General features: G+C 39.1%; 7 protein-coding genes across 7 annotated transcripts in view; 4 read left to right on the top strand and 3 right to left on the bottom strand.

The window, feature by feature from the left end:
* Positions 1-1,616, bottom strand: part of LOC134745516 (ganglioside-induced differentiation-associated protein 1) — a 1,809-nt gene extending 193 nt beyond the window's left edge. The window contains exons 1-5 of the mRNA XM_063679563.1: positions 1,382-1,616; positions 1,014-1,206; positions 607-786; positions 298-498; positions 1-222 (exon numbers count right to left, since the gene is read on the bottom strand). The exon at positions 1-222 is cut by the window's left edge and continues 193 nt beyond it. Coding sequence (XP_063535633.1) covers positions 1-222; positions 298-498; positions 607-786; positions 1,014-1,206; positions 1,382-1,501 — 916 coding nt within the window. The 5' untranslated portion in view covers positions 1,502-1,616. The remainder of the gene's footprint in view (positions 223-297; positions 499-606; positions 787-1,013; positions 1,207-1,381) is intronic.
* An 842-nt stretch (positions 1,617-2,458) lies between these two features.
* Positions 2,459-4,092, top strand: LOC134745514 (YTH domain-containing protein 1). The gene has a single exon (XM_063679561.1). It carries the CDS (start codon positions 2,684-2,686, stop codon positions 4,025-4,027), a length of 1,344 nt encoding a protein of 447 aa, XP_063535631.1. The 5' UTR covers positions 2,459-2,683; the 3' UTR covers positions 4,028-4,092.
* Positions 4,093-38,431: 34,339 nt separating this feature from the next.
* Positions 38,432-48,926, top strand: LOC134745513 (glutamate receptor ionotropic, NMDA 2B). The gene is made up of 15 exons (XM_063679560.1): positions 38,432-38,814; positions 38,906-39,045; positions 39,169-39,384; positions 39,670-39,907; positions 40,153-40,466; positions 40,662-40,906; positions 41,190-41,391; positions 41,525-41,848; positions 42,141-42,418; positions 42,499-42,601; positions 43,458-43,606; positions 45,567-45,787; positions 45,939-46,039; positions 46,450-46,673; positions 48,623-48,926. The coding sequence occupies exons 1-15, from the start codon at positions 38,442-38,444 to the stop codon at positions 48,657-48,659; spliced, it is 3,165 nt and encodes a 1,054-aa protein (XP_063535630.1). The 5' UTR covers positions 38,432-38,441; the 3' UTR covers positions 48,660-48,926.
* A 1,027-nt stretch (positions 48,927-49,953) lies between these two features.
* LOC134745131 (tether containing UBX domain for GLUT4) lies at positions 49,954-56,660 on the top strand. The gene is made up of 8 exons (XM_063679099.1): positions 49,954-50,135; positions 50,216-50,408; positions 50,572-50,791; positions 51,099-51,468; positions 51,983-52,174; positions 52,795-52,957; positions 55,421-55,604; positions 56,419-56,660. The coding sequence occupies exons 1-8, from the start codon at positions 50,055-50,057 to the stop codon at positions 56,519-56,521; spliced, it is 1,506 nt and encodes a 501-aa protein (XP_063535169.1). The 5' UTR covers positions 49,954-50,054; the 3' UTR covers positions 56,522-56,660.
* Positions 56,661-59,539: 2,879 nt separating this feature from the next.
* LOC134745134 (zinc finger CCCH domain-containing protein 3) lies at positions 59,540-61,063 on the bottom strand. Its single transcript, XM_063679103.1, has one exon. The coding sequence runs from the start codon at positions 61,061-61,063 to the stop codon at positions 59,567-59,569; it is 1,497 nt and encodes a 498-aa protein (XP_063535173.1). The 3' UTR covers positions 59,540-59,566.
* On the bottom strand, positions 61,026-62,433 carry LOC134745176 (U6 snRNA phosphodiesterase 1). The gene is made up of 5 exons (XM_063679164.1): positions 62,195-62,433; positions 61,929-62,071; positions 61,579-61,756; positions 61,335-61,497; positions 61,026-61,253 (listed from the first exon to the last, which is right to left on the bottom strand). Exons 1-5 carry the CDS (start codon positions 62,281-62,283, stop codon positions 61,071-61,073), a joined length of 756 nt encoding a protein of 251 aa, XP_063535234.1. The 5' UTR covers positions 62,284-62,433; the 3' UTR covers positions 61,026-61,070.
* A 3,245-nt stretch (positions 62,434-65,678) lies between these two features.
* Positions 65,679-68,633, top strand: LOC134745127 (protein ecdysoneless homolog). Its single transcript, XM_063679093.1, has 3 exons — positions 65,679-65,974; positions 66,092-66,294; positions 67,383-68,633. The coding sequence occupies exons 1-3, from the start codon at positions 65,767-65,769 to the stop codon at positions 68,613-68,615; spliced, it is 1,644 nt and encodes a 547-aa protein (XP_063535163.1). The 5' UTR covers positions 65,679-65,766; the 3' UTR covers positions 68,616-68,633.
* The last annotated feature ends 2,441 nt before the right edge of the window (positions 68,634-71,074 follow it).

The following is a 71,074-nucleotide window of genomic DNA, read 5'->3' as shown; positions in this document are numbered from 1 at the left end:
CTGGGGGTTGGGAAGTAACGATCATCTTTATATGGTATGGTAAAGTTGGCACACTCTTCTTAAATGATTCTCTTTGTTGGACACGATGGTAATAATTTTCTATTAGGGGACGTTTGCCTTGAGCCCAGAATCTGCCTTCAAGGCCTAGTTCCCACAAACGATGTAAAAGTATTCCCAAATCAACATCAGCTATGCTGAATTGTTCACAGCACAACCAAGTGTCTAAAAATAGAAAAAAAAAGACATACAATAGGTTTTCCAATTTGTCTTAATTCTAAATAATTGTATGCAAATTACCTTCATTTTGTTCCTTCAACTGTTCCTCAACCTGAGCTATGACTTGGTCAACAATATTTAATACTTTCAAATATTCTTCTTCACTAGTAAGTATTTCATGTTTTCTGTCCTGAATTTCTGCTTTGTACAGCAGAATGCCTCTTGCTTTTGGATTTTCTTCAGCTAATTTTCTTAGGTTTTTGGAACTGCCCAAGTCCCCACCTGAAAAAATATGAATATTATGAATGTAAATTTTATCATTACACATTTTAAACAAAAGAAAAATGGATTTAAAAAAAAATATTTTTTTTCTCCCTAATTGTTACTTACTTTTTAGGACTTCTCTTACAGGCAAAATAAAAGGCAACTTAGGCCTGCCACACAACTGAGGGTGAAAGAAAGAACCCACAGTAATAACACCTGCTGGTAGTGCGTCAATCAGGTCACGGAATTTGTTTATGTTATTTAAAACCTTTCTATCCGTTGACACCTTAATTAGTGGAGGAAGTTCTAAAATAAAACCAAACATTTAATTAGCTAGAAGCTTAGAAGGGAAGGGGAATTTTACTCAGAAGCATTGCGAATTAGTACTTAGTGTGCCAGCCGGCAGATACAGCCGTAAATTCTAAAGATACACATACATATCTTCACTTACAACATAGTTGCATAAAGGGAGTTATTTTATAAAATAAATTGTTAAGCACTTTAAAAAATGTTAATAACCCCAGACCACGTACTAGGATCTAAATAGTCCTCCAAGTAATCAAGGATTCTTGTTGAATCTGGAATGATGTCATTATTCACTTTAAGTACAGGAATTTCTCCTCGTGGGTTAATATCAAGAAACCAGGAAGAATATTGTTCTCCTTTGGTGATATCAAGCAGTATTGGTTCAAACTCTACATTTTTTTCGTATAATGCCATTAACACCTGTAAAAAAACAAATGGGTAAATTAATAATGTATTTTATAAAAAAAGGTCAGGTAATTTTATTGTGTAATTCTAGACAGATAATCACGATTTATTTATAATTACACAGTTATGTCGAGGTCATTTAATGATAAGATATAATCTCAAGAGGAGGAGATGATTCACGAATTCTTACCTTTTGAGAATAATAGCTGTAGTAGTTACAGTATAAGAAGACATTGGTTCCATTATTAACGGATTTTGTACTTCCTTTCGGTAATGGTAATTTTTCAAGATATTTTTGAACATGATACATGATTAGATATATTTATTGTTTAGGGGCACTAGGCAGTTTCTACTTATTTACCTACAAAAATTAATAAAAAGTTAAGAAACCCATGACATGAGTATTAAGATTAAGTTTTGTTAGGCGGCTTTTTCAGATCAAATAAGAGTTAAGAAACACCAAGTACACCAACCTACAGAAACTGAAGTCAGGTGACATTCAACCATAAACAATTTAATTTTTTTATTTATATTCGTTTAGCCCAGTACACACACATATAGCTGGTCAAGCAAATCTTGTCAGTAAAAAAAAGGCACGAAATTCAAATTTTCTATGGGATTATATCCCTTCGCGCCAATTTTTTTTGAATTCGCCGCCTTTTTTGCTTGACCAACTATACGAGGGCTGCGGGGCTACCGCGAAAACCGAAATTCGCAAATTGCGGCTTCGCGCCGCGTAGTCTGAAGCTGGCTCAAGAGTTGATCAAATGCCCAATCCTTATTATATATATTTTTTTCTATAGTTGGTCAACCAAATCTTGTCATTAGAAAAAGGCGGCAAATTTTAAAATTTAGGCGCTTAGGGTTTTTTTTTATGGCATTGCGCTCCTTGCGTTTTTAGCCAAACGAGATCGCCCCATAGAAAATTTGAATTCTGCGCTTTTTTATACTAACAAGATTTGCTCACTGAGGTCAGACGGTCTGAAGGCTTGTCAGCGACCGTCTAGCACTCGCTAAAATGACAGGTCTGTGGATTTGCTGGACGGTCGCCGACAAGCCCCTCGGACCGCATGGCCTTGGTCTGGACGGACCGTGTAGACAGTTGTTCCAACAAAATTTCATACAAACATTACCAAGGTCAGACAGTCTGAAGGCTTGTCAGCGACCGTCTAGCACGTCTAGCACACGCTATATTATTGACGTGATGCTGGCAAATGCCTCTGTGGCGATAGCCTGCGATAGTCATAAAAAAAACTGTATTCTTGCTTGCGTGTTTATGGATGGATTAGCAGAATGAGGTGGTGGGTGGTGTTTTTATGGATTTATTTCTTTGATAAACATAGTTGTTGTGCTTAATTATCAAAATATAATACCACTCCAACATTCTATTCTGTTTGTCTAGACAAATTCAAGCTTATTCTTTTCGTAATATGTCAACGTAAGCTCTCAATTTAAAGTTACATGATCTTAGCTTGTGATACAGTAACTGAAAATGGAGGCATCTAATAACACCGACGCCGTGAATCTTGGCGTTGGTGAAGTCGAGGCCGAAATAGGAGAGGAACTGAAACAGCTCGAGGAAGGAAAAGATTATGATACACGCAGCGAAGTATCCAGCTCATCTTCAAGTGATTCAAGCTCTCCAAGCATAAGTACCGCCAGTTCTAAGTCAAAAGAAAGACGCGCAAATCGTAAACGTACCAAGTCTGAAAGCCATTCTCCATTACAAACTAAAAGGAGTCGCATTACAGCCACCAACAATAAAACAAAGACCTATGATTACATGACAAAACTGAATTATTTATTCAGAGATACAAGATTCTTTTTAATTAAGTCAAATAATGCTGAAAATATTACACTATCTAAAGCTAAAGGTGTGTGGTCAACTTTGCCACAAAATGAAGCAAATTTAAACCAGGCTTATAGAGAGTCAAGAAATGTGCTTTTAATATTTTCAGTGAAGGAAAGTGGTAAGTTTGCAGGATTCGCGCGTCTGAGCAGCGAGTCCAGAAGAGATGTGCCTCCCATATCCTGGGTACTGCCGCCAGGATTATCTGCTAAAGTACTGGATGGTGTATTTAAAGTTGACTGGATCTGCCGTAAGGAGCTGCCATTCAGTAACACTCTGCATTTGTACAACCCCTGGAATGAAGGCAAACCTGTAAAAATTGGACGAGATGGTCAAGAAATTGAACCAAAAGTTGCTGAAGAATTATGCAGGTTATTTCCAGAAGATGAAGGTATTGAAATGACACCAATACTCCGTAAGTCTAAAGAGGCATCTAAAAAAGCTTACTTAAAGAGTGGTGGTAATTATAGAACATATAGAGCCCCACTGTTGACTAGAGGTTCTAATTTTAGAGCAAGGCTGAACACATCATCTAGGAGCAGGCGTAAAATTTTTATGCCACCTAGGAACAGACTATCATCTGGGTCATACAAGAGAAGGTCTCCATCACCATACATGCGTGATAGGCTGCCCCTGTGGTTTACACGCAGTCGGGACAGCTACAGCAGCAGTAGCTCAGCAGCAGCGGAGGCATATGTGGCTGAGTATATGCGATCCATGCATCATCAGCTCCCACCGTTACCATATGTGCCTCCTCCAGGATTCAGTGGCGCACTTGCCTCGTATGACGGCCTGCCTCCGCCACCCCCGCCGCCTCCGCCACGTTACTATGACGCGCCATTAGCGGATTATCCCCGATCAGTGCTAGTGTATGATAAGAGGTCCTATGAACGTTCAGTGGATGAGTTTCTGTGGCGCACGTCCGACCGTTCGCGCGGTCGTAGCCGCGATCGTGACTCCCACAGATCTTATCGTGACCGACGGTAAAGCCTGTATCACCACCGATGTATTAAATAATTAATTATCACTAATAAATAAAAATTGTGTTTGAACTTTGAACTTTATTGGCTTGAAAATATAAAATTGGTGTGTGTGATGAACCTTTTGACGGACAATGGTTACAGTTTGGACTATTTTGAATTTATTTAGCCCGTGTTTTAATGGGACATTCAAGCTGCAAGAGCAAGCAGATGGAGAAGAGCTTTTTATAAATCCTTATTGTATTCAATAAGGCTAATTGAACAAAAATCATTGTTTTGATCTAGTTGATAAGAATTTAAACTCCAACCTTGATATGAGTGTGATTTGCGATTTACTAGGGTGAAATGTTGATAGGTACTTGAGGTTTACACTTATTTATTATCTGCATGGTTTTTGCTTAAAGCCCCTTATTTCTCACACGTGTTTTGCAAGAATGTTACAGTCATATGGCACCACGGTATTCTGCTGCAATATGAACAAAACATCAGTTCAGTGCAATAGGTATGAATTTTCTATAAATGTTCGATTCCATACTACTTGGTACAAGCAAATTTTTTAACATGTAGATACGTCTGCAAGCGCTACTCCAAGTTTTATGTTTTATTTATTTATTTATCGTATGGCAATTATATTTTACACTGTTTTATATTAAAGGAGAAAATGGAAAGTTACGCTTCCGGCAGGACTTGAACCCGCAACCTCCGCAATCCGCGCGTTGCTCTTAACCAATTGAGCTACGAAAGCCTACCAGAACCTTGCAAATCTTTCCATTCCTTCCCTTATGTATACACGCCTTTGGGGTGGCGTAAAGTGACATCTACCGAAAGACGATTACATCTTTTAACGATTGCGGAGGTTGAGGTTCTGGTAGGCTTCCGTAGCTCAATTGGTTAAGATCAACGCAAAGATTGTGGAGGTTGCGGGTCCTGCCGGAGGCGTAACTCCATTTTGTCCTTTTATATAACTTGGTACAAGCAAGTTTTTATTATATTTTTGTGTCAAAAAGTTCTTTAATCAAGGCTTCGCCATCACGAAGCCTGTGTGGCCAAGCCTTTATCACTTCTGAGTAAAATGTTCTTTGCATTATTAGGCCGGGAAATAAATGCCCAAAAAAAGGTGTAGAGGGAAATGCAAGGAACACAATTTTTACCTTCGTAGCTTTGTTTGGACTAGTTAGGAGATAAACATATCAAAAGTCCCCGGCCGTAACCCTGGTGCTGGAGGGGAGAGGGGGCGTTGAAGGTTCCATTTTTCGGTTTTTCGATTATATCTCGGAAACTATGCGTCTGAGCGACTTGGCCACTTATACAAAATGAAAAGAGATTTAATTTGTTATAAGTTTTATTCAGTCAAGTTTTTCGATATCTTGTAGTTTTTGAGATATCTGCTCTTCAAGGTTTATGTAGGGCTCTCATTTTTATCTTGATTATCTACATCAGTGAAGCTGCTAGGCCGGGTTTGGGATCGTTTTAATTTATGGTATCAACATTGACACCATTCCTAAGTTAAAACAAAATTTAAAAAAATGTTTTTTTATAAAACTCCTCTTTACGTTTAAACCGCTGAACCGATTTCGTTGAAATTTGGTATAGAGATTGTTTGAGTCTTGGGACAGTACATAGGATAGGTTTTATAACCAAAATCATCTTTTAAGGGTGTGAAAAGTGGGGTGAAAATTTGTATGGGGAAGCAATAACGACTGAACCTATTTAAATAATATTTGGGATAGTCTACATGTTTGATTTAGTTGATAATGATACCAAACATGACTACAAACCTAAATTTAAACAGTATTAACCTCAGGAATTCAACTTCGGCGAAGAAGCTGAATTCCCCTCACACCAAATTTCACACCTTCAAAGTATGATTTTTGAGATAAAAACTATATATCCTGTCTCGGGACTTCAAACACCTATTTACCAAATTTCAACTAAATCGGTTCAGCGGTTTAAGCGTGAAGAGTTAATCTACCATTATTTATAATCTTATCTGTAACTTAATAATTAAACATTTGCTGTGACAAATGGTTTGGGCGTCAGCATAATGCTGCCGCGTTGACTCAGCGTGAGTGACACTGCAGCGCTGTTTTTCAGCCCAGACCAATACCAATTAAAATAAATTAAATTAGCTCCGTATTTAACTACACAACACAATAGTTATTTGTTATACAAGGGTGCAAAGTTGTATTTTACCCGCGAGTGTGGAATTGAAACACGAGCAAGTGAAAGGATTCTATAGTTGAACCACGAGCGAAGCGAGTGGTTCTAAAATAGAATCCTGAGCGTAGCGAGTGTTTCAACACACGAGAAGTAAAATACATTTGCACCCGTGTGTAACACAAAACTTTTCACCTCACTATAGCGAGGAAAGTGCAAAATCCACAGGCGTTAGATTATCTTCATCACTGGAATCACAAATTTTTTTACGATATTATAACAATAAACTCTGGAAATTCTGTATTTTTACGTGAGAAGTTTTAAAGTAAAAATTTTGTTGACAATGTTGACATTTCTGACTTTCTGACGTATGAAATGTCAATGATGCGTTTTGAAATTGCGTCGACTCAACTTGTGAGTTCAGAATTTGCGCGTTATTTAACATCATTAATAGAAAACAAACGTTTCTTATGGAATTTTAAGGTTTATGACTTAAAATCAGTAAATAAAGCTAAATTTGGTATTTTTATTAAATTCTCAAACCATTTATTTAATGATAATTAATATCGAACGAACCATTATTATGAGCGTTTTACGTTTTGATATCTGCCAAGCTACTTAAACACGCTCCATCCAAGGTCAAATTACTTTCCCCACTAGTGGATAAAATGCGTTTTTCCCCGCTGATTTTAAAGGATATAAGACGGCTTTCCGAGCTAGTGAGGGGAAAATACAATTCTCACTTAGCCAAATCTCAAACTTCAATTTATATAAATAACAAAGTGCTGAAAATCTTTAAGACTACTCATCTATTTTTATTTATTTATATATTTTATTTTTGCCTAGGTACGCAAATTTGCCGTTTTCAGTTGTTTATTAAATATTAAGCGTTTGCAGTGTTTTTTAAATGTAATCAAACAACGTTTATATCTAATCGGTGGTGGTATATTGTTCCATATTTTTGAGGCAGCGTACCTAAAGCTACCCTTAAACCCTGCATAATTATGCTTAAACACCATTAAATTTAGCTTTATTGTCTCTCGTGTGGGTCATTTTCTTTGTGGAGGGATAGTTTTTCAAACAGGTAAATCGGTTTTTTAGTGTACACTACTCTACGTGTCAGGCATGCTTATGTGAAGTTCCCTTCGTGACTCCATGTTAAGTATCCCTTTCTCAGCCAGGATTGAAGATATGTGAGCCCTTTTTAGGACATTTATACAGAATCGGATGCAGGCATTTTGAACCCTCTGGATGGCGCGCTTAGTATATTTGTGCAGCCTTGGTCCGTACACTGTGTCACAATAGTTAAAGGGAGATAATACGAGTAAATCAGTAAGGATGACTCTTATCTTATATTCGAGATGTTTGCGTATACTGTATATATTATACAGCATCTTTAGTTTAAAAAAGGCAGGTCGTCGTTCTAGGTCGTTATTTAGTTCAATGATAGCAAGTTCTGAGTCCTTGGCGTAAAACGACCTATAAATTTGCGTGTCGTCTGCATAAAGATGGACTTTGCTGTGTTTTAGAACCTTCACTATGTCCGCCGTAAACGTTACAAACAGAAGAGGGCTGAGTATTGAACCCTGTGGTACACCTCGGTTCAGCTCCCTTATTTGTGACACTATAGGGTTTCCGTTTTTAAAAGTTATTTGTTTAAAGGTTATATGTTTTTACTTCGGAAAGGTGTCAATGTTGATACCATAAATTAATTCAGTGCCCCCGATTTATACGAAATCGTTACCAAACCCGGCCTAGCAGCTTTACTGATGTAGATAATCAAGATAAAAATGAGAGCCTTAAATAAACCTTCAAGAGCGGATATCTCAAAAACTATACGAGATATCGAAAAACTTGACAGAATAAAACTTGTAACAAATTAAATCTCTTTTCATTTTGCCAAGTCGCTCAGACGCATAGTTTCCGAGATATAATCGAAAAACCGAAAAATGGAACCTTAAAACCCCCCTCCCCCCAGCACCAGGGTTACGGCCGGGAACTTGATATGTTCATCTCCTAACTAGTCCAAACAAAGCTACGAAGTAAAAAATTGTGTTCCTTGCATTTCCCTCTATACCTTCTTATTGCTTGGCCTATATTAGTCATGGGCAGCAAATAGAAAAATTACATTTCTAAAATGTAATTTTTCTATTTAAATTCCTTGTAAAATCCTTTAGGAGTGAATTTTACTATTTTATGTAACTCAGTAGAGCAGATTCCTTCAGAGTAGAGATGGGCCGATTTATTATTATGTTCGACTTGCAACACTGTAAAATGTAAGCTGCTCCAGAAATTTTTAAGTACTCTCTTCCATCAGGTTACGTTTTCCCATTGTCGAGCCCGCTCCATGGGATTTTTGAATTTCGAGTCTCCGGAATTCCAAGATCTTACTGCTGAGGTGAGAAGTTGTACGTGGAACAATGAGCTCAAAGTTTTTTACGTCTCGAGCTTTTGAGTCCTTCACTGCGTTCAAGATTTCAAATAAGAATCTTTCTCTTGCGCGGGACTCAAAATTGGCACTCGATGCACAAACGAACTTTGCCCTCTTGTTGCACAAATAACTATTCAACTTTTTAGAAAGAGACTTCTGCTTGCATTTCAAGCTTGTAATTTTCATGAAACTGGCCCACTGTCATCACCACCACCACCATAATCGAAAAGAAATGAATATAAGGTCAAGGTAATCTAGGCATTAATCATCATAATTTTTAAAATGTAAATTATTACACAAAGGTTATTCGCTGTCATCCAAAGCGACGACCTTTCGTCGTTTGGTTTAGTAGACGGCAAGTATACAATACTTAGTACGAAAAAGGCCAAAACCATAGTAAACTCAGGGGTTGGAAGTTTAAATTCTTATCTTCATTAAAAAAAGATGGTTCCAACGAGGACCTATGTAAGACTGGCATTTATGCAACTTCATGTTGTGTTGATCTGTGATATATTTTCACCTATTAAGGACTTATAAAATTATACACTCATTTTATTAGTAACTCTTTAGAAATATTAAACCCATCATAGCAAAAATAAACATCGTAGTAAATATTAAACCTAAATATGTAGGTGTATGAAGTGTATACTTATACCTATTTCCTTGAACCATAGTATTTACGGGGTTTGACCGAAAACGAAAATATAGTGCTTTTTCCTGGATAGAGCGTTAGGCATGCGATCGGTTTACGGTCATATTGTTCTTGTAGGGTTGGATCTTAACCCTTAAATGCATAATGATGTATATATGCATCGTAAAAAATATATGTTTTTTTAAATACTATGATTTTTTTCTTTATTTTTCCCTCAATCTATACAACATGACACATCTATTTCAATTTATTAAAAAGTTATACAAAAAATCATGCATTTAAGGGTTAAAATAAGTCGCCTTGTTTGAGGATAACTGTCGCTGTGGGAGACTTTTTTGGGTTGTTTGTAAATGATTTAAAGCAATTTTAGCCGCCGGAAATGTTTTTATTTATTGAATATTACGTGAAACAAAACGCACGGCGGCCTTATTTTTTGATTTCATTAAATATTTTGTGGCTACTTTTGTACACCATACATACCAAAAATCGAATCAGAGCACTCCGATATCCTGAGCCAAGCATATTTTCTGTTTTAAAGTTCAAATTTGTCACGGAACCGAATTTGTCAACCCCGACCCTACGTGGTCTTTGTGGTCCCTACCCCTAGAGTGTATATAAAAGCCCGGAGGCGCGGAGCTGCGCTTCCCGCAGCGCCGGAGCCACCACGGAGTCCACCTCATTCTCCCCCCTCTGCATTACAATCTTTGGCACTGTTATAACCTTAAATTATAACCATGAATAATTCAGAAACCAAGCATCTCCGCGGGGGGAAAGTTGGAGGGGGGGTTACCCCCATCCCCCCACACCACTCCCGCCCTTCTATTAAGGCAAAAAGGAGGAGGTAATTCAATTCGACCCATGGTATAATAAAACAAGGTACTCTCTTCCGAGACTCGCGAACCACGTGACTGACACAAGCCTACGTCATCGTGCTGTTAAAAGGTTCACGATGACGTAGGCTTGTGTCAGTCACGTGGTTCGCGAGGCTCGGAGGAGAAGGCGGAGTATATTATTATACCATGATTCGACCGTATATTTATGACCGTTAATGCATTTACAAATCTCACCCCCGGGCTGGGGAAACCCATTGGGGGGTGGTATGTGGGACTCCCTCCTCCCGTACATCCTCTGTTAGCCAGAGAAAGGGGAGGAGAATACCCACTAACATCCCCTGCGGCGTCACCCTCTTTACCGTTAGGGAAGCGTCAGGGGATCGCTTGCGGCTTGCGGCATTCTATCCGCGACGCCCCCCCAACAAACCAAACCTATAGAAGTGTCCTACGTGGGCGATCTCGTTGCGAACGCGAAGGCCGTGGGCCCTCCGCGCTTCAGTAAGCTGCCTTGAAAGTGATAAAATATAACTAATTAATAAATTGTATAACGTCACAATTATACGAACGAACAAACAAATCAGTCAAAAACCGACTGTTTTTGATAACTTTTATAATTAAAGGAACCTTAGTGTTAGTGCCGATGGCGCTTACGCCATTATCAACGATGTTCCTATATAAATATGTACCTACAACGTTGCGCTACACAGTGCGGCGTAAGCGCCCTCGGCAAAAGATCCAACTTCATAGATAACTTCACAATTAATTCAATTTACAATTAATAAGATGAATTTCACCCAAACGTTAATTTCTCCTTAACTATTTTAGTTTTTGCACTTGCACCGGTAAAACAGTTTTAATATTTTTTATCACTTTTAAAACAGTTTACTTAAACACTAATTGACTTACAATTATTTATTAAGTCACTATACATTTATACTGCTACTATTTCTACTGTTTTTATTAGTATTGAACTCTAACAACGTTTTGGTGGTAAGTACCTACTGGAAAAAAATCCTACCTTTTCCCAGTTCACTGGTAACTAGTAAAAAGATGGGAAAAAATCCCAGTAGTTACAACTGGTAACAACTTGTTAGTAACTAGTGGGAACAACCCAATAAATTCGCGATAGACCCGATTATAAATGTGATTTAATATGTGTTCTAAGAGCGAAGGTTTTAAGTGTTATATTGGAAACCTAAAAGTCCGTATTCGGGTCACATTATTCAATCAGTAAAAGTAGGGTCATAAAGGTGAAAAAAAGCATACATATATATGAACTCGATTGTAGGTATTGTAACGATTGCTTGTCTAATGTCTTTTTTGAGTACCCGTAGGAATTACTTCTAAGTTGAATATTAAGAATAAGCCTGGTAGAATTTACCGATAAAATCATTGTCATCATCAATCAAATTACATAAAGGACTTGGCGCCTAGTCCTGTAGATAATTAGATAGTAGATTACTTAGGATAAATTGAAGCTGAAGACTTCACTTTGATCTATCATAATGTCTTTTTATACTCCCCTATATTGTAAATCTTATCAAAATCAGGATCAGGAGGGCAATCTTTATTTAACAAATTGTATTGATCTTGTTTTGATTTTGATACAACCTTGACGATCGTCTTGGTGATTGGTGTGCATCACACGCATGAATCTTATTTCATTTCGCATGCACCAATTAGCGTAGGTGATCTTCTCAGTTGTATCAAAACCAATACAAATTGTGAAATCAGAATCGGCCGCCCCTGTTTAAGGAGCCCACTGACTATCAGTCCGCCGGACGATATCGGCCTGTCAGTTAGAACAAAAATTTGACAGTTCCGAACAACTGACAGGCCGATATCGTCCGGCTGACTGATAGTCAGTGGGCCCCTTTAGGAATAATTTAAAAGGCAAGAAGATAATATGAAAAAATATGCTCGTTTACTGCATTAAACGGAGTACGGAGGTACCCTACATAAATAGGTAGGTAGTTATTGTTTTACAAGGGGGCAAAGTTCTTGTTTAACCCCTCGTGCTAATATTGATACCCGAACCGTCACTTTGGCTAACCCCTCCCTACAAGTGTGATGTTTGTTAATTTTGTTTTCCACGAAATCGAATTAGGTAGGTACCTATTATTAGATATTTTAATAAAAAAATATTTAAATATTTTAAAGAAGTAATAGGGTCCAAGGTAAATCTTAGATTCATGCCTGGCTTAGATTCAGAAACCAAAATGAACTTCAATGGTTTACAAACAATAAGATGACCTGCGTGAAATACGCCATAGGTGCTGATTATTGTAGATATTTTTTATACCACGTCGTCGGTGGCAGTCAAGCCAGATGCATGATGGTAAGCGATCACCGTAGCATATGGACGCCTGCAACTCCAGGAGTGTTACATGCGCGTCGCCGATCCTTTACAATAATATCTTAAAATTTATATTTTTATTTCATCGTCGTTTATAGGTATTTGATGAACAGTCCTTTTCATCAAATACCTATAAACGTCATCTTATTGTTTGTAAACCATTGAAGTTCATTTTGGTTTCTGAATCTAAGCGAGGCATGAATCTAAGATTTACCTTGAACCCTATTTATACTTAGTTCCTCTATTCCACTTTAAAAGAGTCCGGTGACAAAACCCAAGATGAGGATATAGCACCAGTTCCTTACACAATCAATCCAGCAGAGAATATATCTATATACCTAATATTACTTCTTTGAAAGCTTTTATCAAGGTAGGCAACTTGAATGTTTAGAATTTCTCAAGACACCCGAAGGCCTTCGAAAGAATAGAGGGCCGTTGAATAGAGTAGGTACAAACCCTAAGGAGGGCCCTTACTCTACTCGTGCGCGAATCACGGTGCGAAGCCGCGAATGCCAGTGTGGCGTCGATTGCGCAGATTGTTCACGTCTTGTTCCGAGTTGTTCCCCGTTTTTTGTCAGTTTTTCGACCCGCGTCAAAGGAGGGGCGAAGCGCGAACTTGCAAGACTCCACATTACACACTATTTTGGCTCATCAGTGGAAAGTATAAATATTAATCATATTATGATTATAAGTATTGTATTAAGCGGCTAGATTTTACGGCTTTACAACAAAACAAAATGGAAAAACAGCTAAATCACGTATGATGCCGTAGATAACTAACAGTTAAACTAGATCAGCTGATGTTTTTCCGCCATTTTGCCGCAAACCAAACTGCGAATTCGCCGTGAAGTTGTGCGAGTGTGGAGTCCTACGTCAACGTCGCGAATATTCTCTACGCGAAGTCGCGCCGCGATTCACGCACATAGTCTGGAGGGGACTTCATTATTATACATTATGAAGTCTGTTTTGAAGGTGCGTACACATACATGCTTTGATGCTGAAAGATCATTTCGCCTTTATTTGCGCAAATAGCCTCTGCATTTCTTGTTGTTTTTTAACCGACTTCAAGATTTCAAAGGAGGAGGTTCTCAATTCGGTTGTATGTTTTTTTTTTGTTTTTTTTTTTTTTTTTTAATGTTTGTTACTCCATAACTCCGTCATTTCTGGACCGATTTTGAAAATTCTTTTTTTGATTGTAAGTATATACATACAGATTGGTCCCGTTTTTGTCAAAAAGCAGTTCTGATGATGGGATCCATGAGGAATCGAGGGAACTCCTCAAATGTTAAAGGCATACATATAGTGATTTTAGTATTTTCATCAACAAATCAAGCACTTACATTTAAAAAAGTGACATTTGATGAAGTGGAACTGCTGATGATGATCAGAACGGAACTCTTCAATGACGCATAGTTCACGTTTGGCGATTTGTCCTCTTCGTTATGTTTGTTAAGCAAGTTAGGTTTTCAAGAAACATTTTTGTCAAGCTCGAGTTCTGATGATGGGATCCATGAGGAATCGAGGGAACTCCTCAAATGTGAAAGGCATACATATAGTGATTTTTGTATTTTTATCAACAAATCCAGCATTTCCATTTTAAAAAGTGACATTTGATGAAGTGGAACTGCTGATGATGATCAGAATGGAACTCTTTAATGACGCATAGTTTACGTTTGGCGATTTGTCCTCTTCTTTATGTTTGTTAAGCAACTTAAGTTTTTAAGGTATATTTTTGTCAAGCTCGAGTTCTGATGATGAGACCCATGAGGAACCGAGGGAACTCCTCAAATGTTAAATGCATACATATTGTGATTTTTATATTTTCATCAACAAATCCAGCATTTACATTTAAAATAGTGACATTTGATTAAGTGGAACTGCTGATGATGATCAGAATGGAACTCTTCAATGACACATAGTTCACGTTTGGCGATTTGTTCTCTTCCTTATGGACCCAGACCCAAACTTGGACCCGGACTCGGACCCGGGTCTGGACATGGACCCCAACTCGAATCCGGACCCGGACCGAACTCTGACCCAAACTTGGACCCGGACAGCCGGACACGGACCCGGACTCGGATCCGGACCCAGACCCGGACCCGGAAATGCTACTAGAAAAGTGGGTTAGGTAAGGTTAGAACTGTGACCCTTACAGAAACGAAATGCTATCAGAAAAGTAGGTTAGGTTAGGTTAGAACTGCGACCCTTACAAAAACGAAATGCTACTAGAAAAGTGGGTGCTTTTACCTCCTTTTCTACATTATTAGGCAATATTATAATAATTAGGCAATTAGGCAAAATTAGTCAAAAGATGGATTAGGATAATTACGCAAAATATGCTGTCTATTTATTCATTTCATAGTCTGGAATCTAAGAGTGCACCATCAACAAAAAGTAAACTTTCAGCGGCATCCCCCATTGAAGTCGGTTTTTTTTTCTTAAAAATTAGTTTATTTCATTAAATAAAAACACAGGCAACACAAGTTAATATTTTCGTAAATAATCGCTCCGAAAGTATTATAAATTCGAATTACGCGATATAATCCGTTTTCAGTTTTATTTCATAAACTTTGACTTAAAATAATAACGCCAGTAAAAATTACGTTCTATGATTCTTCGTCCCCGCGCCCCCGCTAGCGCAAAGCAGTCGTGATATTTCGTCTTCGTTGTTTTTAATTCAGAAAGTGTAATAAAACTGATATTTTATATCCATATGGTATACTGTTTTAAAGCCAGTGATTTGAAGAACAAAATACAAAAATCAGTTTATAAAAATGTGTCTTAGTTTAGAAATTACGAGCAAAAACATTTTGAATTTTTTAATCTAACGTCTATTTATCTCGCACCCGCAAGCCGGCAAGCGGTGAGTCATCAACCCGCTCTCGCGCTGCGCTCGCGCGGGCGCTGACACGCGATCAAAGCGGACTTCAACACAGGAGTACAGGACATATCAAGCTAGCGATGGCAACACACTGCAGTGGATGCGGCGAAAAAATTCGTTCGCTTGAATATATGGAATGCGCTACGTGTTCGTCGTTGTACGACCTTCCGTGCCTGCAGATACCTAAGGAAACTTTTACGCAGTTCCCCCAAAAAACGAAAGAAGACTGGGTTTGTCCGACATGTAAGAGCTCAATTCCGAGGGGTGATAATACAAACACTCCGATCCGTGGTGCCGGAAATGGGTTAAATAACACCTACAATAAGAGCGATCAAGATAGCAAAAATGTCACGCTTTTTCGAGGATCCCGCCAAGCAAACGCCAAGGCGAACGGCAGTACCAATCCACCTGCACCAACAAATTTTACAGTCGACTCAAACTTTTCTGTGATGTTGTCGGAAGTTCGAGAACTACGGAGAGAGGTAGGGGAAATGTGTATACTTCGGCAAGAATTACGGGAACTAAAAAATAATTTTTCATCGCTGTCCTCGTCCCTACACCATAAACTGGACGAAAGTAAGAGAGTAATTGATGTACAGGTCGGGGAAATCAAAGCGTTGAAGAACGTCATTGCTTCGATGAAGCCCATGGTTGCGCTACCCGTTCCGAAAACCGTCGATGAGGTAAACAAACCGGAAGAGCATAAGAGTAGTGCAAAGACTTCGACCGAGAAGTCGTTCACCTGCGCGGGTGCGCGTTTGAATGCTGTAGGGGTTATTGAACAGGAGAAGCCAGCCCCTAGTACATTGGAACCACCTTCTTCAGAACCCTCATGCACCCCGCTGGCTGAACAAAGCAAAAATCTAATTGAAGTGGCAAACCGACCATATGCAGATGTCGTCAACGAAACCTCCAGGACTACCCTCGAGTCACCCATGCCTGCTGCACCAGCCCCAAAAGCGATGCAGCGTCCCGAGCGTCAAGCGCGTATTAACGCGGCCGCTGCACTGCGAGGTAAATCCAGCGCTGGAGCTGCTGAGCGAAAGCGAGACACAAATATAGTGAGTAAACCTGCCATCATACCTGCATGTACTACAACACCCGAATCGCGTCGATCCGTCACGGACGGACATCCCGTAACGGACGATGCAGACAAAAGTGAATGGCATCTAGTTAGCCGTAAACGAACTCCCAAGCGGCGGGAAATTGTTACCGGAACGGGAAACAAAAATGATGACCTCCAGTCAGTGGAGCGACATATATATTTACAGGCTTGGCTGTTCAGACCTGATACGACGACTGAGAACTTACGCAAATATCTAACTGAACGGTTACCTAACGTACAACTAACAATTGAAAAGCGCGTCATAAAAACTGAAATGCATGCTGCATTTGTAATCGGGTACCCGGAGAGTGTACATAATGAAATATACTCGCCAACGCTGTGGCCCAACGGCGTTAAGATATCGGAGTGGTTTCGGAGGGGAGCTGGCAAGGCGCGGGGAGCGCGGGCTGCCGATACTCCCGCCGCTACCGTCCCCGGCCTGCGCCCGCGCTCGCCAAAACCGGTCGGCAGTTGCACCGAGACGCCGCAATGATGACACACTACGGAACGCGACAATTTCAGTCATACATCAAAATATACGTAGCCTTCCCAATAAAACGTATGAACTCGAAGCGGAGCTCCAGCTACAGGGTCGAGTCGATGTAATTTGTCTGACCGAGACATGGCTAAGATCCAGTGAAATAACTTCTGTCAATTTGATGAACTACATTTTGCGTGCCCACTATTGCAGAGCGTTGCGGCGAGGAGGAGGTGCTTGCATTTATGTTAGGTCGGATTTAGTATCTATTGAGCGGAATGAAGTAAATTCCTTGTGCGTAGAAATGCAGTTTGAAGTGTGTGCCGTTGAATGTGTAAACTTAAACCTAGTGATTGCATGCATATATAGACCACCTAATAGTGACATTCAGATTTATTATAGTAAACTTAACGAACTCCTAAGCTTACCAGCCTTTCAAAATTATAAAGTATTAATAATGGGCGATATGAATATTGACTACTTAAAGACCTGTAAAACTACAAAGGAGTTAAAAGTCGTACTGAATCAGTTCGGATATAGGCAGATCGTTAAAACTGCTACCAGAATAACAAACCACTCGGAGACTTGTATAGATCATGCCTACACTAATTTGACTAAGACGGACATTAAAAATATCACTTCTTCCCAATTGCGTATATCCGATCATCAGTGCATAAATGTAGAAGTAAATATTCAAAAAAACTTGCAGGCGAATTGTGTTGTATTGAAACGAACTTTTTCGCCACAAAATGTAAACAACTTCATGCTGTATCTCGACTTATATAACTGGGACAGAATCATGTTAACAAAAGCCTGTCCCAGTAGCAAACTTGAGAAAATGATGAATGTGCTAAAGCATTGTTTTGACAGTAGTTTTCCTATAAAAAAACAGCCCGTAAAATCCAATATTAGTAAATGGGTAAATGACCAAGTGCGTTGTATTAGAAAAAAGGTATATCAATGTAAAATCGACATATCGTTAAGCAATGCTGGCGATAGTTTGGCCAATAGTTTGTTGACGGAATTGCAATCGCTGGAACTGACCTATACGGATACACTAAAACGAGCTCGTAGCGAGTACATTAATAACATAATTGCAAATGGCAGGGAAAATATGAGTCGTAGTGTGTGGCGCATCATTGCATCTGAAACGTGTGGGCATAAAAGAAAAACTGGTCCGTTAGATGTATTGGTGAGTCGCACACCCGGCGCCTGTGAGGCTGAGCGCGCCCGATAATAATAATGCTCGTGCGCACTCCGCGCTTGCGTATCTAGATGGTTATCTATCCCACAATACGCCTGTGTTTTGTTTTGATCAGTTTACGCTTGCAGATGTAATTCAATTCAATTCAATTCAATTCAATACATTTATTTCATGTAACAAAGACACATTTTATTAGTAACACTTACAAGACTAAGGGGTTAGTAGGTAGGTACAGCTAGACTTAAATTTAAAACAAAATAACACTTACGGGAGAATGCAATCCCTCGCAGTGTGACAAGTAGGGACAGTCAACCCTGTCCGCTATCAATCGCAGAATGCTGTTGGGACTGCCGCGCACCCGGCGCACCAGGGATGCCGCGCGTGCACGCATGGTAGTGTAGAAACAGTCCACGCGCGCCGCCCATCAACACCCGAAACGCATCAACACCCGAAACGCATTGTTGTACTGGACCCTAAGAGCCCCATATGCCCGTTGCGAATACTGAGCCCACAGATTGCAGGTGTAGAGGGAAGTGCAAAACGCCCTGAACAATGTAACTTTCACCTCTTTGGAGCACCTTGCAAATCTGCGAGCGATCATATTCGCCCGGACCGACAGGGCCCTTCGTTCCCTTTCTATGTCCCTGTCATCTTTGAGGTCGGTCGCGATCACATGGCCTAAGTACTTAAAATGGTCCACTCTATCTATAGGGGTACCATTGAGGCAAACCCCAGGGACTTCCGTTGTGTTCTTGCGACCGCACTCAAACACCATGAGCTGGCTTTTGGCCACATTATATTTAAGGCCATGCTCAGTAACATACGCTTCGCAAATTTTCAAGTGTTTGCGTATTCCACACACTGACGCGCTCAACAGAACCATGTCGTCTGCATAACTTATGTTATTAACACAGACTCCATCCACATGACAGCCGACATGGGTTCTACTGAGCGCCTCGATTAGTCCGTTGATGTACAGGTTAAAGAGCGTAGGTGAGGTCAACCCCCCCTGTCTCACCCCGCACTCCAACCTGTACTCATCGGACAACGCGTCTGCCCATCTAACACTGTTGACCTGGTTTCCATACCAATACTTAAAAATGCGAATGGTTTCCTGCGGTAAACTTGTATTTTCCAGCTTTTTCCACAGTAGGTCATAGGAAACCAGGTCAAAAGCCTTAGATAGATCGAGGAAACAGGCCACCACCGGGGTTTTACTTTTGGCATAATACCTGACAGTGTGCTTAAGACACAGGATCGCCGACTCTGTAGATAACTGTGGTCGAAAACCTAGTTGGTTATCATGCAGTTTAACATGGCTATTTAACTGGGAGTTAAGCACACTATCAAGTATTTTTGCCATGACTGTTGCCAACGAAATGGGTCTGTAATTACTCCTATCCGCCAGGTCTCCGGTCCTGTTTTTGGCAATAGGTACGACGATCGTCCGCATTAGATTATCTGGCAGATAAGAATGCCTAATACACAAGGTATAAAACATTGCCAACACTCTCGATATGTGGGGACCTGCATGTTGGAGGTGCTCAATAGAGAGACCGTCGTATCCCGGGGATTTACCTCCAGACATTGATTTTATAATTTTGGCAATGTCCTTAGCCGTAAGGCTAGGACCCACACTCTCTATCTCGGTCTCACTATCGAGCCCCCCCAGCTTCGTTGGGCCTAAAGCCGATTTTATAACGAAATGATCCTTAAAGAGGTTGGCAATGCTTTTAGGATCACTAACGCCCCCCACGCTAGCCGGGTGACCATTCAAAGGCTTTAATTTATTTGTGGCCTTCCAAAAGGAGCGGAAATTCTTCTTTGAATGATGAGAGGTAATTATGTCCATCTTTATTTGATCTTCATGATCTTGGCACCATTTCAAGCGCGATTTAAAGACCTTGCGACTGTCACGCATTTCATTAAAAAGAATGTAATGATGGCTCTAAAATGCATTAAAAAAAAGCAATCTAGGGATGTCAACGATATGTCTACATACATTTTAGACTATTTACCTCCAATTGTGGTCTCGCTGCTACTTTGCCTATTCAATGAGTGTGTTAAAAGTGGCATTTATCCCAAACCACTAAAAGTAGTCAAAGTGCAGCCCATTTATAAGGGCAAAGGTGACATGGATGCTCTCAAATCCTATAGACCCATATCCTTAATACCTATCGTGTCTAAGGTATTCGAGCGCCTGTTGAGTGGTAAACTAATGCATTACTTTACTAGCAATAGTCTACTGAACCCGCAGCAGTACGCCTACCAGCCTGGCCGATCAACTGCGGACGCGGCGCGAGATGTAGTGCGGCGAGTGACTGCGCATCTCGAGGCTGGGCGACATGTGGCAGCTATATTCTGCGACCTGTCGCGCGCCTTCGAAACAATTGACCACGCACTACTTATCGCAAAGCTATCGCGGTATGGTGTCAATGGATCTTTCCTTGAATTATTAAGGTCCTTCCTGGGGGGGGCGAAAGCAAACCACCTACATAAAATCATTCAACTCTAACTTTGAAGAATTGGGGGACAGTGCTGTCCCGCAGGGATCAACGATGGGAAATAACCTGTTTTTGGTCCTTGTTAACGACATCACTGCCGCCACCGAGGACGTGGAGTACGTTATGTTTGCCGATGACACTTGTGTAATAACAGCAGCCGATGATTTCGCTAGCTTGGAAATAAAACTGACTCAAACAATGCAAAGAATATCTGATTGGTTTACTGCTAATGGGATGAGTTTGAATGTCGATAAGACAAACATAGTGTACTTCCAATTAAAGAGAAATGTAAATACTCGGGTGCGGATTGTGTTGAATGATATTACGGTACCGCATGTACATGAAGTCAAATACCTAGGTTTTGTAATCGATTCGGGACTAACATGGGCACCTCACATAGATGCGACGTGTAAACGTCTCGCTTCTGCGTGCTTCGCGTTGTCTAGGCTAACTAACAGTCTTTCTGAGGAAAACCTAAGGAAGGCCTACTATGGTTACTTCCATTCTATACTCACCTACGGTGTAGATCTATGGGGTACTGCTGCGGACCGTGAGAGGCTATTTAAATTACAAAAGCGTGTTCTCCGCATTATGACTAGGAAACCACTCGACCATCCGGCTAAAGAACTGTTTAAAAAATGTAAAATCCTTACGTTACCTAGTGTGTATATAATAGAAGCATGCAAATACGTGAGACAAAATCTTGATCAGATCCCCACTCATAGTCAACTCCGAGGTAGCGTGACGCGCAGGCGTAATCAGTTGGTCGTGCCGGCGTGTCGCCTCGCGAAAACTAGGAAGTCTATGCATGTACTAGGAATCAGACTGTACAACATACTGGACGATGAAATAAAGCATGCTTCTAGCGATGCAATATTTGTCCGCAAACTGAAAGCCGTACTATTAGAAATGGCTTGCTATACCATTGACGAGTTCTTCGATAGCCACGGGTCATTGGCTCAATCGCATATCTACTAAATTATATAGGAATATAATAAATGTTTTGTTATTAATTGTAATAATTATGTTTTCTAATGTTATTAACTGTTATTGTAATGCTTAATTGTAGAAATGACGTGTAAATGTAAATATTTACCAATAAATATCATATCATATCATATCAAAGAAATAGTTATTTGTGCAACAAGAGAGGAAAGTTGGTTTTTCTTGCGAGTGTTTATTTTGAGTCCCGAGAAAGCGAAAGATTCTATAGTTGAATCACGAGCGAAGCGAGTGATTCTAAGGTAGAATCTTGTGCGTAGCGAGGGACTCAAAAACACGAGCTGTAATAGTTATTACTTTGCTCTCGTGTTGCGCACATAATTTTTCACCTCACTAGTGAGAACATATTAAAGGTTGTGGTTAAAATGTATTTCGAATTACACAGAATAAACAGAAAAAAAAGTAATATAATATACGTACCATACCATACCATACGATACGATACCATACCAAACCATACGATACGATACCAAACCATACGATACCAACCATACCATACCATACCAAACCAAACCATACCATAATACCATACCATACCATACCATACCATACCATAGTACCATACCATATTTATTTATCGTATGGCTTCGTTATATGTCACTGGATACAAAAAATAAACTTAAAATTAAAATTTCGCCCTACTCAGGTAAGCAGCCGCTTCTTCAGCCAGGATATTGAAGTCACTCACATGGCCCGTGTATTTTGTGAGGGGACATTCCAGCACTATGTGTTCGATGGTCTGGTCTGGGTATCCACAGTCGCAGGCAGGCGAGGCGCTCCAGCCCCATTTGTGCCAGTGGTGTGCACAGTTACCAATTCCGGTTCTAAAGCGGTTAAGGGCGGACCATACGCGGCGGGGCTCTTTGAAGCCTTTAGGAGGTGTTCGAGGTGAGATATGGATGAGAGGGTTTATTTAGTCCCCATGGTGCTCCCATTCCGCTTGCCACGCCTCCGCCAAACTCCAAGTGGTTTGTTGATTGGGCATCTGTAGGGCAGGAGGGTTTCTGGACTTTAACCTTTTTATGCTCATCTCGTTGAGGTCTCGGTGGATGGGAAGGTTAGAGCAACTGTGCAATTTGATGGCTTCTTGGTGAAGGCTTTTGTTCCTACGGAGGTGTGCAGGAGCTATGTTGCCCAGAATAGGGAGCCAGTGGGCTGGGGTAGGCTTTAAGCATCCGGTAATTAGTCGGAGTGTCTGGTTTAGTTGCGTATCGACAGCTGAAGTATGTGCACTGTTCATCCAGACTGGGGCGCAGTACTCAGCCGTTGAGTAAACCAGAGCCAGAGCCGTAGTTCGAAGGCGGAAGGAAGGAAGCAAGGGAAGGAGTTTTTGGATTATGTTATTCCTGGTCTTGAGTTTGCTTGCAGCTTTCTGTAGGTGAACTTTGTATGTTAGGCTTCTGTCTAGCGTAACTCCCAAGTATTTTTGGGTTGGGTTGTGGTTCAAGATTGCACCTTTGAACCTGATACTGAGAGTTTCGCCAGCTAGCCTGTTGTTCAGGTGGAAACAACACACCTCCGTTTTAGTTGGGTTAGGGCACAGGCGCCATCGGCTGAAGTAGTCATCCAGTGCAGCCAGGTCCTTCTCGAGGATTGGTTTTGACGCGTCTATGTTTCGGTGTTGTGTGATAAGAGCTAGATCGTCGGCGTATCCAAACTTCCGGGAGGAGGTATCAGGCAGGTCATGCATATAGAGATTGAAGAGTAGGGGCGCTAGAACGGACCGTACATCATCTGTGAAAATTTCAACTGTCTAGCTATCACGGTTCATGAGATACAGCCTGGTGACAGACGGACAGCGGAGTCTTAGTAATAGGGTCCCGTTTTTACCCTTTGGGTACGGAACCCTAAAAACTAATAGAGTTGTATTTTATATATTCACACTTCACATGTGAGGCAAAGTAATCAAATGCAAGTTTTGAGTTGTTTTATTATGTTTGCTGTTAGAATTAACTTTTAAATGATGATTTTGAATGATAAATATTTAATAATATTAATTTTAAATCGATTATCTTATTTTGTTTGATATTTTACAGTTAGTATTTTCTTTGGGTTGGTGTGGTGAAAAATCTTGTGTTTCACTCGGTGGCAAAATTTGTTTAACCCTCGTGCCTTGAAACCCTCGCAACGCTCAAGATTCTATTTTTCAAACCACTCGCTACGCTTGTCAATTATGGAATCTTTCGCTTTCTCTGGTATCAATATTAGCATGAGAGGTTAAACAACAACTTTGTCCCCTTGTAAAACAAATAACTAATTGTAAGTATCGAGACTATCGAGAGCGACGAAATGAAGTGATAGGAATTTGCTTTACTTAAGTAAGTACAGTAAGTACTGTGCGTAAATTAAATTGGGTACCTAAGTGTTAAGCTCCCGTAAAAGTAATGTCGACAGCCCTGAACATTTTCAAATTGTTGGTATGACAAGGGTCTACGGCAGCCCATTATTCAATTTATTTGATGGAACGTACAGTCGAAGGCAAAAATATCGATCCAGACAAATGGCTCAAAAATATGTGAACACATCTTTATTGTCATATTTTTGAGACTGGGAATGTATATATATTTATGCCCTTGACTGTACCGACAGTCGCGTGTCGTGCATCGTTGAAAGCCATATATTTCACCTAGCTAGTACCTCTAGGTACTTATGTATTTAAAAAATGTTTTTTAAGTATCTACTGTTTAAGCATTTCATTCTTTTGCTGACTGTATTAAGTGTTAAAGTATACCTCCCGTCCGTTTAAGTATACCTACTTATAGACTGAATGGACGCCTGCAACCCCAGGGATGTAGGTATAATGCGCGTTGCCGACTCTTCACATTAAACAGACTTATAATTCTTAAAAGCATATGCTTACTACACAATACCTATTTATTCCCCATCCATATACAATTACAAATTCCTCATCTCATTACTACTTATAAGCATTGCTGTAGCACCTCCTGAACCATCACCTATGACGGATCAGACGGATGATGACAATGAAATATTGTAGTAGTGGTGGTGGTTCAGGCGCTACAGCTATTGCCTACTTTCCAGCTTGGTTTTAGACCTAGACCATCTGTTAATTTGTGTTTTTAACCGACTTCAATTTCATAGAAGGAGGAGGTTCTGTATTCGGTTGTGGCTATTTTTTTTTTTATGTATGTTCACCGATTATTCCGAGACCCGTGGTCCGATTTGAGTAATTCTTTTTCTGTTCGAAAGGAGCTACTTCCAAGTTGGTCCCAAATTAATCTGGTTCTGATCTGATGATGGGATCCCTGAGGAATTGAGGAAACTCCTCAATTTTTAAAATCACATGTATGGTGATTTGGGTGTTTTCATAAGCAACTTGAGCATTTTATCTCGAAAACGACCAATTTGATGAAGTGCACCTGATGATGATGATTGTTTTGAAGATAGTGATGATGATTTTTTTAATGTAGGATGTTCAGCGCTTACTCCGAGATTCGTGGTCCGACTTGAACAATTCTTTTTTTGTTTGAAAGGAATTACCTCCAAGGTGGTCCCACATTAATCTGGTGCTGTTCTGATGATGGGATCCATGAGGAATTGAGGGAACTCCTCAATTTTTAAAGGCACACCAATCCGGCTTCCAATAAAAACACAAACGAATCTTATTTTTGTTCGTTCCTCACACATAATGATGATGCTAATCTTACTCGTTTTTTGGAATTAGACTCGGTGTCTTCTACACATTGCATGTCTTATGAAGAGCAGGCGTGCGAAAAAAGTTTTTTAGATAATACCATTCGTGATCAAGATGGCCGCTTTGTTGTGACGTTACCTTTAAAAGAGTCGCCGGAAGTACTTGGCGACTCATATCAAATGGCCAAGCGTCGATTCTTGGCATTAGAGAAACGGCTCGCACGCGATCCTGCCTTCAAATCCTTATATTTTGATTTTATTCGCGAATACATCGATTTAGGCCACATGAGCGAAAATCAATCATCATCATCATTGTCTGAGCCATCAGAAAAGTCATTTTTCTTTCCACACCACGGAATTTTGCGCTCAAGTACAAGTACACGTCTTAGAGTCGTATATGACGGTTCGGCCATCACGACTAGTGGCAAGTCCTTTAATGAAATTCAAATGGTTGGCCCGACTGTTCAGGATGACCTTCTGTCAATCTTATTACGCTTCAGACAACATAAGTATGTGGTCTCAAGTGACGTTGAAAAAATGTATCGTGCTATACTAGTACAGCCTTCTCAACGCTCGTTACAACAAATCATATTTAGGTTCGATCCTTCTGATCCCTTAAAAACCTACAAATTGAACACCGTAACTTACGGGACTGCGTGCGCACCTTACCTAGCAACAAAATGTCTTGTTTCTCTTGCCGATGAATGCCAAGACGTCCGAGTTAAACGCGCGATACAGCACGACTTTTACGTAGACGATTTTCTTAGTGGCAGTGACTCCGTAGAATCATTACTTGAGATTAGTAAGGTCGTAGTCACAACATTAGAATCTGCGAAGTTTAACTTGCGTAAATGGCAATCAAATTGTCCTGACCTATTGAAATCAATTCTCGAACACAAAGAGGACAACAGCAAAGCTCTCAACCTTGATAGTACGTCGCCTTGTAAGACCTTAGGTCTATACTGGCAAACAGAAACAGACAAACTTCTCTTTTCCATCGACATCAAAATTCCAGATAAAATCACAAAAAGAAATATTTTGTCTGTCATAAGTCAAGTGTTTGACCCACTAGGCCTCGTCGGGCCGTGTATAGTGGAAGCCAAAATCATATTGCAGCGTCTTTGGCTGTTAAAGTGCGAATGGGACACTGAGCTCCCATTAGACATAAAAAATTAATTTCTTTCGCATCAGCCTCCATACTATTACCACCACTTCTACACCTTTAACCGTTTACGTCAACTGTACCTTGTAAAGCAACCAGCACCTATATGATTACACGTTTACTTCAAATCGAAGTCTTTTTATTTGTCGTCGAGACCTGCACGGCGGCTACATATGGTCGTTTTCTTAAGCAACTTGATCATTTTTTCTCGAAAACCACCAATTTGATGAAGTGGAGCTGATGATGATGATTGTTTTGATGATAATGATTTCAGCGATTACTCCGGCACCCATGATCCGATTTGAGTTATTCTTTTTCTGTTTGAAAGAAGTTACCTCTCCAAGGTGTTTTCGTAATATTTTTGGTTTTGATCTGATGATGGAATCCGTGAGGAATTGAGGGAACTCCTCAATTTTTAAAGGCACGTGTATGGTAATTTCGGTGTTTTCTAAAGTAACTCAAGCATTTCCTCACTAAAACCACCAATTTGATGTAGTGCAACTGTAGCCTAACCACGAGTTTGGCACTAAATATTCTTCGTAACTTACTTTGTACACTAATACGCCAGTACGAGCGAGATGCATAAACAGTAAGTTGCTCACACGATAGCGAATATATCAATGTCAAACTCGTGGTAGGTAAGGCTACTGATAACTTCCCTCGTATGTGTATTATGATTTTTGATGTAGGTAGTGTTGGAAACAACCAAAGATACTGAGATGTGAAGGTAGAGGGCATTAGTGTTTGGGGGGTTTGAGGTTGGGGGTTGAGGGGAGGTGAGTTGATGGGTCGGGGACTGAGGGGTTGGGAGTTAAGGGATTGGGGGTTAGGGTTAGGAGTTAAGGGGTCTGGGGTTAGGGGTCGGGGAATGGCGGTTGAAGGGTTGGTGGTTTAGGGTCGAGGGGTTCAGTGATCAGGGGTTGATGTGCTGTGAGGTTGAGTGATCGGGGGGTTTGAGGGATTGGGTCAGTGGCGGGGCGGAGAATGGATTTAGTGACAGGAATGATTTCCCAGACGGACTCGAGGAAAATTCTGATTATTTAATTAAGTTTACGAATTTACAGATAAACATGATTATGTTTTTCATTCATGCGTCACGCTCTTAACAATGTCTTAAAACTAAAAATGGAAAAATAAAAACTTTTATAAAAAAAAGATAAACCGACTTCAAAAAGGATGAAATAAAATATTATCCTTTTTAGGGTTCCGTGTTTAAGTATTATGCGTTACCAACTAATATGGTTGAAGTCGGTGCCAAGCCAAGTACTCCAAGTAGTAACAATACCAGTCAAAAATAATCAGCTTTATGTCTATAAATCCCATTACAACTACAAATATTATAAACGTGAAAGCAATTATGTCTGCCTCTTTGCTACCTTTTCATGGCTAAACAACTGAACCGCTTTAGCTGAAATTTTGCATGAAGGGTTCCTTGAATTGTTTTATATTTTGAAATGTAGTCCTCTGGATAAGCGACAGAAAATAACTCAGTCCCAATCCCACACTTGCGTGCTATGACTGTTTAAGAATTAGTAAGAAATGCCCTTTAAAAAAATACGACGACAAAACGTATTAGATTTACACTAACGTGCCGACAAGCATGGTACGAACTGCGCCAAAAAGGTTCAACCGTGTGTTCTGTTCTGAGGTGTACAGAAAGTTCGTTTATTGTCGTCGTGTAACGCTGCGTCTTACATAGGCGAACACTCGCGAACGCGAAGCGAAGCGACGCGGCACGGCGCGGCCGGCCCAAGGCGTTCGCGTTCGCAACGAGATCGCCCACGTAGGACACTTCTATATAGGTATCAAAGGATTAATTAAGGCGCCGTACCGCGCCGCTTCGCATTCGCGTGTTGTTCGCCTACGTAGTACGCTGCGTTAGGTAATCCAACGTACATACTTATATAGCCGCATCTTTATCGAATTGCACCAAAATCACTATATTATTGCCATTCGATTTTATCCAGGCGCAATACATACTATAACTGCTGGAACTAATTCCACGCAGACAAAGTCGCGGGCAAAAGCTAATTTATAATATTAGAATACACATTCTAATATTATAAATTATATATTGAAAATCGTTATCAGGTAATAAGTAGGTACCTATGTTAATTTGGGTACCTATCTACGAAGTTAGCATTATAGTAGATTGTTAACCAAGGGTTGAATGGCACCCATTTCTGTCGAGGTAGTTTGGAGCTCGAACGCAGTGAGAGCGCTAATAGTCCGAGAGGGAAATGGTGCCTTTCACCCGAGTTAAACACTACTTTTCATATCGAATGCGAGGAAACCAAACAAGATAAGGCAATTTTGCTAAATCAGTAATGAAAGTACCTACGGCCATGATTTTTTTCCTTAGGACTTACTTGCAATCGCAAACTTTACATGTGTTAAGATAAATAACCCCTAGCAAAAAACATTTAGACTGGAATATTTACAAAAACACACATATTTTAACAAACTGCAATAATTTTTAAATGATTTGTTCATCATAACATGAAAATTAGCAAGATTGAAGATTGCCTCTTACTTTTTAATTTTTTACTTTTTCGTTTTACAACTCCTACAATGTTCAATAGCATCCTATGATCCTACTTATTCCGCCAACATAAAAGTATTTTAAAGAATTTAAATATGAAATATCAATTTAATGCATAAAATAAGCAATTTTAATCTTATATTTTATTTTATTTTCATGAATATAGTGCTAAATAACTTTAAAAATCCATTTTATATCATACAAACGTTTAACTGTGGCTGTATAAGATTCTGCATTTGCTCATTTACGCAGGTGTATGGTTTAAAAAAATATTTTTAGTGTATTCCTTTTGGTTCCCGGCTTATGAAATCGAGTAAATACAATTCAACAAAATAAATCAAGAATAATTTATTTTAACAATTTACTTACATAATTTTTGAATTTTTTGATTATTATTATTATCGTAGGGCTTTATTCAAAATCATTCAAAATTCAAATTTATTCAAAATTCAAAAAAAGATTTTTGATAAAAAAGATTAATGAGGGATTAGTAAAATTAGAACAATTACCAATTTTTCCATGCGGGGAAATAACATCCATCCATTTTGTTTCCAATCAGTTGCTCGTGGGATGGGGACGCAGAGGAGTACACCACTTTTCTGCACTAGAGCAGAAACGTATCACTTTCTGCACTTTTTAGAGCAACAACAACCCACTTTCAGATGAGATATGAAAAAGCTATTTTCGCAGCTGCAGACTATCTCATACGAGTGGATAATTGGATATGACTAACTCACACAAGCTTGTGAAGCGTGTATTTGTCAAATTTGACTATCAAGCGTAGGTATACGATTACATGACATAATTTCTAATGATACTCGATAGATAGGTATGTGATAAATATATTGGCATTGAATTGTAATCATTACCTCGCTCTTGAACCCAGAAGAATCCTAACGGAAGTTTGACTGGATACAGGGCCAAATAGTAAAGCCTTTAATGCTACAAATTGTGAATAAATACACCAGCATACCATGAACCCTACGTGCGGCTATTGTCAGGGATCAGTGAGGCTTCGCCGTAGTTTATTCTTATTATGTAACAGGAGGCGTGGACCATGAAGGTTGTAAGATTAGCGCATGCGTAGTCGGCGGCGCAAGGAGTGAATCTCTTAGGCGCGGCAGTCGGCGCTCGGCGACTGGAGGTGCTTCGCGCTTCGCGCCGCGCCCCATACCGCCGTAGCGTGGCTCGGGGCGTGGCGCTTACGTAAACACGCGCGAAGTAAGGCCCGTGGTGCTGGCGGCGCGGTGCCGCGCCAGCCTCCGTCCCACCTCGACCACCACGACCCCATGTCGGCCCGCGCCGCCTCCTGAGTATATGCGGATAGTTGCACGCTCGCCGCGCCGCCGCCGCCACCACCGCCATCGCCGAATACGCTTATAGGTACGTATACGCATGCCTCTAACGTATCTAATGTAATTTCAACTGGTTACTGTCGGTACAGACATTGCAGAATCTTTGCAAAATTTGTATTCGTTCAATATTTATAGGTACGAAAGCGGTCTTGTATTATTTGAGGCGGTTCAGATATTAATGACTTAAAAATATTACATAGAACTAGCTAGTTTTATATTAACTAAATATTTTATTTGTCTAATAATTATTAATTTCTAGTAATTATTTATTCAAACTTGTTGTCGTGCCTTAAGTTAAGACACGTATAGTCGCCTATGTAGGGTATAGTTAGGTACGTCGCACCCTGACAAGATTGGGCTGATCTTGTGATTTGGGTGGAGCTCGGGAGGTGAGGTCAGCGTTAGTGATAAGGTATTAAGGTGCTCTTAAAAGTAAACATTTTACACAACACACAACACATAATTTACTGTTCAGATAAATGAAGTATGTAACAGAAGTTGAATTGTGTGTTACAAGCTTGCGTTAATTTGAGGAAAACATAGATAGAAATAGAAACATTTAGCACCGATGTAGAAGACTTCAGTGAATATCTATCTATAAAAAGATAGATATAAGCATAAATTTTAGGTCTGTGGATACGAGTATATACTAGTAGATAATGGGTACGTAAAGAGAGATTAAAAAAAAACCTAAAAAGTTTTGTAATATAGTTATTTGTTTAACAAGGGAACAAAGTTGTTGTTAATTCCTTAAGGCCAAGCAAGCGAAATATTCCAAAATCCAAAAACTAGAATCCTGTGGAGAATTGCAAGGTCTGCAAAAGTAAGCTGAACAAACTTTGTTACCTAGTGAAACCCATCATTTTTCACCAACATTATTACCACGCGAGGAAATTACTAGCTGTAAAACATTACAAATCTAATCCAAATGAAATTATCCATAAAATTCTTATCACGCCACATGAAGTAACAGGTGATAGCTAACAGGAGAAATATCTTTGTTATATATAATACTGGTGAAACAAACGAAGTAAAGATAAGCTATTTAGTTACATTTCATTTCAAAACATGTATTTAAATAGCTTATCTTTGTAAGACTAATAAAACAAATGAAGACCTTTACTTTATTCGGTTATATCGGTCATTTATTTAGTCAGGTAAAATGATAATAGATTTAGAATATAAGAAAACCATACTTGAAATAAAACACATTTATTATAGTACTTACATTATATTCGGACACCGCCAAAATAGAACACCACGTTTCCAGAACACCACGTGTTAAATAAAATCAACTTTTTCTAATAAATATCACAATGTGACCACGAAGGTAAAGAGACTCAAGGTGTGGAGTTTAGCCGTCCAGACTTCCGTCGCCAGCTAGAGTCAGAGCAAGAATCCCTCCTCCACAAGTCCCCACCTTCATTCGAACTAAGTTTGTACAAGACAATTAGGACAACTTCCGGTTATTAATATAAATTTAATTTACTTATAAACTACTGTTATAATAACTATTCATAATTTCACATAATTAATTTAGGATTTATCTAACCGTTATTTATAATTTATTACATCACAAAACCCTATTCGAAACTGAATGATGAAGTAGCGCACAACGCTACGTGCTACGCCGTAGTCCGTAGCAACTTTTTCCGTTCACAAATTCACCGCTGCGGTCGTAGCGCTACGTCGTAGCTGATAACATATGGGTTTCCAGGTATGAAGCGAAAATGCTTCCTAGAGGCAAAATAACAACGTGTGATTACTGTGATTAGCGCTGAATGGGTTTAAGAAGCCGATTCTGAATTAGCACGTTGTTAATGTTTTATTTTGTTATGGTACGACCTCAACGTGATCACCAACAAGCGCGAGCAACATTGGTATGTATATATGACAGTGTTGGCCGAAACGTTAATGCAATTAACCATTAATTGAACCGTAAACCGTAACGGACGGTTACAGCTTACGGTTCAATTTGTACTGGTTGATGGTTAATTGCAATTATGATATGAATGATATGAATATGAAAAGTGAGGGTTTATGTTTTTTTGAATACTACCGAATGCGTAATGCACGTATCTGACGTATCCCATACAATATGTACAACCGACGTGTTTTTTTAATGATATAGGAGGCAAACGAGCAGACGAATCACCTGATGGTAAGCGATTACCGCCGCCCATGGACACCCGCAACACCAGAGGGTTTGTAACTGCGTTGCCGGCCTTTAAGGTATAGGTAGGTAGGAGGTAGGTAGGTAGGTAAGGGATTACCGCGCTCTTTACCAAGTACATTGGGGTACTGCTTATTACTTCAATTTTGGTACCCACTAGTACTGTACTAATTCTATGTACCCTGTTTACTTAATGGTTTGATCGTAATATGTTATACTTAGCTGTTGTCCGCGACTTCGTGGTTGGTAAACTTCGGAGATAAGGGGGGGGGAATTGTATTTTATTTTATAATATTTTTTAATACAGTTGCTCAAAAAGTGCTACTTTTCGTGGCTGTTTAGCGTGCGGAAAGTTGGTTTTCGCGAACTAGTGCTTTTTACTTTTCCAATTTTTTTAAATTTTTACTTGTTCCAATTCATAACTACTATTGATGAGTGTTAATATTAGTTTCCTTTAAACGTCGTAATCAACATAAAAACCTACTGTTAATGTAAGAATACGAAAAATATGCATATTTCATATTTTATTACTCACCTCTTCATCATTATAAGTATTATAAATTTATAACACGTTTATTTTTTAATGTTGAAAAACCGTTCTTAATAAGTTGTCTGAATGGAACGGAACGCCTGTCAAAGAAGAGGCGTATTTTCTTACTGCAAGAATGTTTTAAGTTTCCAAAGGCACCATTTACAAAGGCACAAGGCAACATTCGATATTGTTTTTATAAATATACGATACACAAATAATCATAAATAACGATATTTAGGTTATTATAGTACAATGTTTTAATATTTACAATTGTTTCTGTCTTATAGAACATGCATTTGAAAAAAAAAACTTTCATTGAAGTGGGTTCAATAATAATAAAATCTATTTTAGTCGAATAAAAGCTAGAAAAACACTTCTTCATAATGTCAATGTCAATGATGTCACAGAATTAATGAGGAATTAATAATATAAAAGTTTCGAATTCCATTCCTTACTTGTTGCTTTTCTTATTTTTTCGCAACTGTAAAAAACGTCGTTCGATACACGTGCGGAAATGTCATTCTTCAAGTAATAACATACTTTCCGCACTAGCATCGAAATGTACTATTCCTTCATAAGTCAATTGTTTTCAATTTTCCCTATAAAAATCTTAGCTCCTTTAAATGATATCCCATTCAATTTTGCCCCCTCTTTATATTGGGCATTTTCAGACATGTGACAGACAGACAGACAGACGGACGGACGGACGGACAGAGTCGCACCATAAGGGTTCCTTTTGTACTTTTTTGGTACGGAACCCTAAAAAGTATCGGTATTTGACGGAAGTTTTCTAATTTTACCACTCTGCATGTCGTTAATAATTTAAAACTTTATTTTCAACACAAAAAGGACGCTAATCTGAGACGATCGAAACAGTAGCTTATAATTTACAGAATACGTACGAGTAGGTCTACTTAGGTTTCCTTAAACCCTGTATAAAGATTATTCAATAAAAAAATTAACTCGGCTTCGGGCCGACAGCTTAACAGCTCATGGAGGATCATGTGGTATTTAGGGTTCTCAAGGGTCGGCAATGTTTAAGTGGCTCCTGTGATGTTGCTTACGTCCATAGGTGACGATGACTGCTTCCCATCAGGCGGCTCGTCTGCTCGTTTGCCGACTATCACATAAAATAAAATAAAACTAATTTCTTACACTGGCAATAATTTTAATGATAGGTTGTCACTATTGTCAGTGTCATTGTGGCGGTTTACTTGAATAATGCTTAAGTGTTGAATATTAAATAATAAATGACAAAAATGCCCAAAACTATACATAGTCGGGAGCGGAATATTGTTAATAATGTAAATAATAAACTGCTGGAAAAGAACAGTTCGGGAAATTAAACTATTTCACTACGAAACATTTCCAAATTGAGCTGACAGGTAAACAAATCAAAATGTCATTATAGTCTGGTTATTACGACTTAGTAATTGTAGTGTTATGTTATACAAGCGAGGAAACGCAGTAACAAAAATGAATTTGAGTTTGAAAAATATTCACTATGGGCTTTGGAGACGATCAATCTTGTTAATTGACAATGTAGCAGCACCTATGTAAGGTTACGGAATATATACCTAGTAACATGACATGACCATCATCATCATCATCATCATGGTGATCCAATCTTGGATGTAGGCGTCTTCCCTTGAATGGAGTAACATGATAGACGAAATTTTTTCAGCTATAGAGCTGAGCTGAGCTGATGGTGTGGCCAATAGTAGTCACACCATCTGGTATGTTACGACTAATTTTTTTTATTTTTATTTATTTATTTAAATATAAAACTTGTACCTCCTGAGGTTTTATGCAAACTAAAAATAAAAAAGAAGATGCAATTAGACGATTTTAACCTATGTGGTGATACGTAAGAAAATACATGAATTATATACGGCAAAAAAAAGTACCGACTATAAAAAAAGTGTAGACCAAATAAATGGGTTCTGATTTGGTTACGGTGAATAAAAGTAGATGTAACTGATGTAAGTCAAACGAGTTGCCAATCCACATTGTTCAGACTATACTGAACTGTTGCCATATAAATGAGAATAATAGCGCCCTCTTGACAATGATCATATATTCCTGGTCAGGCTTTAATACCGTCAGCAACATCAGTAACTATTTACAGTGTGGAAAGAATGAATGGGCCCTGGCCCTGGAGGGAAAGTACCTCAAAACCTTGTTAGCAAATTTTGCTTAAAGGAAACATTAATTCTTTTATTTTTGAAAATAAACAAAAACTGCATTCAAAGCAATAGCTCCTTCTTTTGCTGATTGTACGTTATGCAATTATTGTTATTTATAATGTTACGGATCTAACGCGATTAAATTTTATTAACTATGTGTACAAAACGCGATATGTTAAAGTGTTTCTTAAATATATTCGATTTTCAGCGCAAATTATATTTATATTTATGTATACATTTTATACTTTTATATTTATCTACGTTTATATTTGTTTGCGGCGTTTGGGGTTGAAACCCTGGGGCCGTGGGGGCCAAGTGCGCGCCGACTCCACAAGGAGATATCGGCAAGTCTTATTGAGGCTTCCGGTGACCAGAGGGCTGGTCACTATTTCGCGCAGCGCATCAGCATAGCTATACAGCGCGGAAATGCGGCCAGTCTTCTGGGCACCCTACCACACGACCGAGACCTAGGTAATTTTTTTTATTTGTAAGTTTTTTAGTTTAGGTCATTATGTTTTTAGCTCACTTTATTGTTTTAATAGAAAATAAGTAATTTAGTTTCTATATTAAGAGTATATGTTTATCTACGAAAAATAATCGAATTCCAAGAAATATTGAGTGTCCGTTATTTATTTAAGCACAATATTCAAACAAAACAAAAAGCAGCAGAGCACCACTATACCCATATTTATTAACAATTTTTTTAATAATGAACGCGTGCAATAGTTATTTGTTATACAAGGGTGCAAAGTTGTATTTTACCCGCGAGTGTAGAATTGAAACACGAACAAGCGAAAGGATTCTATAGTTGAACCACGACAAAGCGAGTGGTTCCAAAATAGAATCCTGAGCGTAGCGAGTGTTTCAACACACGAGAAGTAAATAGTTATTTGTTATACAAGGGTGCAAAGTTGTATTTTACCCGCGAGTGTAGAATTGAAACACGAGCAAGCGAAAGGATTCTATAGTTGAACCACGACAAAGCGAGTGGTTCCAAAATAGAATCCTGAACGTAGCGAGTGTTTCAACACACGAGAAGTAAATAGTTATTTGTTATACAAGGGTGCAAAGTTGTATTTTACCCGCGAGTGTAGAATTGAAACACGAGCAAGCGAAAGGACTCTATACGTGAACCACGAGCGAAGCGAGTGGTTCTAAAATAGAATCCTGAGCGTAGCGAGTGTTTCAACACACGAGAAGTAAAATACATTTGCGCCCGTGTGTAACACAAAACTTTTCACCTCACTATAGCGAGGAAAGTTAAAAAAAAAAAAAAAAGTGCAACATCCACTGGCGTTAGATCATCTTCATCACTGTAATCACTCATTTCTTTACGATATTATAACAGAAAACTCTGGAAGTTGTGTATTTTTACGCGAGTCGGTGAGAAAAGGTTTTAAGTAAAAAATTTGTTGACAATGTTGACATTTCTGATGTATGAAATGTCAACGATGCGTTTTGAAATTGCATCGACTCAACTTGTGCGTTCAGAATTATATTTAACATCATTATAAAAAAACAAACGTTTCTTATGGAATTTTAAGGTTTATGACTTAAAATCATTAAATAAAGCTAAATTTGGTATTTTTTATTAGATTCTCCAACCATTTATTTAATTAATTTCAATTTAATTTCAATTTATTTATTTATTTTCTTTGAGTACAATTTTAATTTACATCATGTAATGATAATTAATATCGAACGAACCATTATCATGAGCGTTTTACGTTTTGTTATCTGTCAAGCTACTTAAACACGCTCCATCCAAGGTTAAATTACTTTCCCCACTAGTGGATAAAACGCGTTTTTCCCCGCTTGTATTGAAGGATAAACGACAACTTTCCGAGCTAGTGAGGGGAAAATACATTTGCACCCGTGTGTAACACAAAACTTTTTCCCTCACTAGCTCGGAAAGCCGTCTTTTATCCTTTAAAACAAGCAGGGAAAAACGCATTTTATCCACTAGATAGATAGATAAAACGTTTATTTGGATGCTGCAAAACACACAATTTTAGTGTAAAGTATAAGTAGGTACATTGCAGTCAGAACAAAACTTATGTACTAAATTAAATTAACAAAAAAAATTGGTGGGGAAAGTAATTTGACCTTGGATGGAGCGTGTTTAAGTAGCTTTTGACAGATAATAAAACGTAAAACGCTCTAATAATGGTTCGTTCGATATTAATTATCATTAAATAAATGATTTGAAAATTTAATTAAAAATACCAAATTTAGCTTTATTTAATGATTTTAAGTTAATGACTTTAGAATTCCATAAGAAACGTTTGTTTTCTAATAATGATGACAAATATAATTCTGAACGCACAAGTTGAGTCGATGCAATTTCAAAACGCATCATTGACATTTCATACGTCAGACAACATTGTCAACAAAATTTTTATATTAAAACTTCTCATGTAAAAATACAGAATTTCCTGTTTTTTGTTATAATATCGTAATAAAATGAGTGATTCCAGTGATGAAGATGATCTTACGCTTGTGGATGTTGTACTTTCCTCGCTATAGTGAGGTGAAAAGTTTTGTGTTACATACGGGTGCAAATGTATTTTACTTCTCGTGTGCTGAAACACTCGCGGGTAAAATACAACTTTGCACCCTTGTATAACAAATAACTATTTCACCTCACTATAGCGAGGAAAGTGCAACATCCACAGGAGTTAGATCGTCTTCATCACTGGAATCACACATTTTTTACGATATTATAACAGAAAACTCTTGAAGTTGTGTATTTTTACGTGAGTCGGTGAAAAAAGTTTTTAAGTTAAAAATTTGTTGACAATATTGACGTTTCTGACGTATGAAATGTCAACGATGCGTTTTGAAATTGCATCGACTCAACTTGTGCGTTCAGAATTATATTTAACATCATTATAAAAAAACAAACGTTTCTTATGGAATTTTAAGGTTTATGACTTAAAATCATTAAATAAAGCTAAATTTGGTATTTTTTATTAGAATCTCAAACCATTTATTTAATGATAATTAATATCGAACGAACCATTATCATGAGCGTTTTACGTTTTGTTATCTGTCAAGCTACTTAAACACGCTACATCCAAGGTCAAATTACTTTCCCCACTAGTGGATAAAACGCGTTTTTCCCCGCTTGTTTTGAAGGATAAAAGACAACTTTCTGAGCTAGTGAGGGAAAAAATTAAATTTACATTCTTTTTTTTCAGCATCAAGAGCGGCGATGCAGGCGCACACATTCGTAATTGCGCTTGCGGCGCTGAGTGCGCTCACGGCGGCGGCGGCGGAGCGCGGCGGCGGCATCAAGATCGGTGGCGGCGCAGCGGGCGGCGGAGGCCGTGACGGCGCGCGCGGCGGCGGCGTCCGCATCGGCGACGCCACGCGGCGCCCGCGCACGTCCCCCGCGCCGCCCCCGCCCCGCGCGCCCTCATCCATCACCGCCGCGCTGGTCGTGCCACACAAGGCCTTCGGCGCACGAGACTACACCAAGGCAGAGAAGGCTGCGCTTGCGAAGTTACCGCGCAAACTGAAACTCTTCTCGCAAGTGCGCCTGAACGTTACGCTTTCTATGCAAGGCCTCACGCCTAGTCCAATGTGTAAGTGTAGTTAGTACCTATCAAAGCATCAACAAGTTTATAGAGTAATCTTATTTGACATGTTTCAACATTATGTTCTCACATCTTTCAGCTATCCTGGACTCGCTATGTAAAGAATTCCTAGCAGTCAACGTGTCTGCTATCCTTTATCTTATGAATCATGAACAATACGGGCGCTCTACTGCCTCTGCACAGTATTTTCTACAACTCGCCGGATATCTTGGCATACCGGTAATGCTTTTTATTGTTCGGTTGCATATCTATCTAGTGACTCTTACTGTATTAGATTGAACTTATAGAAGAAGCTTTATATCCACGATTCATAATAATTTCTAAATGTGTATTTTGTGGCAGGTCATTGCGTGGAATGCTGATAATAGCGGCCTAGAAAAAAGGGCTTCTCACGCGGCCCTGCGTCTTCAACTGGCCCCGTCCATAGAACATCAAACTGCTGCCATGTTATCAATATTAGAGCGATACAAGTGGCATCAATTCAGCGTAGTTACCTCAGCTATTGCTGGGCATGACGATTTTATTCAAGCCGTCCGCGAGAGAGTCACTGCATTGCAAGTAAATATTTACTTAATAGATCGTCTTCATAATCGTTAGCCCACTGCAGTTCACTGTTTGAAAGATGACCTCTTCTAAGAAGCCTTCTTTTTCTTTTCGTATTCAGTCACATTTCGTCCTCTCGTAAGCTTCATATATCTAAATATTTTTTACCTATCGTCCACAATATCAATGATCAAAGTACAGCGACGTAGACCACACAAAACCTCGGCCCCCGGATAAATGTCGAAACAACCAACAAATAACTATTGTACCCACTAAGTAAAAGGATTTACTTGTTTTCAGGACCGCTTCAAGTTTACAATATTAAACGCCGTAGTGGTGAAGAAGCCTACAGACCTCAACGAGCTAGTGACTAGCGAGGCGCGCGTGATGCTGCTGTACGCCACGCGCGAGGAGGCTGCCGACATCCTGTCCACTGCCGGCGACCTCCACCTCACTAGCGAGAACTTTGTATGGATAGTCACGCAAAGTGTGCTCGGCTCAATGCAGCAGCCGAATAAGTTTCCTGTAGGTATGCTAGGTAAGTTTATGTACAACTTTCTGATTCAACATCAATGTTATATCACGGCAATTTATATAATTTATTGGAAAATTGCAGCTATATATATAGTTATTTATGATAATGCCGCGTTAGAATCAGCGTAAAATTTAAATTGTTACCTTCTTGTAAAATTATATCCCTATCCTGTTTTTCTTTTTATAACGATCGTCAATATCTGCATCTTTGCAATAAATAATATATTCTTATGAAACCTTCCAATTCAGGTATACACTTCGATACATCAAGCTCATCGCTAATCGCAGAGATAGCTACTGCGGTAAAGGTGTTCGCATATGGCGTTGAGTCGTACATATTGGCGCCAGAAAATGCCCGGCACCCACTGGGTACCAGACTATCTTGTAGTGGCGCGGGCGCAAGTGAAGCGCGCTGGTCGACCGGGGAGCGGTTCTACCAACATCTGAAGAATGTCAGCGTGGAAAGCGAAGCGAGTAGACCTAGCATAGAATTCACGCCCGATGGGGAACTGAGAGCGGCTGAACTCAAGATCATGAATCTTAGGCCTGCTATAGGTGAACAGGTGTGTGCAGTTTGGTTTATATATATTCTAAACAATTGTATCTAGTCTACTAGTCTGCGACATTTGAAATGGTCAAACAACACATCCATTTCTACCGAATCTTAATGAATTAGGTAATACAAAGATTATAAAAGCTAAGAAATTGTGTTTGTGTAAGATAGATATTGTTTCTCACTCTTTTATTATATTCAACAGCTGGTTTGGGAAGAAATTGGAACGTGGAATTCATACCCAAAAGAGCGCCTTGACATTAAGGATATAGTTTGGCCTGGTGGTTTACACACGCCGCCGCAAGGTGTGCCGGAGAAGTTCCACATGAGGATCACGTTCTTAGAAGAGCCTCCTTACATAAATCTCGCCCCGCCGGACCCTATAAGCGGACGCTGCATTTTGGATCGCGGCGTCATATGCAGAATTGCTCCGGAGGCTGAAGTAGCAGGGTATATCCTATTTATCTAATTTAGGTAAACTTTAACCCTTTAACTTTGCCCAAGCTCCGGTGCACTCCATTCTGCACGATACGGTGAGTGAACCGGTCCCTTTACACAGTCAAGGCAATAATGTGTATACTTTTTTCAACTGTATTTCCATAGAATAACGTAAAAAACTGCATAAACATAGCAATCTGATAGTGAGATTTCCATATAAGGCACGGTACAAACTGAAGTCGTCCTTACTAATAACCGTTACACAAATCATCTCAAATAAGTTTTAAAAACCTAGGTTGGAAGCTGGGACCGCACACAGAAACAGCTCGCTGTACCAATGCTGCAGTGGTTTCTGCATCGATCTCCTGCAGCAGTTAGCGGAACAGTTGGGCTTCACGTACGAACTGTCGCGGGTCGAGGACGGCCGCTGGGGCACGCTGCACCACGGCAAGTGGAACGGGCTTATCGCGGACCTCGTTAACAAGAAGACTGATATGGTAATCCAAATTCTTACTTCCATGTTTCTTTGTAGCAGATTTTGATGAGGCCTAAAAATAATTTTGATGTTTCTAACCAAAATTGCCCTTATGACAGCAGTCTGCCGAAAGATTAATACAAAATTTTGTTCAGGTTCTAACATCTTTAATCATCAACTCCGATCGAGAAGCCGTAGTAGACTTCAGCGTGCCCTTTATGGAGACCGGAGTGGCAATAGTAGTGGCAAAAAGGACCGGCATCATCTCCCCCACAGCCTTCCTAGAGCCGTTTGACACGGCGTCCTGGATGCTGGTCGGGGCCGTCGCCATACAAGCCGCTACTTTCTCCATTTTCTTCTTTGAATGGTTATCGCCGAGCGGATTTGATTGCTCCACAGGACAAGATTCAAATCGAGCACCACAGAACCGTTTTTCACTATGTCGAACATATTGGATTGTTTGGGCGGTTCTTTTTCAGGCAAGTATCAATATAACAGACTACGACGAGCGGTATTCTGATTTTTTAATTTGTTAGAGTTTTCATATGGTTATGATATGACCTTGACACGACACGTAGTTCATTTCGCGCGCACGAATCAACGCGAGTGATTGTATCATATTAATCAATATCAAAAACTTAAATGTAAATTTATTTCAACATCAGAGTGGTACCTCACTCTAAGTCGGTCGCCACAGAAAAATATTGTATGACAAAATGACAAAATATGTATATCCTATACGTACGCTTACAATATTTTCTTCTTCAACAGGCCTCTGTCCATGTGGATTCTCCGCGTGGATTTACAGCCCGCTTCATGACAAATATGTGGGCGATGTTTGCCGTAGTGTTCCTCGCCATATACACTGCCAACTTGGCGGCGTTCATGATAACTCGTGAAGAGTTTCATGAACTGAGTGGGCTGGACGACCCCCGAATCTCAAGACCCCTGACGATACGGCCTCCGCTCAAATTCGGAACAGTGCCGTGGTCGCACACGGACGCTACACTAGCGAAATATTTCCAAGAGCCACATGCCTATATGTCACAGTGAGTATCGCTAGCGCCAGACATAGAAATTTAAAATCTTAAAGCAACAGCATTAAAACCATTTTGAATATTTTTCTCAGGTTTAATCGCAGCACAGTGGGTGCAGGCGTTCAAGGAGTCCTCACTGGAGAACTAGATGCCTTTATATATGACGGCACCGTATTGGATTATTTAGTATCTCAAGTGAGTTTTTATTTTACTGCTGGTGTAATAGCCGTAACGCCGCGGCGGTGCGGTAGTGTGTATAAGGATGTAGTTAACATAGGTACACTCACATATTTGTGTAGGGATTGTAGACCTCTTCCAGTTTTGAGACTTTTGAGGCGTATTTGGTTCAAATGGTTCCCATGTTGCTTAGCTGTAGAAATAAGGGTATCGTTCGCTATGCTGTGGCAGGCGGTCGTGAATTGAACCCTGGCTAGTGTGCAGCTACACAGCGTCCTAGCGCTTGTAGCGCCTATCGTACCACGCGTAGCAGCTACGATCCGTTATCGATATTACGAAGGCACTCAGATTTTAAGGTCCCTCCACACTCATGCGGGAACCACGGCGCGAAGCCGCGAACGCGAGTCTGGAGTCTAGTTCGCTAATCAGCGAAATCGACTTCACACTCGCGTTCGCGGCTTCGCGCCGCGTAGTCTGGAGCGGGCTATACAATTTCGTGAGATGCCCGCCAACCACCAATACGATAGTCAAGGTCGTATCAAAACCAGTTTGAACACAAAACAAACTTCTAAATTACGTCTTCCTAGATTTTAATATTTTAACTTGATTTGATATTGTTATCATACGACCTAGACACGACTCGCAGTGCATTTCGCACGGACAGTAAGAATGTCGCTCCAGGATTTATGTTTCTTTTCCGTAATTTTGTACTAGCTTTGCATTTTGTACTTTACACCGGACCGTCCAGAGTTTTATGAAACGGGTATGAAGTCTTCCATTCTCTCTTTCCTAAACTTACGCAAAACGCAAAGTAAATAAAAATAAGTTAAGTGATGAGCTCAAATGTCGTTACATATAAATTGATATTTTTCAGGATGAGGACTGCCGATTGTTGACGGTCGGCGCGTGGTATGCCATGTCTGGTTATGGACTAGCATTTGCACGAAACTCAAAATATCTCAGTATGTTTAACAAGAGGTTACTTGATTTGCGTTCTAATGGAGACCTTGAAAGATTAAGAAGGTAATTAAATGAGTGATTGAACTTTAATAGTATAGGTACGCTTACGGTCTTTCTCGCTCTTCTACAAGGGCAGAGGCTGCTATCTAGGTACTAGTGTACAAAAGTAATATATCCGCTCTTGCCAGACTGCAGCTGCAAGTATGACAGCGTGTAATTAATAATTTTTAAATCTCGCGTTTTGAACACATATTAAATCACATTTAGAACCGGTTCTATCGCCCGCCCATTGTCGGGGCATAGTCGGGGCCAAAGAGTAGTATTAGGTCGCGGCTATGTGTTATTAAGCTCGCTCCAGACTACGCGGCTTCGCGCCGCGATTCGCGCACGAGTGTGGAGGGGCTTTAGACTTATTAGCCGCGACTACGACCAGTGAAACCACGGAATAAAGAATGAGGACTGACAGGAAGCGGCCTGAGCCTGGATTAGTAGGAAACCTATATCTATATCTATCTAGAACTATATCTTCTTGTTTTGTGAGTGAAACCCTCGTGAAACCTATATCGAAACGTCAGTAAATAAACGTCAAAAAATGAATTCGCGATAGACCCGGTTGTAAATGTGATTTAATATGGGTAATTAATTAATTAAATTCAAGACTATGAAAACGGATTATATCGCGTATATTGAATTTATAATACATCTCGACGTTTCGAACCCTTTACAGCGTGGTGGCGTTGTGGTGGTCCGTGGTGGTTCGTGGTTCGTAAAGGGTTCGAAACGTCGGGATGTATTATAAATTCAATATACGCGATATAATCCGTTTTCATAGTTTTATTTCATGAGTAACTATCGCGGTAACCGAAGACAATATTAAATTCAAGACACTACAACGCTACTTATTCAGCACTAACTTCTGTGTCGCGTTTCGCGTTGAATGGGAGCCCGATTGATTTTAATTTCTTGTTCTAAAACTGTTTTGAGTCTGATCTAGTAATCTAAACTTACAGGCGTATTCTGATTTTAATAACAGGTTAAGAATTAGATCTGGATTAGATATTAAAGATGTAACAGACTACCGCACCACACCGCAACCTTGGTGCGCCGCACCTATTATGGGTATGGAATCTAATTTTTTACCTATTATTAAAATCAGAATACGCCTGTTATTCAAGGAAATCTACGCGCGTAGCGCTTATTGCTACTTGGCGCTACGTCATAGTCGTAGCGGATGCGAGTAGCATGATTTTTCCGGAGCCTGGTTGAGATTTCACAATTTATTATTGTTTTGAACTGATTTTGATACGACCTTGAAGTTCGCTCACGCTGATTGGTGCATGCGAAATGTGTCGTGCGTTTGATGCGCCCAGTCACCAATGAGACGATCGTCAAGGTCGTATCAAAATCATAATAAATTGTTATATCTGAATCGGGCTCCCGGTACGTAACTGCGTAATGCTGCATAGAGACGTCACAACCATAGATTAGTATATGTTATTACTGTCACAACATGTGATTGATAGATAAGATAAGATCAGATTATGAGATAAGGCCGTGTTGTACGGTAGCGTTCGTGGTCCACAAATGGTCTCGCCGGAAGACCAGCGTTGACTTTAGGGCTAGCATTATGCTGAAGCGGGACCATTTCGTGGTAAACTAGGTACTTTGTTTTAAATATATCTACTTTTTTGTAATACGTTTGTATGAAATGTAGTTTGCCATGAATAAATAAAAGTATTCTTTATTCTTATTCTGATTAGCGCTGAATGAAACTTCAAACACCTACTTAATTCCTTAGTTTTGTAATCGCATCAATATTATTTTTATTTTATTTATTTGGAGATCCAACAGCTGTGACATTAACATAAAAATTATAGTAGATACAGGAAGCCAATAATAGGAACTCACAGGTAGTGACATGATACTAAACTACTAGGTACTATACTAAGGATGCGCACTATCGCAGCACACCATATATGTGAACAGAACGTATACAAATATGTGACACAACAAAATTGTTCAGATACTGGATGACCGGCACATGCAAGCCTAACAAGCAGGAGCACAAGTCGTCGGACCCGCTCGCGCTGGAGCAGTTTCTGTCGGCGTTCCTGCTGCTGATGGCCGGCATCCTGCTAGCAGCGCTGCTGCTGCTGCTCGAGCACGTGTACTTCCGGTACATGCGCGGCCACCTCGCCGCCTCCACCGTGGGCCCTTGTTGTGCTCTTGTGTCCTTGTCGATGGGTAAGTAACAGTTCCTGTCGGCCTGTCGGCATTCCTGCTGCTGATGGCCGACATCCTGCTGGCGGCGCTGCTGGTGCTGCTCGCGAGCAAAATCTGGGCTTTGTCTACATGCCTTTAATGTCCATAGGTTAAATGCCTGTTTTTTCCACAGGGCAATCCCTGTCGTTTCACGGCGCCGTGGTGGAGGCGGCAGCGCAAGGTTTCGGAATGCGAGGACGTGGCCACTGCCGCTCTGCTGTCTGTGCAGCACAGGTCAGTTTATGTACCAGTTGCATGAGGACGTTAAGTTGAGAGAATTGTGTAACGTATTCACCAATCAACTTCAATAAAATATGATAACAAATCAGATGCATAATAAATATCTTGAACACACAGGTAAATTGGATGTTCTGTAGTAATTTTAATGGCATTTGCCAACTATGTGTTTTTCGGGTGATATATTTTACCCGTCTGGTAAGGAAGGCAGGGTTTGGCACGCTCTGCACTAACTCCAAACGATTTGTGCATTGTATTGTATTCGTTTAATCTGTGGTAGTGCCCTGCTGATTATTGTTAAGAATAAATAAAGAATAAAGATACTTCGCCTACTCAGTTGAAAGTGTCCGGCGTTCGGATAGATTTAATAACCCCTTACCTATAATGTTACTCTTTAAATTACTCAGATTTGGCGAGCGCGGCACGAGCGCGACGCGGCAATGGCGCGCGCACGCCAGCTGGCGGCGGCGCTCGCGGCGCACGGGCTGGCGCCGCCGCCAAGGCGGCTGGCCAGCGCGGCCGAGCTGCTGGGCACCGCCACGGACGCTACGCGCCCGCGCACGCTGCGCGCGCCCGCCGACTTGCTACCCGATCTCGACCGCCCGCTGTCCTGCGGCGACTTGCGCGCTAAGTAAGTAAACCTTTTTGAATCACAATGTTGGCTCAGCGATAAAGAGGTTGGCTCTCTGCTTATATTTGTTGGTTCGCCAAATCTGTATAGCGGATACTACTGAGCCAGATACAGATACAGAGGATTGACAGTCCAGATCGAGGGCATAGTAGAGTGGATTTTGGAGTTTCGAGTGGCGATCTACTGTTGGGTCATTCCAGCGAAAACGACACCATTCATGAATCATATTTTTAGGAATCAATAAGTTTGATTCGATATTTAATAGTTTTTCCATTTCAATCCTTTTTGAACGTACCTATATTAGTAGTTTTGATCATGCTGATTAGCGAACTAGACTCCACACTCGCGTTCGCAGCTTCGCCCGTGATTCGCGCATGAGTGTGGAGGAACCTTATAATCACTATGTTTTCGGTCCAGACTACGCGGTGCGAACGCGAGTGTGGAATCGATTTCGCTGATTAGCCACAACTAGACTACACACTCACGTTCGCGGCTTATTCAGTTTCGATAATTCAGTTTGAATGTCTGTAATGGTACGCGCGCACGAGCAACTTAGTCGCCAGCAACAACAACAACAGTAGCAACTTAGTTGCTCGTGCGCGCATCTTGCGCGCATACCCTAAAGGGCCTTCCACAGTGTGGAGTCTAGTTCGCTAATCAGCGAAATCGGCTCCACACTCGCGTTCTCGGCTTTGCGCCGCGTAGTCTGAAACGAGCTTTACACACATTCGAACTTAATTATCGATACCGAGGATAGACGTTAAGGGCCCTCCACACTCGTGCCCGAATCGCGAAGCCGCAAACGCGAGTGTGTAGTCTAGTTGTCAGACTACACCAAGACTACACACTCTTCGAGTGTGTGTTGTTGTAAAGGACCCTCCACACTCGTGTGCGAATCGCTGCGCGAAGCCGCGAACGCGAGTGTGGAGTCTAGTTCGCTAATCAGCGAAATCGACTCCACACTCGCGTTCGCGTAGTCTGGAGGGTGCTTTAGGCGATTTATTTCTCTTTACGAGAAATAAATCGCATGGCGAATAAGTTGCTTTTGTGATGCGCGCACGAGAGCGACTTTTGTGTCCGCAACTATTTTGTCTCTCAAGCGCGCTCCAGACTACGCGGCGCGAAGCCGCGAACGCGAGTGTGGAGTTGATTTCGCTGATTAGCGAACTAGACTCCACACTCACGTTCGCGGCTTCGCGCCGCGATTCACGCACGAGTGTGGAGGGCCCTTCACATCAAGCCTATAGCCCGCTCCAGACTACGCGCCGCGATTCGCGCACGAGTGTGGAGGGCCCTATGGGTGAGTATGAAAGTGCCCGCATGTAGCGACGTGACAAGCGGGAGACTTTCTGAGGGCCTACCGCGAACCACGTTCGACGTATTGCCTCCCTGTCACACTTACATACGAATTTACAAGTGCGACAGAGGCAACACGTCGAACGTGCTTCGCGGTAGGCCCTCTGGCCGAACGGCGACTTAATTATTTGTCGTCCGTGCGCGCAAAACCAATAGGGAAGTAGACAGTTTCGTCGCGGGCTTGTCACCGAACCCGCGGACAAAAAAGTCTCCCGGGAGTCACGTCGCTACGTGTGGGCACTTCCATACTAGCCCACTTGATAGTGACAAAATAGTCGCGGCGACAAAAGTTGCTCTTGCGTGCATACCCTAACATGCGCCGATCCGGAACGCTGTCATCGCCGATACCAAGGATTGCCGTTTTTTATCGAGCGTTTAGTAAGGTGGGTTGGGGTCAGATTGAAAGTGTTTTTCATGAGGGGTAAGACAAAAAATCGTCCGTCGGCCGAAGCATTACGGGCGACTTTTCATCTTACCCCTCATGAAAAACCCTTTCAATCTTTTCCCAACGACGTCAGGCCCGATGACTCTTGCAAGGGACATGTTGTGCCAATAATGATTATACATATTAAAGTTAAAAAATATTGTTCCAGAGAGCGGACGCGAGTCGAAATGGAAACAGTGCTGTGAGGCGCTTATTGCGCCACCCTATTTCAATTCCTGAAGGCTGTTCTTACACCAAGTTATACAAGACGAAGTTAGTTATACCTAATGTTAAAAATACGGACAGATAAAAAAAACGTTGTAATTATTAAATAAATTATTCCAATTATTAAAACAGAGAGCTGGACGTAGATAGCGAAGCGTTGTTGTGGGACGCGCGCGCGGTGCGGGCTGGGCCCCGGGCGCGCGCCCTCGTGTTGTCTACTAACAATAAAATATATTTTTTGGACAATATTATTTTCTTTTGCATTCCTATATGTACCGGTTCTAAAGGGACAAGATAAGGACGTGTGTTCCTTTAAAACCCTTTTGCCTGTAGGATGATAATCCCCTATAAATAAACGCCAGTCCACAGTAAACTCAGTATAGACGTAAGTACAGTCGAAGGCAAAAATATCGATCCAGACAAATGGCTCAAAAATATGTGAACACGACTTTATTGTCTAAGGTGTAAGAGCGTACACATATTTTTGAAACTGGGAATGTATATATAGTTGGTCAAGCAAATCTTGTCAGTAGAAAAAGGCGCGAAATTTAAATTTTCTATGGGACGATATACCTTTGCGCCTACATTTTTTAAATTTGCCGCCGTTTTCTACTGACAAGCTGGTCAAGCGCAGCTATATATTTATGCCCTTGACTGTACCTTGGTAGTACACCTGTACCCCCTGCACCCTCCTGTACCTACGTATTAGCAAACCACGGCCTTGGTGAAGGAGGTGAAGGCCGAGACAAAACAGTAGGGTTGCCATATGAAAAAATATAATATCCTGCCAAAAGTCCGGACATCACCCAACTAATATATTTTGACTATAAAACTTCTGTGGGAAGTAGTATAGTATGGGGAGACCGGCCGGAACATTTCGACGAGACTGGTCCGCAGTATAGTTATACACGGCGCGCCCTCGACCAGTGAAGACGTGTCGTTGCTCCGTGAAGACGATCCTCGTAAATTGGATCGAATGTCGAGCTATTCGACTTAATAATAAGTGAGTGACCCGTTTAAAAAACCTTTAACCCCCCCTACCCGTTAGCTTCACCCTCACCCTCGGGTACTTTTAGTATCTTGTTTAATCACCATTCCTACAACTATGCCAAGATTTGCTTATACACGAATTATTTCCCCTGTATTTCCTACGTTTGGTCATTGGTGGCCTTTTAGGCCTCCGGTGGGCCTCCGTGTCTCGAAGTGTATGGTGTGTATGCACCATAATGCTATTAGCATTTTTGTTGCCCGCTGTCAATGTCAATTGTCTTATCAAGAATGTCAAGTGACGGCTCCGACTTCGATGATAATCACTTTTACAATAAAATTTTGATTCAAATTTATATAAATTCCATTTAAACTACAAATTTAAAAACATGTCTAAAGAACTTGTTGTTTTAACTCCAAATGGCAGAAGACAGAAAGTTCACTGTACCCCAAATACGAGCTTTTTGCAGGTTTTTATTGTTTGTCTGATAGTACGATACAATCTAAATGTTTTAAAAAACAAATTTAATCAATAAATATTTACTTAAAGGTTTTAGAAGATGTATGTGAGAAGCAAGGCTTTCAGCCTGATGAATACGGTTTGAAACACTACAATCAGGTTATAGACTTGACGAGTACGATTCGTTGGTCCAATATACCAAACAAAGCTACGTTAGAGATGGTAGAAGCTGAACGATCGCGCCATGAATCAAATGTTACTATTGGATTACAATTTGCAGATGGTATGTATTGTATACAGAGTTCCAATAAAGAATTACTTGAATAACTTACTTTCTGTAACTGGTCACCAATTTTGTTTGATGTGATGGAAATACTTAACACATTTACTGCCATCTCGTGCTAAAAGGTTAGTAGCTTATATAATATAACCTGTAATGTTAATAGGTGAAAGAAGAACAGCGGATTTTGCACCCAACACATCACTGTTTGATCTTCTCAATTTGATGGCACCAGAAGAGTTCAAGGCATTAACACATCCAACTGTTCTCTACATGCGACATGAAATTACTGGGGTATCTGCACTCAAAGAAAAGACACTGCGTCAGCTGGGGCTAATAGGAGGTAGAGCTATTCTGAGACTGTTGAACAAAGCAGAGAATGCTACGTAAGTATTACTGTTTTAACATGTCAATTACTGGAAGGAACTGATGATCATTGCACTTCCAAATTTATATTAATACAAATCTAAATTAAAATTCAATATGATCTAAAAGTTTTTTTAAAGCTAGTAGAATCTGCAGCCACTCCTTATTGTGACACACACACACACACATACATGATTTTTCTAAAACTCAAGTTCTCAAAATAATGAGGTGCAGTGTGCAGTATTAACATGAGTATATATATTTTGAGAAAAAAATGAACATATTTTATGACCAGACCTATATGATTATTAATACAATGTTACACAGGCAAGCAAATGTGTCAACTGTTTACCGGAGACCATTTCCATCTAAAGAGGAGAAAGAGACCCAAGAAAGGAAGAAATCTATTCCAGGAGACGACAATACTGCTGGTCCATCTAATACACAGCCCTCCAACATCCAGAAAACTGCCTATACAAAGAGTACTAACCCAATTGATTTAATTAAAAAAGAGAAAGTAGAAAAACAAAAGGTAGAAACTAAAGTAGACCCTGAGACAGTTGAAGCCGAGCCTCCTTCAAAAGATATTGAGCCAATGGAAGTAGAAGAAATTGCAACTAATACCAATAGTTCTACATCTGTGTCCTCACAAGAACATTTAGAAAGAAGACTGATGATAGAGGAAGAAGTTACATTTGTGAGTACACCAATTCCCTATTTGATTGATATTATATTACTAACTGAATACATATTTAATTATACGAATGGGTCTACCACAATTGAATCTCATTGTATTTACCTTAAATTCCGACGTTTCAGCTGAGTTGCACCAGCTGTGGTCACTGGAACACTGACGAAATTAGTTTATAAAAATGTTCGGGGTAGACACGGAAATTGCCACTACCAGTTAAAATTTAATGTTTATTGTCCACGGCAATTTAAGGTAAAAAACGCGGTAGGCCCGTTCATATAATTCAATATGTGTTCAAAACGCGAGAGTTTAAAGTGTTATATTACTAACTGATGGCTATAGATCAGCATTTCCCAAGCTGGGTGGAGCCTAGTCAAATTTGGGAACCATTGCTGTAGATTATAGTATCTTCAAATGAAAATGCAAATTAAAACTTGTGAATCCCTGATTCATATTTCTTTGCCCAAGATCATTTTACCACAGGTTCAGTTACTAAACACATATAATAATTATTTTTCAGTTGGGTTCACAAAAGGCCATTGTTTTCACACCAAAAGAAGAGCAAGAGGAATTGGATGACCTACCTGATGATTTCTATGAGTTGTCAGTTGAAGAGGTGCGAAGACTGTTCAGGGATCTACAGCAAAACCGTTTACAGTTAGAAAACACACCCCTACTCACATCCACTAAAAAAGAAGATATGGCAAAACAGGTTCAGTGTTTTAACTTTCCTCATTCGCTTGTAAAGCGGCCCAGATCTGTTCGAAAACCTTATCATACACACCAGGACAAGCAGTAGTATGAAACTGAATGTAGTAAGTAGTAAGAGGTGACAGGAAACTAGAAATTCTTTTTATTAGATTTTTTCCAAAGAAGTGAGGAATTTGCCTGTTAAATTTTAAAAAACCCTCTGCTTAGCAACTGTGTTAACACAGCCACTATTGAGACCCTTCTAAAACGAGAACCGATCGCAAACACACATCTAACACATCCACTGACTGGCCCGAAGGCCCCAACGAACAAACATCAATTTTGAGAATCTAAGATGAACTATGGGCATCATCATGTTTATTGCTGTTATTTGACTCTTGTTAAAATATATATTAAATCGGGTCTTACTATTTAAAGTTGGCGATTGATATTGACGGTTGACGACATGTTTCGCTCCATAACGAGAGGCATCTTGAATGGGAGCACGCTTTGATGGACCGACGCAGAAGATGCTCCACGTTATGGAGCGAAAGATGTAGATCAATCACCGACTTAAATTACGAGTGACCCGGATTAATATGTCTGTGTCTTGTTATCTGATTCTTATTGATTATTTTACAGAGTTCTGAACAGAGGTTAGCTCAATATAAAAGTGTAGTGGTCCGAATACAGTTCCCAGACCATGTCATACTTCAAGGCATCTTCTCACCTGACAACACCATAGGGGATGTCTATAACTTCATCAAGGACTACCTAGAGACTCCGGATAAACCTTTTACTACTTGTAAGTTACATTACAATGTGTCTTAAAAAAAACGAGCAAATTAAAGATACCTGTTGCTACACCATGCCATTGACGAAAGAACATTAAGTGCCAGTTGCACCATCCGCACTTGACAGGCTGATCAACGTCACCCGACGCGCCGCGGCGGTTTACTATAAAACTTTCCATGCAATAAAATTTAGCGAACTCTTTAACGATGACAAACAGTTAGGTGCAACCGATCCTTAGTTAAGACACATAAAGTACTATAGTACAATATTGAAGCCGCAAGTTGAACAAGTGCGCTGCATGGCCTTATACACTGCGGTAACTTAGGTAGTCAAGCGCTAACGTTTGACAATTTACGAGTAGAGGGATATACACGGGATATAGCAACTAGCAAGCAATGCTCGTGCGCCGCGACCCGCCTCTTTCTAATTAATACAATATGGGTCGGTTGCACCAAACCGTCTGTCACCGTTTTACCATTCGCTAAATTTTATTGTATGGAAAGTTTCATAGTTCTCTGCTGCTTGACGTTAATCAGTCTGCTATTTGTGGTTGGTGCAACTGGCCCTAAGTCTATCTCAAGCGCGTGCTAATGTTAAGCCTACTGAGAGAAAAGGTACACAACGATACCTCAAATAGAAGGAGGAAAATTAAAAACTTATTTTACGCGATTAAGAGGCCGTAGTCGATTTTGGAGCAAAAATTTTAAATTGATAGATTTAGTCGTTGAAATTATACACGTTTTGTTACGTAATATCTAAATAACAAGTATTGGTTTCTATTAGCACGTTTTCTCATCTTGCCTTTTAATAATGAGGTCGCAAGCGTGCGTCACCGGAATATATGAAAATAAGGGGCAGTTTTTAAAAATTCATCAAAAATTTATGGTGGTAAATTATATAAATTGATGTATAAGAATAGTTTCAGCAAATGTTGTAGATTGTTTAAGTATCAAAATTACATTGAACTTAAGTCGATTTTCAGAGAAATTGTCACTTGTTTTGAAGTAATATCTGGAGAAAATTGATTTCGTCTAACTTTCATTTACACTATTTCAAAGTCATAATAATAAAAATGTAGTCTGATAAACGTCAAGTTCAGGATATGTGTAATACACTAATACAAAATTACCATGTTTAGCCGTCCAAACTTTACGAAATTTACAAATAAGAGCGACAAAATCAGTGCTTTACGCGCGTTTACCTAAACGTCCATCAGAAAAGCAAACATTACTAATTTAGTGAGTCTGTTATCAAAAAATTGATCTGATAAAAATAAGAAGACGTGCTAATAGAAACCAGTACTTGTTATTTCAATTAGGTAACAAAAGGTGTACAATTTCACCGACTAAATCAATCAATTTAACATTTTTGCGACTAAAATCGACACCGGCCTCTTAAGTCCCGTCATTGTGAATAATAATGACCTCAAATAGATTTTAAGATCCACCGTTTGGTAATGAAATGTATACCTTTGCATAGGATATATTTTATAATAACAATCAATTACTTTTGATTAGTCTTAATAAAGAGGCATGATTTATCATCATATCAGCCGAAAGACGTCCACTGCTGGACATAGGCCTCCCCCAGGGATCTCCACAACGACCGGTCTTGCGTTGCTCTCATCCATCGGCTCCCAGCGACCTTAACCAGATCGTCGGATCATCTTGCACAGGCATGATTAGGATAACTTATTTTTCCCCTCACTAGCTCGGAAAGCCGTCTTTTATCCTTTAAAACAAGCGGGGAAAAACGCATTTTATCCACTAGTGGGGAAAGTAATTTGACCTTGGATGGAGCGTGTTTAAGTCACAGTCCTAAAATTTATGCTTATGTCATCCTAGTTCTGTGGTTTAAGTAGCTTTTGACAGATAACAAAACGTAAAACGCTCATAATAATGGTTCGTTCGATATTAATTATCATTAAATAAATGGTTTGAGAATTTAATAAAAAATACCAAATTTGGCTTTATTTAATGATTTTAAGTCATAAACCTTAAATTCCATAAGAAACATTTGTTTTTTAAATGATGTTGAATGTAATTCTGAACGCACAAGTTGAGTCGATGCAATTTCAAAACGCATTGTCAGAAATGTCAACATTGTCAACAAAATTTTTCTCACCGGCTCCGACACGTAAAAATGCACAACTTCCAGAGTTTTCTGTTATAATATCGTATTATCGTTAAAAAAATAGCGATTCCAGTGACGAAGATGATCTAACGCCTGTGTATGTTGCACTTTCCTCGCTATAGTGAGGGGAAAAGTTTTGTGTTACACACGGGTGCAAATGTATTTTACTTCTCGTGTGTTGAAACACTCGCTACGCTCAGGATTCTATTTTAGAACCACTCGCTACGCTCGTGGTTCAACTATAGAATCATTTCGCTTGCTCGTGTATCAATTCCACAATCGCGGGTAAAATACAACTTTGCACCCTTGTATAACAAATAACTATATTACCTTTTCTCAGTTGTTACACCACTGAAAGAAACCTTAGATCCAAACATGACATTACTTGAAGCGAAATTCGTCCCGTGCGTCCACATGCATTTTAAATGGCTGAAGGAAGAGGCGAATCCGAAGTACCTTAAGAAAGAAGTATATTTAAAAAAGACTGCCAGTGATGCCGCCAGCATACTAGCTTCCAAGTACCGGTAAGTTCAATTTCTGCATTATAAAAAAAAAACCGGCCAAGTGCGAGTCGAACTCGCGTTCCAAGGGTTCCGTACATTACACAATTTTTAACAATGTATTTTTATGTGAAACGTAAGTGAAGTGTCTTTAAAAAAACCCGTAGGAGGTGGATCAAAAACTAAGTAATCAAGTCCGACTCACGCTTGACTGCAATTTCTAATAGGTTTTCCTCTCATCTATAGGTATAAGTGCCGGCACTCAGTAACCGCGAAGACCGCACATTTTTGGAAGATGTTTACCCATTAGTTCATTTTGAACCTCATTGCAATATCCATAGTGGTAAATCAATAACCGGGTAAAACGGCCCTACCATTTTTAGGGTTCCGTACCCAAAGGGTAAAATTCGAAATAAATAATTGAATTGAATTGTAAAAACGGGACCCTATTACTAAGACTCCACTGTCCGTCTGTCTATCACCAGGCTGTATCTCATGAACCGTGATAGCTAGACAGTTGAAATTTTCACAGATGATGAACAACAAATACTAATAAGTACGGAACTCTCGGTGGGCGAGTCCGACTCGCACTTGTCCGGTTTTATTTTTAGTAATAAATTACACCTGACCTAAGTAGTTATTGTTTTCTAAGAATTCTGTATCTACCTTTTTTGTCGTTCGCTTACCCGGACACCAAACGCGTCAGTCACACGCGAAGATTATGTGCGCAAACTATTTGCAACGACTTAGGCGCTCTTGGCGCCCCGAGAATAGAATAGATTGTGCTACCGCTGCTGCATCTGTCGACTGTGCTCTGCAGTAATAACTTTTTTTACAGAGCTCCTAATAGAAGGAAACCGTCTTCATCCAACCCCAGAACATCTAATGCTGGAGCATCCTCGTCGAAAAATAGCAAAGTCCCGAAATGGTTTAAACAATAACCAAGTTAAGCCATACTTATCTGGGTTCCGTACTTTAATTTACTATATGTGAACGGAACACATGAGAGTTTGTTTGTTTTAATTTTTAAATCAATATGTTGTAATATATGTGATAAAAGGGGGCATAGCATACCTGTTTTATACAATAAATGAATAAGATACAAATTTGTATTCGATTTTATAAAAAAAAAATATTCTACAAAATTTTCTACCCTGCATTCGTAGTATTTTTACACATGTACTTAAACTAAAAGGCAATTTGGATAAATGAGCACAGCTCAACGCAAATGGCGATGCAATCGAATAGGTTCCATTCCAACTGAGCTTTCATATGAAATATTAATTACTAATTCTTTGATTTGGACTTTCGAAAACATATCAGGTACCAGAGGGCCTACCACGTTCGACGTGTTGCCTCTCTGTCGCACTTGTAAATTCGTACGTAAGTGTGATAGGGAGGCAACACGTCGAACGTGGTTCACGGTAGGCCTTCAGGTACCTATTCCTATTAGTATTAATTTAAAAACACTAGAAACACACATTGGAATTGGAAAACAAATCATAAAATACAGGCTATAACCTATCAGTTGAAAGTGTTGAAACCTATATCAACCCATTGAACTATTATTAAGTTCTACGTATAAAACCGGCACAGAGAGCCAGTATTTTGCGCCATGAGTTGTCGGAGGATAACAAACTATTGAAGCGGCGCGTGAGCCATGAACTTCACGGCGCTTACGACGTTTTTGGCGCGTGGTTCACGCCCCGATTGCGACAATTTCATTGTTTGGTATAACATATATGGCTTCTCTATATGAAGTAATAATAATGTATCAAGCACCCTCTGTAGTTAACTACACTAAAACCGGTTTAAGGCGGCAGGTATAGCAGCGTAGCTATTATCAGGTGATCTTTCGGCTGGAGTGAAAAAAGGTCACCAGGGCGCGTATAGCTAACGTGCCAATTGTTAACGCTCTGTAGCTTATCGAAGTCGTCTCTTTCTATCACCCTTCCCGCTAGTGTGACAGTGACAGTTGCGTTTCGTTCGCTACGTTGGCTACGCACCCTGATCCAAGGGAAACTACCTACCGACTACTTGGTTTGTCATGGGCTACAGCTACACTATCATTTAGTTAGAGCCTCAACTCAAGCAAACAAACAAAACCAAGTATTTGGTCAAGTTTTACGTTTTTATAAGAATTTCCGCGAATTAGTAAAAAAGCCGGTTTTCATGGTTTTTTTTTTACTTCCAATATTATTTAACAGGTAATTTTGAAACAGGAAACAGTTAATTTTGAAATACCTAATGACAAGTAATGCAGAAGAATTATAAAATAAGATCCAATATAATTGATCTAAGGTTATAGTTTTCCCCTAATTTTCATTTTCTTGTTGACTGCTATTATATTGCACTCAACTGTATTTGTGACGTTCCATATCTAAAGCGCCCTTATGCACATGGAGCATAAGGACCCATTAGGCATGAAACGCCACATTTTTTTCAAGTTAACGGATTTCGAGTTATTGTCGTTCTATCACTGTATTTAAAAAATACGTCAATGAGAACAGTGTTACGTAAAATTTTGAAATAATTCATACTTTACAGTGAGTATGATTTTAGTACCTAATTATCAATATAAAACAGAGCATATCTCTAAACATCACATAACTAATTAAGTTTAGGTATGTATTTACGGTTACTGAAAATGTTTTGCACTTTAAAACTTTGTCATAGTAAACTGCAATTTGAACAATCGGCATTCACGAAAGCAAAATCCTAATTTGAAAATGACATCGTTCTAAAACTTCTAAATACCATATGTTCAACAAAGGCCGTGCCAGCATAAGCTAAGTGATTCTGCCCCCCTTGAGTTTGGGCTTGTAATTTTTATAGATTGTGTGCCTCTACATTAGTCATTATTGTGCCAAATTTGAGCACCCTAAACGTTATAGTTTTTGTTTAAAAAAAAAACTAAATTTTATTTTTCTTTGATATTTTTTTCTAGTCAACCAATTTTAACGAGCTTGGCATGTGTTGTAAATTTAATCAAGATGATTAAATGACCATAATTATACTTTCATTATGTCATAGAAAAAAAGTTAAAAAAATCCAATTAAACTTTTCAGATTTTTTTCTTTCACTTTCACGTTAGAGACCGCTCTAATTTTTTCACTGGTAAAACTCCCACATAGGATGTTAGTGGGTGTATTACCAGTGTAAAAATTGGAGCGGTCTCTTAACGTGAAAGTGAAAGAAAAAAAAATCTAAAAAGTTTAATTGAATTTATTTATTTCTTTTTCTATGAGATAATAAAAATATAATTATGGTCATTTAATCATCTTTATTAAATGTACAATATATGCCAAGCTCGTTAAAATTGGTTGACTAGAAAAAAAAATATCAAAGAAAAATAAAATTTCGTTTTTTTTTTAAACAAAAACTATAACGTTTAAGGTGCTCAAATTTGGCACAATAATGACTAATGTAGAGCCACACAATCTATAAAAATTACAAACCCAAACACAAGGGGGGCAGAATCACTTAGCTTTTTTTATACCACGTCGGTGGCAATCAAGCATACGGCCCGCCTGATGGTAAGCAGTTACCGTAGCCTATGGACGCCTGCAACACCGGAGATTTACACGCGCGTTGCCGACCCTAACACTCCTCTCCCTCGTTGAGCTCTGGCAACCTTACTTACCGGCAGGAACACAACACTAGTGTTATTTGGCTGCGGTTTTCTGTAAGGTGGAGGTACTTCCCCAGTTGGGCTCTGCTCTAGATCTGGAATGACATCCGCTGTCCTGTGCCCTACCACACAAAGCGAGATGTCATTCACAGTGCCCATACCTCTCTTTTGCTTATCCTGGCACGACCTTTATGGACTGCACACTTTAATGTGAAGTTTACTTACATTTGAAATTGGGGGCAGAAAATACTCTTAAGGGATATCATATCATATCATACCCTTCTCAAATATATGTAGTTAAATACAACGAGATTTTTTGTACTCACATTCTCCAAATTAAAATGTGATTACTTTACTACAATTGTATGAAGGATGGTAAGGTGCCCAATTTACACCTCGTTGGTTTAATTTCCAAATTTTCGCTACTATTTGGTTCTGTAACTGATTCTTTATAATATCTATTAGCATGATCATTATTTTCTTGGGAAGACTGTTGGTTCAAGTGGACTTTACTTTTCCTTTTTTGCGTGCTGCTTGTATTACTTTTTACCTTACTCTTTTCAAGTTTATATTTAATTAACTTTTGTTGTGTCAGTTTCTTCAAAATAAGTTTTCGATTTTTATCTATGTTTAAACTTTTAGCAACATGTCTATTCAAACATTTGTCACCCTTTTCACAATAGCCTCTCATAAAATCAAGGCAAATTTTGGCTTTTTCATTCAATTTAACGTGAAGATAAGGACAACCATCTTTGGTACACATTCCTTTTAGATAAAAGTAGCAAGTCGGCATTTTTTTATCAGAGAGTTCATGTGACAGTAAGCAATCGTTGTTATGGCACACACCATTAAGAAATTTCCTGCATATTGACACATGCTTTTTATCATGAAGAAACTCGCATTTTCCGTATGATTTACGTAGGCATTTTCCATATTTGCGGAACTGTGGGCATGGAATATTGTTTTTCTTGTACTCACCAGCAGCTTTGATTCTTGTTCGACTGCTTATTATTTTCTTAGCCGTACTGGATGTCTGCCTCTTGAACTGCGGCTTGCCTATACCGAGTGTGGATCGGACAAGTTTATACCTATTTGCATTTTTGGCGGGGGTTTTGGAAATAACTTTATGGTTGTTGATAGTCCTTATCAAACACTTATGATTGTTAGAAACTTTAAAAGGTGTTATTTTTACATCTGGTTTTACAGAGTCAAGGTTCTTTTTTACATCAGTAAGTTTGATTGATTTATATTTGCTAATTTTTATTGTACTTGTTTGTGGTTTGATAATATTATTTAATGGCTCCTCAGGTTTCCTTAACCTCACGAATGAATATCGAGAGTTGGTCTTGTAGGGTTGTTGTGGAACTAAACTGGTTTGAATGGAGCTTGCAGTCAATGTGTAACTGCTATCTACTAGTGGGCTTGGCTTAATATAACTATTTGTAATGTAATGACTATTATTGTTATTTGCAGACAGAACTGGTTGGTCCACTCTATTGGGTCTACCAAAATTAGGATTTGCTATATTGTTTTGAACTGAGCTCTGAGATGTATGTCTAACGGGTGCAGCACCTGTTGCAATCAATGTGTTACTACTGTCCATGAGGGGGCTTGGCTTCACATAAGAGTGTGGAGTATTAACATGCTGGATTTGGTGATTGTTGGTTCCATTTGGTCTAACAAAGTTAGGATTAATATAAATTTTCGGCTTAGGCAATGGATGCACATTTTGTAAGTGTTGATAGAAGTTTGGATTAACATGCATTACAGGCACATTCCCCACAGGAACACTGTTACTTGGTCTCTTATTAAAATTAGGATTTATAAACACTTTGTTTCTTCCTTGTTCCATTGTTCTTTCACTGTAAAGCAAATTGATAAAATTTGTTCCCTATCTTGCAATTTACCTTGTCCACTATTATAGTTTTAAGACAATTTTCAACTTGTTGATAAAGAATATTATTAAAATTGTCTAAAACACTGGTTAGTTCTGCCTTCTTATCACCATTAGCCCAGAGTATACTCATATGAAGTGATGGATTCTGAAAATCATAAATAGACATTATTATTATTTATTTTACTTCATAATTACAAAACATATGAAGTAATAAAATAATACATACATCATAAAAAGTTGGAAGTTTATAGTCAGTAAGAATGTTGTCCACTTTCTCCACAATTTTTAGCAGAAACTTGTTACTGAAGTGATCAACTGCTAAAGACACAAATGTTCTGTTCTTGTCCTCATTGCAATATATCTTCACACTTTCAAAACCCAAATCAAAGCTGTAATAAAAAAATATTTATAACCAACCATTATTTTAAACACAAAACAAAAATGATCCTAGAAATGTCATAAAACAATACCTGTCTATACCATCAACTGCATCTTGCAACGACTTGGTAAATGGAGTTATCAGATGATACATCAAAGTCACAGTTCTTGATAAACTTATATGAAAATCATCACACACATGCAAATCACTGGCAGGACATTCCGCTATAAATCTACTTATTAATGTTGTCAAATTTTCTTCCTCGGGATCTGAAATTATAATGTAAAAAAAATGTAAACATTGATTATAGCAATCAATTCAATATATTAATATATAGCAATTATCTTCATTATAGTAATTATATCAATAAAACTATATAAACTGATTAACAAAAGTTTGTTGTGTCTATTATATTTCTTGTTTTTAAAAACAAATACATACATCTTATATAAACATGGGATGCCCAGTTTCCTCTTTTATGTGGAAAGGTTCGAGCGCGTCCTTTATGCAGGTCGGGGTCATCTACATGGTTCTCTGTCCCGAACACTGGGACATTCCCCAAATTTGGTGTAGGTAACTTTAACCTGAACATTGAAATTTATTCACTTACAAAATGTAAAAACCTTTTTCTCATAATTTTATTGTCATATCATGTCACAGCAGTTGATCTAAACAAAAGATATTGGACTGTTTACGTTATTACGTACTTCTTGGCGCTTTCGATATTGTCCTCCGAATATGCGTCACTATCTTCTGAACTGGACCCGTAATCACCAATATAAGACAAACCAGACATGGGAGCTCATCAAAATTATATTTTATTTCTAAATTCTCATTGCGACCAAGTTCAAATACTCACTATAATATTATTTTGAGATAGAAATATTTTTTAATAAAAATAGACTAGAATATGAGTAGAATTATTCATTCATGCTATATTCATACCACCAACATGCCACGAAATGTCAAATTCAAATTACAGATAACATTAAAATATATAGTCAGGTTTACATTCGCTGCGCTCCACACCGTGCGCGAATGTGGAGGGCACCTTTAGCAGGCTTATTTTATTATTTATTTAATAAAAATACAGAGTATTCTTACAATAATAATAGCCCCGCAAAACTCAATAAAGTTTGACTGTGGGGTCATCAGTCTCTAGTTACATATGTACTTAACTTAATTTTATAGTAGTGCAATTACTACAAAAAATTGAGGTAGTGTATTTTTAACATAGATTTAAATTTAGATTACTTATTTTTAGTCACTATTTTTAGTTTAAACGCTCCAGACTACGCGACGCGAAGCCGCGAACGCGAATGTGGAATTGATTTCGCTGATTAGCGAACTAGACTCCGCGTTCGCGGAGTCGCGCACGAGTGTGGAGGGCTAATACAACTGTTTTTAAACCACAACACACCATCGCACCGCACCAAGGTCATTATGCGACGCACCCATAAGTAAGAGCGAGAAAGAGATATCGCTTTCTCGCTCTTACATATGGGTGCGTCCAATGGCCTGACACTTTGATAGAGAAAGAAAGTCTTATTGCGATTTCTATAAGAGGAAAGAGAAAATAGTGCCATGCTTTGTCCTTATCACCGACCGGGTGGCATCATAAGGTCCCTCACACTATTTTTTGTCGGTTTATTAGCCCGCGTCAAAGGAGGCGCGAAGCGCGAACTGGCAAGACTCCACATTACACACTATTTTGACTCATATGTGGCAAGATAAATAATACTTATATTATATAAAGCGGCTATATTTTACGGTTTTACAACAAAACAAAATGGAAAAATAGCTAAATCACGTATGATGCCTTAGATAACTAGCAGTTAAGCACGATCAGCTGATGCTTTTCCGCCGTCTTTGTCGCGACGCTCTCATAATGAACACTATAGACAAGCAAATATACCAGACTACCATAATAGTCCAGAACGCCGCGACAATAGGAATAAATGGTATTGTATGTGAGGGTTGAGGAGTGGTTAGTCCTACCTCACAGTCCAGTTGTAGTCTTGATAATCTGCTTCGCTCATCTGCCTTATGCACCATCTGTGGTTAAAAGGGTTTATATGAAATGACGCATCACTAAGTGTCTACCACTAAGTATGAGAGTTTAAGCCTCTATCTTTTATGTCTATATGTTTCTAAGGATGATGGCATCTTCCATCAATCATAAATAAGTGTCAAATGATATCTATTAGTTACTATAACATATATGAGAACCATCTTACTCAGCCGGATGTAGGTTATATCGGCTACCAATGTAGCCGCCCTTCGCAAAGGGTGTACTCAGTACATGCATAATACGTGCTGATAAAGGAATACCAAGCGACCGTAGTCATCTCTGCACTCCTGCACAGGATAAAGGAGAACCTAGCAGCCAAGGCCACAGAACTCCTAGAGCCGGCCACCATTGTGGTCACTCTTACATATTGATAAAGGAGACGTCAGCAGCCGAAGCCACCTCTCTCCTACATAATCTATAAATTACCTAGTCCGCCTTACCTAAGATGGGCTCCAAAGAGCTTCCACGACCTTTATCGTGGCAAGCTCAATAACTCATAGGTACAAACTTACTGGATCCACGGATTGCCGCGTGGCAACCAGTAAGATGGCTATTAAATTATAAATCAAGATAATTGTACAATAGTATAAGACAATAGGTACAAAGCAGTAAACACTTAGCTTTCAGGTAAACCAGCCCATGTGGTCACCGACTCTGCGCGTCGCCTTTCTTGGCTTCTTGATAATAACACTTGATAGCACTCATTATATCAGATCACATTATTAGATCTATCTTCCTCAAATTGTACCGGCAGAATGGCCGTCCATAACATTATGCAAACTTTTGTCCCATAAACAATATCTTATTTAAACCTTCGCGACCATTTCGCGACACTGTCGAACCGATCCGACTTGACTCGATCGGATCGACTGTCGCGACAGTCTTGACGAGAACCAAACTGCGAAATCGCCGTGAAGTTTGCGAGTATGGAGTCATACGTCAACGTCGCGACATGTTCTCTCCGCGAAGTCGCGCCGCGGTTCACAAACATAGTCTGGAGGGTCCTATAGGTAGAAGGCGATGGCGAAATGCCGAAATTTATAAGAGTGAAAGAGAAAAAATCCTATACTGCCCAAATTTTATATGAATATTCTTTCTCTTACCCCTTACCCCCGGTCGCTCGGTGGCGCGTCTATAACTACTTGTATATACTATGTCTATGGGTGCGTCGCACAATGACCTTGTTGCGGTGCTTACACACGGAACACGTGTAGGAGTAATTATAGTTGGTCAAGCAAATCATGTCAGTAGAAAAAGGCGGCAAATCATAAAAAAATGTAGGCGCGAAGGGTTATCGTCTGATGGAAAATTTAAAATTCGCGCCTTTTTATACTGTCACGATTTGCTTGACCAACTATATATCTAGTTTGTGAGTACACACGAGTAGCTAGTGTAGTGTAGCCGCTAGCCGCCGTAGCCGGCGCCTATTATTGCTCCAGCGACATGAATCGTTAAAAGCACCATAATACAAATATTTTTTATTGATTTTTCTTATAGATCTATACTCGCCTCAGTGATAATCGAAAACCTAATTTTCGTTATTTTGTCTCTCTATCTGACTCAAATGCTAGAGGCGCAGTAACTTAATTTCGACGTTCGCGGTAGACCCCTCAAAGATCTGTCATTGTCATTACTGTGATCGTGATCTCCATGGAGACTGTATAAAGGAGCCAAATCTCTATGTATGAAAAGTGTCCATCAAAAAGCAGTAATTAGGCGGCGCCACCATACACCGAAATACTACCAAAAACAACCTAGGTAATTTGGTCGGGTTATTTGTTGCCTTATATGGTTCATGTTATACTCATGTCCCAGAGCCTAACTAGCGCCACCGGAGAGATTAGGAACTATTATTTAAAGCTTAACGAGGTCACTTTTACAACAATTCTGCCATAAGAGATTGCGATCCTTTCTATACCATCCATAGATCCATAGTGATCTCAACTGTGATATCTGAGGGCCTACCGCGAACCATGTTTGACGTGTTACCTCCCTGTCACACATACGTACGAATTAATAAGTGCGACAGAGAGGCAACATGTCGAACGTGGTTCACGGCAGGCCCTCTGATACTGTCATTCGCAGATTTCGCATTCGCAATCGATCGATTCGGTTTATTTTCATTTATTTTATTGATGACTATGCTTAGAGGTTATAATTATTGTTTTGGTTATTTTTGGTGTGAAAATAGAACTTTAAGCTAAAGAAATGACACAAACTAAAGGAGCTAAATTAGTACCACTACTCGAGGATTCTGTTGAGTGTTTATTCTTTTCGGCGAATTCAACAGATAATTTTAATTGGGATGCGTTGTGTTTGCAGTTAAACACTGCCATACAAAACTTATCTCCCAATTATATTTGGCACAGGGATGAATTTAGAGTTCATAAACCGATTGAGTTTGCTACCAAAGAGGGTAAGTATTAGTAATTATGCTAGTGAATTGATATAATCTTTATAACGTGTTTGGTAGTACATTATCAATCAGTCTCTTGTGTAACAATTATTATATTTTATTTTGTATTGCTTTCAGATATACCTGAACACCTTGCTGCCATCACATGTTTCGGTGATAACATTGAGGATGAGTGGTTCATCGTGTACCTGGTATTAGAACTAAGTAAAAAGTTCAAGAATGTAATAGTACAAGTTCGAGATGACGATGGAGAATTCTTGCTTATTGAAGCTGCAGATTACTTACCTTCATGGGCAAATCCTGATAGTACAGATAATAGAGTAAGTTTTTATTATTAATTAATTAACATTATAGAAGTCAGGTGGGCCGTATGCTTGTTTGCCACCCACATAATTTTATTTTTTATTTTTTTATACCACGTTGGTGGCAATCAAGCATACGGCCCGCATATTTGGCTCATATATAACATTACAATTAAAAAATACAATTAACATTAAAATAATAATAGTATCTTAAAGTAATAATAATACACAGAAATAGATTACTTACTATCTATTAGCCAACGCCTGTCCTTACATGCCTGTTGCAACAGTGCATGATGTAAGGACAGGCAAGACAATCTGTGATCATAGAATTTGAAAAAAGTAGTGTTGATTTAGGCAGAATGATTAGTGGAAACATTTTCGCCTACAATTTAATTTTGGTAAAATATGTACTTTTATTGTGATTGGACATTTCTTAAGATTTGGATAGGTAGTAGAATAGAATAGAAAATCTCTATTCATAAGCACAGACACAGCAAATAAACTTACAAAAAATAGAAAAAAAGGGTCTCTATTGTTTGACATAATTATTGAAAGTCATAATGTAATGATTGTCATATTATCATTAGTCATAATTTGGTTTTACTCAGAAACGCGTAACTTTTCAGGATTGCCATAAAACAAACCTAACCTAACCTATCTTTAGGATAACCCAAGGAAAATCCTGAAAAGTTAACGGTTTCACAATTATAACTAATGATAATATGACAATCATTACATTATGACTTTCAATAATAACAAAGGGACCCCTAGAAAAAAACATAAGAAGGTGTGTCACAAAATGGTCACATCTCAGTGTGATGTAGTAAAATCTTTGTTTTATGAAGTTGAATGTTTTGTAATGTTATTGAAAAATAATTGGTTTTGACAATTAAAATTTTGTGAGCAGATCAGCTCAATGACACCATATTATTGTATTTGTTATACAACTTCCATAGTAGCTTGCCCATACATGAACATTGGGCTTTTCATCAAATTTGACTTGCAAATATAAACACCTGTGAAGTTAATTAAAAGATAGTAATAATTATCAACTATGTGTCTTTATTCTTTAATACTGAATAATTGTATAATGTTTGTTTCAGGTATTTATTTATCAAGGCCATATTCACATAATACCACCCAATCTTCATAGAGATGCAGAGTTAAAATTAAAAGATGCGTTACAGATAGTTGCTTGTGCATCGGATAAAACAGTGGCTTCTAATGCAATTCAACATTCAATTTTAAAAAGAATTGGAAATTACCCTGAGAAAATGTATGAGTTATTTCACAGAACTGTGGTTAAGCTACCAGTGGATATTGCTGCATTAATTTCTCTTAAACCTTCTCTCATGGCCCCACTCGTAAATGCATTCTGCAATCATGATTTCCTAGATGCAAAGGCTTGTAAAAGCATTGAATATGATGATTGTGTTGTTATTGGTATTAAATTTACCAAGTGTTTATATGCCATGCTAATGCATGCTAAGCCACTGAAAAATAATAACTTTAAAGAAATAAATGACAAGAAATGTGTTATAGGTCACAAATTGACTGCAGGTTATCAAATTCTGATGAACAAACCCAGTTTAGACATGTTTGCATCAAAACAATTTAAAAACTTTATGAGCAAATTGAATGCTAGTGGATATTTCAAAAATAACATTGAAGGCTCAATAGACTACAAGGAGCTATTAAAAAATGCTAAAGAATTTTATTCTGTTATGGAATGCCCTATAAATTCACAAGTGGCAAATGAAATTTCAAACTTAAAATTATCAACAGAGTTTGCTCAAACTAGAGAAGCATTGCTACAAAAAAAATCAACTGGAGAAGAATTCAAACTAGATGATGAAGATTGGCTCAAGATTAATCCCGATCAGTTGAATCAACTACTTAACTCAAGATATGGTAAAAGAACTAAATTTAATGATAATGATACTTTGACTGCTAATAATATAACATCAAAATTGTCATCTTTCCTTATGAAAACATCAGATTTTGAAGGTATTGAAACTACTAAAGATGACTCAATTGGAAATGTTGAATTTGATCCAGATGACTTTGTCAATTCGGTTCAGAAGATGTTAGATATGATTGGTATTGGTAAAGAGGCTTCTGATAGTGATGAGGATAATTTAAGTAGTGGAGATGATATGGAGCAAGATGAAGCATTAGAAGTCGTCAAACAAGAAAGATTGCAAGATAACAAAACAATATTGCAAAATATCATTCAAAGTATGAAAGAAGAAGGATTGTCTGGACCTTCCAGTAATTTAATGAAATCTGTTGGGTTTCAAAAAACAGATTTATTGGACTCTGATGATGATGAGTAAAGTAAAATTAAACCATATTGCATACACCACAGTTCAATTACATTATTTTAATTATATTCAGACTTCAGACACTAACATGTTACCCATACAATACAAATACTTAACCTCCTGACATATCAATTCATGTTCAACTCACTGAAGGCGACTACTAATTAATAATTACTAAGTAATTTAGGGATTCCTTATTCTATAAAGCATCACTTAAAAGCAGCAGTCATACATTTTTTTAAATATGTAGGTATCGGATTGAGTGACGATTTCCATATAAATTTAATTATGGCCAAAGTCAAAGGTTAAAGATGTAAAAAAAAGCGTTTTAAAAGTATGAATATAAGGTTTTCGTCCCTAAATTATATGAAAATGACATATAACTTGCCCTAGTTGCTAAGAGTAGTAAGAAATATAGCATAGATTGGACTTGAAAAAAATATCTTGGATGCTATTAAATCTACACTATCTAGGAGACAATTCTAGTCTCGTATTGTAGCAAATTTAGTCTATTTCAAAAACTAGTTTTTTAGGGTTATAATCCCCCAAATCTAAAAAAAAAACGAAATTTTTGCGGTTTTTTCAATTTTTGACAAAGTTGCGTGCGGCGCTCGAGGTCTCAAACTTGGATTATTCACTGGGCTAACATCATAAACAAGTCTGCAAAAAACCAGAACTACCGAATTTGACTCATTTAACGCAAACGCTAAATGTATAAAGTTACTGCAGGTAAAAATACCTACTACTGAAGTTTATAACTTAGCAGTGTTTTTTTAAATGCATATGTATTTTACTTTCCTCGTATTCGAAATGAAAAGATCCCTTATAGGGATAAGCTCGCCTTTGTACCTAAATTTATATGAATTTCATGTTAACAATTTTTGTTTTGTACAATAAAGTGATTTACTACTACTACTAAAAGTAGAATGTTTAACTCAGGTGAAAGGCACCATTTCAGTCTCGGACTATTGACGTCGAACGCAGTGCCTTTCAACCCTTGGTAGTAGATTGTTAAATATACTATATCAGTCTATGTATCTAAATCGATTCTGAAACTCAAGCTTTTTCTCCTCTTTCGAATTGAAAACGAGTGGACCACTAGATTCCCAATGGGGTTGGCAACTGTTAAAGGTTTGCAGAGATGGCGCCATCATAGCTTGCCCCTTTTTCTATGAGATTTGGCTTAAATCCCACCAACATGTAAACAAGATTGAAGGCAAAGAGTATAATAAATTGAAGGTTTGGCAACTGTCAAAGGTTTGCAGAGATGGCGCCATCATAGCTTGCCCCTTTTTCTCTATGAGATTTTGATGAGATTTGGCTTAAAGGGCTGGCATCCAGGGCATTAAAATAACAAAAATTTGGCACAATTCTAGGGAGTGACGGGGCAAGCTATGCTGGCGCCATCTGCTTATTATTTCGACCGGCTAACCCCATTTCTATCGCTCGTATTTCAAAAATGGCATTTTCGCCGATTTCTACAGATTTTTGAGTGGCGAAATCGAGCGCTCGAAATTCGGCCCCCTGGCGGGAAAATACGTGTTTACTTTAAGTCCTCGGTCAGCTGTTACCAGAAGCGCCATCGCCTCCCGTTTGATACTTTGTCAGTCAGATTATAGAAGGATTATCGGATAATGCTTTATTGATGTTTTAAATGCGTTCTTAGCTGAAGACAATATTTTGCAGCATTATTTGGATTTAATATCTTTCGGTTTCTTGTTGCATTTGTGTAAAATGTCCCTTAAGAGCCCGGTTACGATTTTAGTCGCAAAAATGTAAAGTTGATAGATTTCTTCTGTGAAATTGTACACCTTTTGTTACCTAATTGAAATAACAAGTACTGGTTTCTATTAGCACGACTTCTTATCTCTAGGTTTATCAGATCATTTTTTTGAAAAAAGGCTTACTAAATTAGTAATGAATTTTTTTCTGATGGACGTTTAGGTAAACGCGTGTAAAGCACTGACTTTGATGCTCTTATTTGTAAATTTCGTAAAGTTTGGACTGCTAAAAATGGTAAATTTGTATTACACATATTCTGTACTCTAGGTTTATCAGATTACATTGTTGTTATATGACTTAAAGTTCGAGGAAATGAAAGTTAAACGAATTCAATTTTCTCCAGAAATGACCTCAAAACAAGTGACAATTTCTCCGAAAATCTACTTATTTTCGACGTAGATTGCATACTCAAATAATATGCAATGTTTACTTAAACTGTTGCTGTACTTTATTTTATTTAAATTACAACTTTTATTTTCTGACGATTTTTTAAAAACTTCCTCTTTTACTGGTATAACATCGGTGACACGCGCCCGCGGCCTCAGTCCCGCGCGGGAGCTGGTAGAGGCAGGACGTTTGTTAATCGGCTCCGCACGTTGCATCGACGACGACGAAGTTATTTATCATTGTGTGCGTCGCTCGCCGTGTAAAAAGTTATATTTGTTTGCGTGTTTGGCTGTACTGTGTGC

Source organism: Cydia strobilella, chromosome 11 (genome assembly GCF_947568885.1).
Source record: "Cydia strobilella chromosome 11, ilCydStro3.1, whole genome shotgun sequence".
NCBI lineage: Eukaryota > Metazoa > Arthropoda > Insecta > Lepidoptera > Tortricidae > Cydia > Cydia strobilella.
This window is presented reverse-complemented; position numbering and strand designations above follow the sequence as displayed.

What these genes read in the sequence shown, in the direction of transcription:
- LOC134745134 (XM_063679103.1), bottom strand. Translation starts at nt 61,063, where the DNA reads ATGGAACAAGGAAGAAACAAAGTGTTTATAAATCCTAATTTTAATAAG.
- LOC134745176 (XM_063679164.1), bottom strand. Translation starts at nt 62,283, where the DNA reads ATGTCTGGTTTGTCTTATATTGGTGATTACGGGTCCAGTTCAGAAGAT. An exon ending in AATATCGAAAGCGCCAAGAA is followed by an intron (nt 62,072 to 62,194) that starts GTACGTAATAAC and finishes TTCAATGTTCAG; the next exon opens with GTTAAAGTTACCTACACCAA. An exon ending in AACTTCCAACTTTTTATGAT is followed by an intron (nt 61,254 to 61,334) that starts GTATGTATTATT and finishes TATGATTTTCAG; the next exon opens with AATCCATCACTTCATATGAG.
- LOC134745514 (XM_063679561.1), top strand. Translation starts at nt 2,684, where the DNA reads ATGGAGGCATCTAATAACACCGACGCCGTGAATCTTGGCGTTGGTGAA.
- LOC134745513 (XM_063679560.1), top strand. Translation starts at nt 38,442, where the DNA reads ATGCAGGCGCACACATTCGTAATTGCGCTTGCGGCGCTGAGTGCGCTC. An exon ending in AGAGAGTCACTGCATTGCAA is followed by an intron (nt 39,385 to 39,669) that starts GTAAATATTTAC and finishes ACTTGTTTTCAG; the next exon opens with GACCGCTTCAAGTTTACAAT. An exon ending in TCTTGTGTCCTTGTCGATGG is followed by an intron (nt 45,788 to 45,938) that starts GTAAGTAACAGT and finishes TTTTTTCCACAG; the next exon opens with GGCAATCCCTGTCGTTTCAC.
- LOC134745131 (XM_063679099.1), top strand. Translation starts at nt 50,055, where the DNA reads ATGTCTAAAGAACTTGTTGTTTTAACTCCAAATGGCAGAAGACAGAAA. An exon ending in AACAAAGCAGAGAATGCTAC is followed by an intron (nt 50,792 to 51,098) that starts GTAAGTATTACT and finishes AATGTTACACAG; the next exon opens with GCAAGCAAATGTGTCAACTG. An exon ending in GGATAAACCTTTTACTACTT is followed by an intron (nt 52,958 to 55,420) that starts GTAAGTTACATT and finishes ACCTTTTCTCAG; the next exon opens with TTGTTACACCACTGAAAGAA.
- LOC134745127 (XM_063679093.1), top strand. Translation starts at nt 65,767, where the DNA reads ATGACACAAACTAAAGGAGCTAAATTAGTACCACTACTCGAGGATTCT. An exon ending in TGAGTTTGCTACCAAAGAGG is followed by an intron (nt 65,975 to 66,091) that starts GTAAGTATTAGT and finishes TATTGCTTTCAG; the next exon opens with ATATACCTGAACACCTTGCT. An exon ending in CTGATAGTACAGATAATAGA is followed by an intron (nt 66,295 to 67,382) that starts GTAAGTTTTTAT and finishes TGTTTGTTTCAG; the next exon opens with GTATTTATTTATCAAGGCCA.